Source organism: Gymnoscopelus microlampas, assembly GCF_963454915.1.
Source record: "Gymnoscopelus microlampas genome assembly, chromosome: 10".
In the NCBI taxonomy this organism is placed as follows: domain Eukaryota; kingdom Metazoa; phylum Chordata; class Actinopteri; order Myctophiformes; family Myctophidae; genus Gymnoscopelus; species Gymnoscopelus microlampas.
The window spans coordinates 24,592,373-24,646,119 of record NC_139947.1 but is presented as its reverse complement, the minus strand read 5'-3'; the positions used below and the strand labels follow the sequence as shown (position 1 = coordinate 24,646,119).

The 53,747-nt window shown below is 42.9% G+C and overlaps 3 protein-coding genes across 6 annotated transcripts; 1 reads left to right on the top strand and 2 right to left on the bottom strand.

Moving 5' to 3' along the window:
• Positions 1-1,419: 1,419 nt before the first annotated feature.
• asxl1 (ASXL transcriptional regulator 1) lies at positions 1,420-29,113 on the bottom strand. Of its 4 annotated transcripts, none has more exons than XM_084068520.1 (13): positions 28,723-29,113; positions 24,047-24,130; positions 23,118-23,237; positions 20,760-20,976; positions 19,097-19,251; positions 16,603-16,687; positions 14,371-14,490; positions 10,227-10,393; positions 9,311-9,407; positions 6,666-6,771; positions 5,105-6,137; positions 1,922-4,583; positions 1,420-1,590 (listed from the first exon to the last, which is right to left on the bottom strand). In XM_084068520.1, exons 1-12 carry the CDS (start codon positions 28,777-28,779, stop codon positions 1,938-1,940), a joined length of 4,887 nt encoding a protein of 1,628 aa, XP_083924646.1. In that variant the 5' UTR covers positions 28,780-29,113; the 3' UTR covers positions 1,420-1,590; positions 1,922-1,937. The 4 variants fall into 4 exon arrangements, with proteins under 4 accessions (XP_083924646.1, XP_083924647.1, XP_083924645.1 ...); XM_084068521.1 differs by having other exon boundaries at positions 1,966-4,583; XM_084068519.1 differs by having other exon boundaries at positions 1,420-4,583.
• Positions 29,114-31,916: 2,803 nt separating this feature from the next.
• Positions 31,917-39,826, top strand: plagx (pleiomorphic adenoma gene X). The gene is made up of 2 exons (XM_084068537.1): positions 31,917-32,054; positions 34,786-39,826. Exon 2 carries the CDS (start codon positions 35,367-35,369, stop codon positions 36,681-36,683), a length of 1,317 nt encoding a protein of 438 aa, XP_083924663.1. The 5' UTR covers positions 31,917-32,054; positions 34,786-35,366; the 3' UTR covers positions 36,684-39,826.
• Positions 39,827-41,428: 1,602 nt separating this feature from the next.
• mylk2 (myosin light chain kinase 2) lies at positions 41,429-53,189 on the bottom strand (the record flags this gene model as incomplete). Its single annotated transcript, XM_084068712.1, has 16 exons — positions 41,429-41,533; positions 41,807-41,939; positions 43,008-43,160; positions 44,099-44,227; positions 44,607-44,677; positions 45,075-45,216; positions 45,626-45,735; positions 46,183-46,276; positions 46,721-46,826; positions 47,275-47,477; positions 48,207-48,595; positions 49,002-49,196; positions 49,513-49,655; positions 50,347-50,428; positions 51,816-51,955; positions 52,928-53,189. The coding sequence occupies 16 exons, from the start codon at positions 53,187-53,189 to the stop codon at positions 41,453-41,455; spliced, it is 2,433 nt and encodes an 810-aa protein (XP_083924838.1). The 3' UTR covers positions 41,429-41,452.
• Between the last annotated feature and the right edge of the window lie 558 nt (positions 53,190-53,747).

Genomic DNA, 53,747 nt, shown 5'->3' with positions numbered 1-53,747 from the left:
AGTAGCTGGTGCCGTTAACAGCTGATCTACAAGCTCACAATGAGTCATCTCTCCATGTCATGGATGGCACCATTTGAGCTTGTAGATCAGTTATTTTTAGTGCACAACACTGGCACGCAACAAACTAAAAGGTCCTTTATGCACCGGGAGGGTGATGAATAAACAGTCCAAAAATGCATCACGAATATTTCACATCGTGAAACGAATATTTCACATTTATGTATTTATTTTTGTCTCTTCTGCCTTTGATAGTACTGTATATAGTAGAGAATGACAGAAAATAGGTTGAGACAAGGAGTGACATGCAGCAAAGGTCGTCGAGAACGGGATTCGAACCCCTGACACGCTATATGTGGTATGTGCCTGGACAGCGGGTGCCCCCACATCGAATTATTCATTTTGTGATGCCTCATTCATACAGAGTGAAGCTTTTATTTGCGGTGAAAAGTTGCTTTGATATTTGCATTCTGTGCGCACATTACAACGGTTTTAATTAATGCGAATTAATTTGGTAACCCATCTGAATTCCCCCCCCCCCCCCCATTAATTGAAGAGCTGGAGAGACAGGCAGACCTCTGTTACAGAACAATATATAGCAATGATTACCATTACAATATAGAGCATTATTTGATTTTTTTTAACATATTTTTGTTTTAACCAAAAAGACAAACATTGATCGAAGTCCCCCAGGCCAGGGGTCTATGGTACTAGACACCATTGTTTCCCTACACCAAATCTCTCGCCAAAATAGCCAGTCTACAAGCTCACAACGCGTTGCGCTGATTAAACCATGACTTGCAAAGGTTAGGGGGTTTGACTTAAAGAAATTAGACAGTACAGAATTAATCTCCTGCTTAGTCATTTATGTTGCATCTTCATGACCACCACAAAGCTGTGGTTTATGCTGTTCACACCGACACATCAAGCTAGAAGACAGTGAGGAACCGTGTTCACTGGATGCTAGATGTGCTGAGGAACGTTTTGCGTTATGTTGCACAGAAATACAAAAATGTTCATGTTGAATTCTTATTGATGTTAAGACAATAAATACCTGTGATGTGAACCATAATAATTGAAATTCTTTCTTTCAGGGAACCTTCCAAAACTTGTTCACAAGCACTTGCAACCGCATCCCAGTGCAGCATCTCTGGGAGTTCACTCCTATTCAGGAGTAATGAAAGCAGACTGAAATTCTTTCAAATATTTAAAAACGTATGTTTTGGCATCTGTATCTGGATACCCAGCCCTGAATTACAACTACATAAAAAATAAAATACAAATAAAAATGTCATTCCTGGAAAAAGAAAAGTAGTGCTCAGTCATGACTTTATTTTGTTCAGAATACTGTGCTTAACTTCAGAGTACAGACTTATCTTTAGGAGGCAAATGAAATGAGCAAAAAATACACAACCAAAAGGAAACAATGTCATTTACTTACTTTTAATGATTAAAAAAATATTTCTTTGCGCAAAGAGACAAGACCAACAAGTCCCTCCGTGCCGAGCAGGAGAGGAACCAAAAACAATAATGTCCACCATTTTCACACTCAGATGATGACAGGTGGGTCAAGATAAGATGAGGTAAATGTTTCTGAGGAGAGAAAACAAAACAAAGGCACAATTTACAATCAACCATGCCCCAAATTCACAATAATAATAATAATAATCATAATAATACAATAACATTAACATAACACCAGAACGTCTTTTTAAAAATAGGCAACAACAAAAAGAACAAAAACAGACCAATTGTATAATACAAGGCAACATTGTGCCCGTCATGTGTCTCATGTCTGCTCTACCCTAATAGAGGGTTCTGTACACCTCAGAGCACCGTGTCCCAATTCATATTCTCCCCAAGTTCCACTGGCTAATACTTTACATGTCGAAAATTCTACAGGAGGCGGTGTGGTGTGACCTACAATGGTTTGAACATAACTATCTGACCACCAGACAAGACACGCACAGTTTGGATGGGCCGATGCAGTCGTCGTGGCAGAAGGCGCCGCAGCCCTGGCACATGATCATGGCCTTGAGGCGGCACGAGCACTTGAGTGCCACCTCCTCGGCGGCGCTGTCTGCGAAGGCCTGGATGCTGAGCGTGGCGGTCTGCCCGGAGCCCAGCCGCGGTCGCAGTTGCAGGACACCGTCGGCCAGGCTGCGAGAGAAGCCGCTGCCGTCCATCACCGATACATTGGCCGTGTAGCTGAGGCCGGGCCCGGCCCCACCCACACCCTGCTTGGGGAGCTTCCCGTACAGGAAGGGAAGGGAGGAGGAGGAGGATGAGGGGGAGGAGGAGGACGGCGAGGCAGAGGAATACGGGGCTTTGCTGTGCTCCTTCTTGGCCATCCTGGTTAAAGTCATCTCCATGTTGAGCAAACCCTCCATTGCCCCGCCACTCAGGTAACCGTCCAGGGAACTGCTGGGCTCCTTTTTCAGAACGCCCAGTGGGGTGATGGGGGAAGATTTGGCAAGAGCTTGGCACGAAGGCCTTGAGTTGACCTCACTCTTCACACTGGGTGCCGGGGAAAGCTGTTGGTGGGGGTGTGGCTGCTGTGACTGTTGTGGGCGCCAGTTGATCTTAATAGTGGGCACCAGTTCTGAGGGGGAGGCGTCTGCGTGGAGCAGCGAGGGGCCATTACTGGTCCGGGCAGAGGGCTGGGGCTTGTCTGGCGTGGCTCCCCGCGAGGGCAAAGAACCGGGGGACTCTTTGATAACAGCAGACTCGACAGCCACAGAGTTCTGGGAGATGTGCTCTAATACACGTCTGGAGGGGGGCAGGGAAGTGATGACCGGTACAGCTCCTGGGGGCACAGTGCCGCTAGGCTGCTGGGACAGGTACTGCTGCATGGCAGTGGCATCCATCAGACAAGAAGGACGCTGGCTCTGGGAAGAGAATTCTAGGCCCGGGGATTCGATTGATGTCTCGTGGGGGGGCCTGAGACAGGGGCCGGGGTTTCTCGTTGCTGGAGGTCTGGGCGGAGGCCCCCCCGGCAGCCGATTGATCTCAAGCCTGTTGGCGGAGTGGGACTGAGGCAGGACCTTCTCTAGAGGCAGACTGCCCTGCAGCAGCTGGGTGACCAGAGGATTGTTGGCCTCCACACTGGATACATGCCTGGCTGAGCTACTTGATCTCTTGGGGCCAGCAGAAGCAGCAGGAGGAGGGATAGGCGAGGCCTTCAGGCCCCCTCTACAGTCTTCCTCAGGAGTACCCCGACTGGACGCTCTCGACTCATCTCCTGACTCAGTTTTGACCAAAACATTACTGTGGCCCCTGAGGCCTTGGGAGTGGCCCGAGGGGAGAGGCTGTGGTTCCTGGGGGAGGGGATGGGTGCGGCTGGGCTGAGGGTGGGTGATGCCGTTGGGGAAGCGGGGTAGCTGGATGACCGTTTGATTGGGGCGACCCGACACGTGACTTTGGATGACGGGCTGCTGGTTCTGAGGAGGGGGGCTGCGGATGACCGGAGGGCCGTTCCTTTGACTGGCCAGGTGATGGCTCCAGTCATCGTCAGGGCGCTGCTGGTCGCCCTCCTGGCTCTCATTTTCGCAGTCGGAGGCTGTCTCAGTGGAGTCACTGTGGCCCCCGGCCTCGTCCTCCTCTCTGGAGGATGATGTGTGTGGGACAGGAGGAGTGTTGGCCTGTTGTCTCTCTCGGCTAGGAGGCAGGGGGGCCTCCTGGGGTCCAACGTGGTGAGAACCGTGCTGGATCACACCAGAGCCCTTGCCTTGTTCTCGCTCCCATGGCTGAGAGGACGTGGCCAGGGTCTGGATAACATCCACGCCCTTGGCCCCAAACCTGGGGAGAGAGTCTGGGATGGAGGTGGGAGTCAGCTGTGCACTTTCAGAGGGCTGAGCGACCCTCACCGGGGTGGCATCTGTTGACCCCAGCCCCTGGCTTTTCCCCGGGTGGAGGACAGAAACTGAACCTGATAGAGCATCAGAATGCAGGGCCGTGGAGGCGGTGACCTCGTCCGCCAGCCCATTGGTGGTACTCTGGACCTCCTCGCCTGCTGGTGCTGGCACTCCGTCCTCTGCAGTCATCGGCTCCACTGCAGTCTCCTCCCGAGGTGGGGTTGGTGTAGGGGTGGGGGTCTGGGGTGGCTCTGAAGACAGCGAGGTGGAGGTGGTGGACAAGGATGGTGAGGGTGAGGGCTGGGGTGTAGGGGGCTGCGCTGATGGTCTCTCGGCCAACTCTACATTGGAAAGCTGTAGTTGTGCTCCTGGCGGATGAGAGTCTGCAGGCGACCCCTGCTCCTCCACCCCACCACTTCCCCTTCTTCCACCTCCTCCTCCTCCGGGCTCGACAGGTCCTGGGTGCTCTCGCGCTCGTCGTCCACTGCTGCGATCCGATAGCCCAGCAGCAGGCCGCAGCCCACCCCCGCCCGGCCCCGCCCCGTTGCCAGTGGCTGCAACAGCAGCAGCGGCCTCCCGGCGCTGCTGGGCACGGGCTTTGATGTCCGCCAATGTGCGCGCCCCCGTGCCCGACCGCCGCGACCCCTCGCCGGGAGGCATGATCCGGGGGCAGATCTGGTAGGTGGGTGGGCCTTTGTGGGCCCCGGGCGGTTTGATTCTGGAGAGTTGAATCTGGAGAAAAGTGGATGAGAATATGACATGGGTCAAAGGTTTGTCTAAACACATAAGCTAGACTAAACATGGAACGCTGAGTGTGCATGGATTCTGAGGCAAATACTACCGAGCATAAAAACACGCTTGGGGGGTGGATGAAACCCAAGACTGATTTTGTAGTTTGTTTTCCGGTTCAGATTTAAAAACTACAACAGGGACAAAACAAGGAAAGCTGCATGAGAATTGTGATGTTAGCAACGCAGCTGAACCTAATCATAATAATGGGTATGAAAGATTTAGGTGCGTCAATACAGTCTTGCATATTTGCACACATAAATGTAACACACCCAGTCTTGCTTAGTAGCCTGCCATGTTTTTACACTGCTATAGTTTTTAACCTGGATTGGAAAACTACATAATCAGCCTAGGGTTTCATGCCCCTTTAACTGAAGCTGGATAAATAGCAGTTTCTCTAAATTACTCCCTTGTATTGCTCCCTGGTGCACAGCTACATATAAAAACATCATTGAGACACGTACCCTGATTGGCGGGACCTTGGGCTCCTCTGTTGTCGGCAGCGGCTTCTCCGAGCCGACACCGCCAATTGTGGTACGAAAGGACTGACGGTCGTCGAGTCGAGGTCGCTTCTCGGGAAAGCTGGAGAAGGCCTGGGGCTCGTCTGGCCTCCTCTTCTGCTCGCTGGGCTGGGTGGCGAGGACTGGGGTGGGAGCCGGGCTGGCCGAGGGGCTGCTCTCGCGACTGCTGGTGGCCGTGCCCCCTGTGACCGAGGTGACCACGGAGGCCGTGTCGTCCAGGGGGTCGGCGGCGGCGGCAGCGCTTGAGGATCCGGAGGAGGAAGAAGAGGAGGAAGAGTCGAGGCCTGCTGTGAAGGCACCCTGTCTGTCTGAGGGCGAAGAGGGGGAGGAGGCCGGAGAGGAAGCCGAGGAGGAAGAGGGGGAAGAGGAGGAAGGAGAGGAGGTGGAGGCCAGGGCGGGCACTGGCTCGTCGGGGAGCAAGCGAGCAGTGACTTCGGGTTCCTCGTTGGCGCTGACGGATGCTGGGCTTGGACTGGGACTGGGACTTGGGCTGGGACTGGGGCTGGGTATGGGGCTGGGTATGGGTGTGGGTGTGGGTGTTGGCATGGGCGTTGGGGTGGGCTCGGCAGCGGGCTCTGGAGCCGGGGAGGGCTCTGGTTCCAACAACGCACACTCGGCGGGGAGCTCCAGGGCGCACTCTGCCTGCAGTACCACCTCCCCCTGGACCACAGCGCTGTCGGACATGGGGGAGCCCAGCGAGACGGTTGAAGTGTCCAGCGAAGCACCGGCCTCTGCCACCTCCGGGGACTGGAGGGCCGGGGATGCTGCCTTGCAGAGCGTCTGTCGTGCCCTGCGCCTCAGGTCAGCCCGCGTACGCCTCCTCATTCTGCCGTCCCGCCTCCGGCGACCCACACTGCGCCTCTTCGGGGCGCCAGCCGTCACCGCTGCCACATCGCTGTCCAGCATGGTGGCGGCTGCCACTTCCGTAGCTTCGCTCATGGTCAACTTCAGCGATTCCTCACGTGTCAGGCCAGACCTGAAGGCAGACAAAGCAGTGAACACTCAGCACTGACAGGTGTGGGAATTTTTCTTCTGATCCTATTAACCCATTTAGACCTGAAGATGATTCTAAAAACGCCATCTAAATCCTGACCAAGTTTTCTGAAAAGCTTCAAATATGTATTAAAAAATTACAAAAATTATGTTGCTATATACTGTACATAGCAACAGGAACCCCAAAAGGGGTTCCCGTCCTGAAAGGTATAGTTACAAATAGGGGTTCCTGCCCAAAACGGGTTAAGTAAAGTGTGAAATGGTGAAAATAGCAAATCCACAAGCTCACAATGGGTCTTGACTCGTGATAGATCTGCCATTTCCCCCAATTTCCACGTGATACGACAAAGTATAAAATAGGGCACACGTGGTTATTTGGAAGTTTAGAGAAAACGAGACCATATTCAGTAAATATTAACATTAAGTCCATAAATGACACGTTAAGTAAATAATATTTTTACAATAAGTTGTACTGGCTGCAAACCCCCCGATGAAGAGGACGCTTTCTTACTTTTGACCGTGGTACTCTTCAAAGAACTTCTCTTTCCAAGCCTCCACCTTCTTCTCTTTCTCCATCTCCTGCCGGAAACGCACCTGCATCTCGTGGGTGAACTCCCCTGATTATGACAGAGAAGTCAATGTCACACACCAACAAGCAGCAAAGCACTCAAAAGATATTAACATTCACCACAACGCATAGCATAGCAAAAATGCTAATTTATGTTTAACAATGCAAATATAGGGACATGCAGAGTCTGTGTTAATGCAGACTGGCACCGGTATCAAGGCCAAAAGGAAAGTTCTTGCCGAGTTCACGTTCTTGTGCCTAGCTACCATCGTACCGTCTCTTTTAACCCATTAAAACCAGGAAAGGATCTGCGTAACCACTTTAACCATTATTCTATACTTTGGCTATTCAAAAATAGCAGATATACAAGATCAAAGCGTGTCATTTCGTGCCACACTATGAGCTTGTAGATCTGCTCTTGAACATTTTTGCAAATCTTTTAATATAGGCCTATAGATTTGTTAAAGCGAACATTTTTAACTAAAATCTTTGCTTCTGGGGGTCCTTGGAACAAAACATTTTGAGATGGGGGAGTCCTTGACATGAAAGAATTTGAGAACCACTGATAAAGCAACATACGTTTTTCGGGAAACCTTTTTAGAATTGGTCTCAGGTCTTCATGGGTTAAAAGGAGCATGAAACCCTAGGTACTGATTTTGTATTTATTTTCCTGTACAGGGTAAAACATGACAGGCTAGTAAGCAGACAGCTTCAGCTAATAAATATTAATAAGGGGTGTTAGATGATGTGCCCAGGGCTATGGGTGTGCCAAGGTGAAAGCTTAGCCAGTAGTCAATAAATATTGTCCATGCTTGGACCACTCCTACGGAGTTTGAGAGAGAGTGTGTGTGTGTGTGTTTGCTCGCGTCAGTGTGTGTGTGTGTGTGTGTCACAATGTGTGTGTGCATGGACGCTGTATCCTCGCACTCTATCTTATCAAATGAAATGTAGCAAATGCGCACGTGAGGCAATTCAACTGAATTCAAAAACGTTTGATATTGTGCATATATAATATACCGTGTCATACCGTTCGATGGCACAAGATTCAAACTTTTTTTTTAAATCGAGTAATCGGACGTTTACTCGATTGTCCGGAGGTGTCCGGAGTATTTGTGCAATGTATTAGTCCATATTTTTCAATAAGACTCTCGTAGATACGAAAAATAAAAGTCACGACTCGATAAAATACATTTAATACGACTTTTGTGACTGACAAATAAATCCTCTCGAATCTCCAATTGACAAACATAGCAAGTGTTCCGCTGCTCATTTTAATGCAAAAGAACCTGAGCATACGTTTATTGTCAATTACTGCTGGTCCTTCCATGTCAACAAATAATTAGATCCTACCTATTGCGTGGCGTAATCCACTTTAGATTTAAAACTCCAGTGTCTTCCATTATTCCTGGGATTTCATCTTTTGGAAACCTTCCACAACTTCACAGTGGTAAATCCGTGCTAGTCATAAATTAATGAGAGGGGGAACGGAGCTCAACATACTTAATTGCACACTGGTGTTGCAAGCCGTAAATAGCAGATGTACAAGCTCACAACGCGAGCTTGTAGATCTGCTATTTACTGCGCACGACACAGACACACAACTATAGCTGAGGCCAACACTTGGGTTACATTCAGCGGGTTGTGGAGCAGCATTCTACAGCCGATCTTTATGATAGATCACTATGGATGGATGCTTTGTAGTTTGGAGATAATTTTGACTAGCAAGAATATGTGGCTAATATTGAGTTACTTGTTTGGGTTTAATCCAACCAAGACAAGTAGCCAGGCATGCAATGCTCATTTGGTATGTTCTTGCACTCTATTTCAATGACGTGACACGCACGTCGCTTAAAACCTACACTGCAAGTCACACAATGCACAATTGATATGCATCTAGGCTTATTCCTATGTTAATTCGCTAGGTGTGAGTCGGGAGCCTTTGAAAACTTTGTTGAGGTGCGAATTTAAAGTAGTTTTAAATCTATGCGTGTGCCTGCGTGTGCTCCTGGTCAAATAGGTTCCGGCACGGCGTGCAAGGCCGTCCAGTGAGCATTGCACCCCTGCAAGTAGCATATCCAATCCAACCTAGCAACGCATGTAAAATGTATTCATTTCACTGGCTGCAGACTGCAGAGACGCTGGCTGGCCAACAGCGCAGGCCAGCCAGCGCAGCCTCGCGCTCATGGCAGATTAGCCAAGACCTAGAATTGCATAGTTTGTATGCAAAATGCGTGCATGTTGGCAGGTCTGTATATGTATACTACACGTACACGTGCAGTAATGCGTTTAGTTCGCGTGTGGGAGTGGAGCGTGCATGGCCAGTGAGAATTCATGCATTCATTAACATGGGAGCAAAAGTGCAGCGGCATCTGTGCGCTCACGTTTGCACGTTCTGCAGCCTGCCATGTCGTTACCTTTCTGTAGTTTTAAAACTGAACCAGAAAACAAACAAAAAAAACCTGCCTAGGGTTTCATTCCCCTGTCATCTTCTTATGTACTTTTGTGTTTGTACACTAACCCAGAGTAGTTCACTGTGCACCAGTGTCATGCTAACATTAAAGAGATTGTGATCGAGGGCCTTGGCTCACCTTCGGCGAGCCTCTCCTTCCAGCTCTGGGAGGCGTGGGTGAAGAACTCATTATTGAGGGCTGAACTACTGAGACGGGCCATGCCATCAGGACCAACCTGCAGAGAGAGAAAAGATCACAGTGGTCAACACACTCCCAAAGACAAAAAGGATTTGTGTTTTTTAAGACCGTTTTTTTGAATGTGGCATAACTCTGTTTACAAATCGCAGTATTTCCTTCAATTATACATACACTTCTTAGTTTTTTTTACTTAATTGTTTACTTTGTTTTTTGAGACTGGCTTGGTCCATGTAAACGTATGTTTTATCATGCAAATAAAGCTCCTTTGAATTGAACTGAACTGAAAGAATATATGAACAGCAGACTGGCACACAATTCTCCTTTTAATGATTCTCTTTATAGACTCAAGTCAGCTCAATCAACTCTTGGTTTTTCACCAAGACACCAACACAGTCAAATCCTCAGTGTTAATTTATCCATTTGTAACCGAGTTCACAAATGTACAATGCGTTTACATGATCTGTACTCTCTCAGATTTAAATTGAAGGGGGTGTAAGTGATATTTTGTTTAAGTATTATTATACAAATTTCAGGGCGGGATACCCATTTTATCCATTCAGGATAGAACTCATACAGGAAAGGATACGGTTAAACAAGAATAGTAAATGGTGAAGAAAAACTGAGCAGACAAAAATTGGAGCTGGAACACTAAAATGTATTAAATTGGTATCCCGACCTGAAATCGCTGGAGAGATGGGGAGCCCCCTGCTACTGAACAAACATTCTACAGCAATGATTACAATAAAAAGATTTTAAGACAAATATATCACTTAAAAAATAAATCCTAGCATGTAGTGGCCTTTACTGTGCACAAACTGTTTGCCGAGACAAGCATCCCGCTGTCAAGTGGACGCACCTGGCGGTCGACCTCAGGGAGGAGCTGCAGCAGCTGCTGTTGACAATGTGCAGGGAAGGCAGAGAACCGGTGTACATTGATGAGGGCTCTGATGTTGGTGTTGACCAGGATGGAGCCGGGTGTTTCAAAGTCTACCTCCACCCCTCCTCGGCTCCTCTTCATGGGTCCTGCAGAGACATCAACCAACCCCCTACAAGTTAGGTCACTCCTGCTGATGCAGTAGTAGGCTCGAAGGTTATTATGGCCAAAGGTTAAGTGTAGTGTGTACAGTAGTATGGTTACAAATTAATTCAAGTATTAAGCCAGCAGAGTGGACAATCTTGCTACTTAACGACTTAGGTCTAATTTTCAATTAATTCATACAGTTTTTTCTAAAATACCCAAATCTACAAGCTCAAAAAGCGCCACATTGTGAGCTTGTAGATGTGCCATTTTCCAAAGATTTTCAAAAAGATTCACCTATCATGATATACCCAAAATAGAGATTCCAGTTGAAAGTTGTTAAAGTATCCATGATACAGAGTATTAAGGCACTGCCTATGAAACTGTGAAGATTATTGCTCAAGGCTTAGGGAATAAAATTGCAAAGGAATTCAAGTATTGCTAAATAAAATGGCATTCAAAATCATTACATGATTTCACTTTTTCAAACAGAGAATATAAATGCGAGTGAAAAAATGCAAAGTTGCATTTCAATGTTAAAACTACTCTATTCAAAATTCATGTGATCCAGCACAGAGCAATCACTATTTGAATATTAACTAGCCCCAAAACCCAGAAACTGAAGAACTTCAACTCAAACTTGCCATGGAGGGGCAACCAGGGCACATACCACAAGGAGCGGAATGCCCTGATCAGTCAGTCCCCGGTTTGATTCCTGGCCAGCCAGCATGTTTGCTGAATGTCATTCTCTTACTCTGCATTTCCTGTCTCTCTCCACTATCACTTGTTAAATAAAGGCTTTAAAAATGCCCTCAACAAATAATTTATACAGGGAATAATAAATCAACAGAATTAATTTTTGAGTTTTTCTAAAATCATTAACCGAGAGTCATGAGTGACAGCCTGCTCTGAGTTCAAAGTGTGGCAACCCCCAATCCATTGGTGTGTAATTAAAAGAAGCAGATCAACAGAAAACCCAACAAAAGGATGATTTTGGATGATTTGTTAGCTGGAAAGCTGAAATGTGACATGCACAAAAACAAAAAAACATCAGGCATGCAACTTGAGAAAACATGATTGTCCCACAGCTGGGAAAAGAGTAGTTTAGCCAGTTACCTGTTCTGAACATCAGTTTAACATGAACTGAAGACCCCCGTTTTTCAAACACTGAATGTAGGCCCTACTGTCTGAATGCAGTTCTTTGGTGTGCTATGAAAGATGTAGAAGTCAGCACATTGGAACGGGACACAAATGCTTCTAGCGATAATACAGGCTTCTGATGCCCCAAATAAATATGATAATACTGAATAATTCTAGATTAATAATTGAGAGAAAAAAGGACAAATTTAAAGTTTTTCCAAAAGTTACTGTAAATTGGTCCTTGTAGGGTGTGTGACAGCTGATTTAAGCAGCCACAACTCACACCTGGCCTGAGGCAAATTAAGCAGACTGAGCTAGGAGAGACTACACACCTGTTGTGCATCAAGCTAATTCATGCAAAAAGGATAAATCAGCCATTCACAGACCCACACACACTCTCCAGAGAAGGAGAAAGAGCCGTTTTCCTGACAGGTTATTTTATCTTTGAACATTTTATTTCTATGTGGGTTTCTACATTTGAGAACTACTTAAATTAGGGGAGCGACATCGATTTAATTGATTATAAAATATAATCGATGCGATGCAAGAGTACACACTAGCCAACACCAACTCGGGACTCCTGAACCACTGCCCCCATTTAATGTAATCATTGATTAATAATCAATCCCTATTTTGGGCAGAAAAATAAATAAGTCAAATAGTAAAAGTGGTTAAAATAGCTCATCTACAAGCTCACAAAGCACGACGCATTGTAAGCTTGTAGATCTAACTATATAAATAACTAAACGATTTGTTCACACACACACACACACACTTAAAAAATAGATATCGTCGCTGTCCGGCGGGAACCAGCTATCACCATTTTCAGCTTTTTTTTCATAAATAAACGCTATTGAACACCCTTTACGTCTGTGTAAAAACATTTTTAACCAATGACAAGTATCAAAAAGCGCCTCCGCCAAAACCTCCCAACTCCATTGGATCCTCAAACTGTCCGTCAAACCACGCAACTCCACCCCCCTCTCCTCCTGCTGCTGTGCCATTCCACAGCACAACGCAGTGAGCGAACACAGACAGAGAACAGATCTGCTGTGGAGATAAACAAACTGTAACGACGCAGGGTTTTCCCCCCGTAGTCTGTTTAAACTATGCAGTGTATCCGTTTATCAAACTTAGTACCAACGCTAAAGTTATGAAAACAAGTAATTCTATTTCTAAAATCTATTAAGTGTTTAATGAGAGCAATGTGACAAAAAAGGAGTTCATAGCATTTCTCTCACTTGTTCTACTGAAACTCAGAAGTTATTGTAATATTTAAAGTCCTGTTTATTATTGTAGGCCTATATACAGTAATAAGTGTCATGAAGCATCAGGGTATTAATTCACACTTTGTGATGCATTGTGAGCTTGGAGATCCATCATCAGCTTAGCCCCAGCCCTCCATTTGAAACCTCTCCCTCCGCTGCGATTGGAGCGATTGTCAGGCGTCAGCTGTTCGGACAAAACTCCTAACTCCACTTGAGTTGGATTTGGGTAAAGTGGCGATAATATAATGATACATGCAAGTATCTGACAATATATAAAGTCACTATACCAACTTTGATGATAAAAATATAAGGTTTTCTTCATTTCCTGAAAAACTTTTGGAGTTAGGGTATACCGTTATCGATTATTCGATTCATCAAAAAGGAATTGATAGAATAATCACCAAGAAAATAATCGATAGTTGCAGCCCTATCATAAATCAGCCATCACCCACCCAACAGTCCTTTAGTTAGTCGCTGCATTACAATAAGGAGCCTTTCCTTAACCATGAACGGGAGAGTGAGATTTAATGTCAGACTGTTTTACACGTTCGGAATGAGGAGTTGATAAATTGCGTGGCATTTGTCTTTGATATTGGTGGGTGTTTCCAGGTTGTGGTTTCTTTTTTGGTTGGCACAGTGGAGAAGACGGGAGGGGTTGGGGGGCATGCAAGTTACAACACAACGCTTGTGCCAGATTCAAATCTAGGAGTTTTTTTCAGTCATACAACCTTCTACATTATCCAGGTAGCAGCACTGTTCATCCCAAAGAAGCTGTGTGAATATAGCTACAGGTTCTGTTCAGCATCACCACTAAAAGATCTTCATTATGTTTCTTTTTCAAAAAGGGTGATTATCTGACAACACAGTCAAATCCAAAAACAATTGGACCAGTTACAAACTGATACTTTAACATTGAGAATTTCATTGTGTATTTATTTTACTGCTACTGATTTGCACAGTTATAATAACTTTTATGGGGATTATTTAATGAACTACACAAAAGTAGTAACAACCGGCAAATGCTAATCTGGATTCACAATCTAGCTACTACATCCAAATACATACCACCACCTTTGCAACTGATCAAGAACCAATCTTGTTCCTTTTCTCGGTATCTGTTTCAATTATTCATTTCCACACACGAACATTAAATACATCATGACTTAGCTCATATCCAAATTAAAGCCAGACCTCTAATGTATTTCATGGCGCATGTCATGTTGATGCCCCATGACATTCAATGTCATATTATAACATGTCATAGCATGGCACAGTAATCTAGTGGTGTTGCAGCTTGGAGTAAGGTTAACCAATTAATCCCGATATACTTTGTCATGCGGGAAATAACGAAAATAGCCAATGTACAAGCTCACAAGCTTAGAGATCTGCTATTTTGGCTATTTCTGGGGGAGGCGGGAGAAAAGGAAAAAGTGTATTTTTTTTTCCTCCTATAATGCCATACCCAAATAGGGACACCAGGGTTAATGTGGTTAAGAGGTTAATCTGAGCTTTGGGGACAGGGTTGATTGGGTACAGGGTTGCTGGTTCAATGCCGGAGGCAATAAGCCCTGTACCTGATTGGAGGCTGTGCATACTCCTGAAGTGCTGGGGGCGCTTCCAGCCCAGTTCTGGGCGAGCGCGTAGTGTGGGGCCTGGACCCCCCCTAGAGCCTTCCCTGCGTCTCCCTTTTGTTCCTGAATGGGAGAGGTGGCAGTGGGGAGCCGGTGAGACACTCAGGTCACTGTGTGTGTGTGTGAGAATGAATTGGACGGACTGGGTTGGGTTTGTGAAACCCGCCACAGAGGGAGCAGCAGAGACTGCGCAACAAGGGGAGGCTGGGAGCGCACAACAACATACTGACACACACCAGCAAAGACAAAACACAACAGAGGTAGAAGGTTCTCTAGCCGACAAGACTTCAGTAAGAGTTAGTTTTTTTGTGTGTTTTTTGTCTGTAGATGATTTAGAATGTGGGACTTGGGACAAGAAGGAGAGTGGATACAATATTCCAGAGTGAAAAAATAATAATGTAGGAATGACCAGTTAGCAGGGATTTAGGAGAAACTACGCACATACACAACAGGCACGCTGGGACAGATTTGACTGGCAGACTGTACACCAGCCACCAATCAAAACTTGGCTCATGAATGTGGAGTTCAGAACATGTATTATATTATGGATCACCCAGGGAAAATTTGATCAGCGTCATTTTGCGTCCTCTAAACTCTAGAGGACTTTAGAGTCTAAAGCAATATTTAGCCAATAGGCAAAATGTTGTTTTAGAAGACTTTCCATCATAACAGGAAAGAAACAGGATTATGGGTCATTTCTACATTAAGTAGTAGAAGAGGCAGTGACCTTAGCAACTACCAGCCTCTCTTACTTTCGCATGCGTTGCTCAAGCTTCTAAAACCTGATCTGGTTATGATGTGGCGAGCAAATGAAAGACTAGATGAAAGAGGGAAAAAAACACACTGTTGAGTGTTCTTGAAATATTTAACGCAGCATACAAACAGCCGTGTTTCGCCTGCAATCCTTCAGTGTTTGCAGGGGTGCAATAGGCCCAGCCTTTTAACCAAATGAACCCTACTGTCCCTATTCTGGACATTTGATAATAGCTGAAAATAACCCATCTACAAACTCACAACTCGCTTGTACATCTGCAAATTTCAGCGAAGCGATTTGGTGTAAAGGGAAAAACGAGAGGACCAGGAATAGACCCCTGGGGGACCCAGTATAAAGAGTTTTAAAGTCTTTAAAGGCCACGTGACGTCATATCAATACATTTAAATGACATGATAAAGGACAGCTAAATCGATAAATCACAGTACATACAAGATGTTCAAAACAATAGCTAGCTACTTATAAACTTAACATTTCAATAATAACTCCTCATCAAGACCCTTTGGTTGCAACTTATTTCTCCAAAAGCCACCTTCTGCAGGAAAAGGCTACCTGTATTCCCTCCTGTTCCGAGTGGGTGCACACTCACAGCTGCCATGTCCTGGATGCAGAAATGAATTGCTTTTTATCATGGAATGTAATCTATACAATTCTTGCATGCAAAATAAACAGATGGTAGACAAAACAGCCAAATAGAATCGGCCCCAACAAGTTTGTCTTTAATGTTGCCTGTTCTTTTATATATGCAAAACGAGAGGCCGTTTGGAAAACTCATCCAGGCATTTTGGATAAATACAATGCAGACAGAGTGCAACCCAAGGGTTATTTAACTGTCTATCGTTTTGATCACATCATCTTATTATACTTACTTTTTGTTATTTATTTTCCTTTATCAATTTTATGTACTGAGATTACGTCATGTAGCCTTTAAAAGGCAGGACTTATTTTACACCTGCAAATACTGACGAAAGGCTTATGGCCATTGCGCTAAATATTTCAAGAACACTCAGAGCAGGGTTTTTCCTTTCATCTAGTTAAGTTATAGTACCCGTGTACCCATACTGGCTTAATTGGACCAAAGTTGCACACTTTTTTATTTTCTCCTAGTTGTGAGCAAATGAAAGACAATGGCAAATGAAAAAATGAAAAAACATTTGGTAAAAAACTTTTAAAAAGGACACAAAATAGTTGAGTGTGTTTGTTTGCCTGCTAGTAAAAACATGGCCGTGCTTTGGAGGTGGAGCGAGAGGAGGAGAATAGAGCGAGCTGGGAACGGGAATGACTAGAAGAGGCTTGAGAGAAAAACAAATACGGCTGGGGAGACAGAGAGAGGCGTCAAGGAGAGAAAAGATACAAAGAGGGAAGAAGCCAGGGCTAAACAGAAAGCTGAGACTGGTTCTTACCTGACGGGACATGCTCTCCGTTGACTTTGAGTGGCGTTAGGACGACACGTGGCATCATCACCGCCTTCTTCCGCTGTCTCCCCGACTGTAGTAACACAATGATTCAGTACATCAGAAAGGCCTGTAAACTCGTGAGGGGTGGAAAAAGAGCATGGTATGATTATCTATCCTGACAAATAATCAGGGGTGCACATAACTGGTGCGCAGGTGCGCATGCGCACCCAAAATAAAAAATGCGCACCACATCAGGCGACGCGAGGCGCTTTTGCGCACCAACAGCTGGGACAGGAATTTCCAAGCTTTTATTTTTTAGCAAAACTAAAAAATAAAAGCCTGGAGATCGAGGCTAGGAATTTACTTCCTGAAGCCACACTCACACAATCACTCTAAAGCACCCGTCGGCCCCATGTACAGCCATTAGGTACAGGGGGAGAGATATGACTCGCGTCGCCTCGCATCGCCTCGCATTGCCTCGCTGGCTGCGTGCAGCAGCGGCTGTTAGAGGCACTCGTCACCGATGATGAACGCACCGTAATGGTGCAAAATATGCCGTGAACGTTCCAATCTGGCGGATAAAATCAGCGCAGCAGCACAGGGCACCAACCTTGGGGGCTTTATCTAACAGCGTGAGAAAAAAAAACGGCGAAAATCGGCGGAATTTAGAAGCAGAGCGTCCTTTTTTTCTCCCCCCCCCCCCGTTGACAAAACTGTCCGGTGGGCACCGTGCTGAACCCCCCCCCCCCCCCCCCCCGTTGACAAAACTGTCCGGGCTGACCCCCCCCCTCCCCGTTGACAAAACGGGACGGGCGCCATGCGCACTAAGTCACATGTCCAGGTGCTCTTCTGCGTACCGGACCGAAAAAGTTATGTGCACCCCTGCAAATAATGTATAGTAGCCTATCAGAGTCTAGCTTGATTTATACTCTGTCGTACGACGGTTTCCAGTGCAGGGGGCCGTACATTTAAAAACAAATGTAAATGTATTTAGTCACTCTTATTTAGTCACATAGCACACTGGCACTCAAGTGGTGTCCAGGGACAGGGACCCTGTGGACCATGAGGGGGTTCCAGAGGGTGCCCAGCAAAATTAGGAACAGTTTCTATTTTCCGCTATTCTATAAATAATTTGACCATTCTTGACAAATGTTGACAAATCTTGTCTTATGGGGATCCCCGGCACAATATCTATTCAAACGGGGGCCAGTTGCCAAATACATATCAATTTGGGGGAACTTGACATGTCATGCATGAGAACTACTGAGACACACACTTTTGGGAAGGCAGCAAGCTCAAATGTCGGTAGAGACACTTAAATTATCTGCCTCATGACTTTTGACTCGCTGCATTTTGGGTCCGGACTGGTAGAACAGTATAGTCATGACTCATGAGTGATTGTCATAGTGATTGTGTTTTTGTCCATACATGTCTGTCTGGCAGTGTAACAAAAGGGCATGAAAGCCCTTATTGCTACAGATCATTTCTTTTGTACTTTGCATACCCAGCTTTTTCCATTACTTCAAGCCAGGCCGAGCTCTCTTTGCACCTCAGCCCTGACTCTAGCCATGTTATACATAAACAGCGTCATCCTTCTCAAGCTACCCCTTTCTGAAATGGATGGGCAGATTGTCCCTCGCTCTTACTCAATATAAATAGAATGACAGGCTCTGTGCATAACTGTACTACACTAAACTTCCGGATGATTTCTTTTCATAGGCTGGCAGGGGAAGAATTGAGCTCACACGGCATATGATTGGCTGAGAGAGGGGGAAGGGAGCTGGTTTTTGGTTGATGCGATAGCCTATTCTATCCACCACGACTTGCCTACTCGGATGGCACGCTCGTCGATGCGTGAGGCCTAGTAGCTTGGTCGGATGTGCCTCACCCCTCTTACCAAAATGAGCTCTCTTCTTCCCTTGCGCCTAGGAAAGAAAATATCATGCAGCAGGCATAACAGCTTCTTGCAGTACGCTGCTATCACACCAGGCAGTCTCACACCAGAAACACGTTATGCCATCTTTGGGACCAGACCCTAGGATTACAGTTATGAACACAGGCAATATGCCAGCGCAGCAGAGTTTAAAACACTGCTTGCTCTGGGGCGCCGCTGGCTTGGCAGTTAAGGCGCATACCACATATAGGCTCTAATGCCTGACAGCGAGTCGCAGGTTCGATTCCCGAGCCTGACAACCTTTGCTGCGTGTCACTCTCCGTCTCTCTCTCTCTCCCCGTTTCCTGTCTCGCTCTGCTGTGTACTATCAATAAAGGCAGAAAAGCAGAAAACATTTCTGGAGAAAAAAAAAAAACACTGCTTGCTCACCAAACTGTATGACGACAAAATATTGCCCATTAAAAATGATGAGAATCTGAATGAAACCATAAAACCTGTTTCCCATATGCTAGGAGAAACATATCTTGGTTGTATGTACTATATTTTAAATATAACGTGTGCAAGACCAGCAAGGTTAGCCTCTTCCAGTGTTCAGATGCTTTGTACCTGTCTGGAACGGCTGAGCCTAGTCTGGGCATGCTGGGTCTGCGTGTCACTGCGTCCCTGCTGTCCTGCTGCCCTGCTGAGGCGGGTCTGAGGCTGGCTCGGAGGCGGTGGCTCTGTGGAGCATGAGGCGCTGGAGGAGCTCTCATCCACGGAGGCTAAACCACATGGTGACACAGGAAAATACAAGTGAATTCATTCATTCTGAGGATCTGACTGTCTCGTCTTAACCACTCTATTCTTAGTCAAAACGGACCCGAGTTACTTACAACTGTGCTTGGACTGCTTTTTTTCTCCATCTACACCAAAAATAGCAGATCTACAAGCTCACAACGTATCACGTTGTGAGCTTGTAGATATGTTATTTCTGGGAAATAATAGGCATGAAGTTCACGTGGTTAAGACCCATCCCTTTACGGGACTATGACACACCAAAAACACATTGAATTCAGTTCTGAAAAACTGAAAATGTTAAATTTACCACAGAGTGTACAAATTAAACCAAATTCATTTGTAAACTCTCTGAAGAACAAATTGACACATTAACAGAGGACTTTACTATGATCATTCTGGTCAATGGAAAGTCAAAGGAAATTCAGATGTGCTCTGATGAGGATGACATTTCTAACATTATTGATCAGAATAACAAAAACAAGCTGATGATTTAGACCTATACCATGACCATACATCAACAAGGCTTAGTTAGAGCGTATATTCATGCCAACGATGTCAATTATATCATTATCATTCCATGCACATTTGATGTTCCCCAGAGCAAGGCCATTTAGTTGTAACACACATTTCGGTATGTAAGACATACAGCACTGCACACACACACACACAATTAAAAATGAATGCACATAAACATCTCTGATCTAGGTCACAGCTGCCAGTGGCAGGTACATCTGTAACCATGGCAACTAACAACTGTATCCAGGATCACAGAAAATGAGCAGAGTGGTATTATCATTTTCGTCAGGCCCAAGAGACCTCCATTTATCCTCTTCAAGCCGTTCTCCCTCCTCTCAGGGTTGTTCTCATAACACTGGCCTAATACTGTGAACACCATCAATCCTCCTCTGTAGAGGAACATGTCTTCCTGGACTAAATCTAAATAAAGGATATTTAAATCTTTGGCTGTTTGCGATCAACAGCTTTGATAGTTTAACAAGTGAGAATTTACTGCAATCACCCATATTTTAACCTGTTTTGGGCATATCATTATAGACGAAAATAGGCAATCTAAAAGCGCACACCGTTCACACATTGTGAGGCTGTAGATTGGCTGTTTTTGCCATTGATCAAACGATGAAGTATATAGGGCATGTATATCATGCCAAAGACCCCTTATCTAAGAGAAAGATGAAGCAGGGACCCCCACTGCATAAAATTGTGTTGCAGATTAAACTTTTTCATAGATTTCATAGATAGTTGGATTCATGCTAATGTGTATTTTTAGACAGTTAACCTTTTTAAACCCTCAATATTTAGTCAACTTGACCGTTGGCTCTGTATTTGGTCTGCTCTTTTTACCACTACACCAACTCTCTGAAAATAGCCTATCTACAAGCTCACCACGCCTCGCAGCACGAGGCGTTGTGAGAATATGGATGGTGACTTCGATTCTCTGATTCATTTTCTTTGTGAAAATCGAAATGAGGCTTACCGTCGTTCTCTCCGCTGGCTGCAGCCGTGGTCTCGGTGGAGTCACAGCTCTCCTGCTCTGTGCCCTCGGCTGGGGTGGCTGGCGCTGAGGCCGGGCCTGCTGCACTGGTGGAGGACGTGGTGGTGGCAGAGGAGGAGGTGGCTGTAGGAGTTGCGCCGGCTCCGTCTGTTGGCGCCTCGGACTCCGTTGGGCTCTTGGTCCACTGCAGGGCATTCTTCTGCAACAGGACATGAGACAGACAGAGGCGATGTAAAAGCCGACAACAGAAGGTACACACTTTCTGGGTGTTTCAATTGGCTGCTTTCTTTGAGACAACATTTGGTGTAAAAAGTATTATTTTGCGTTAAAAGAACACTTTGCTCTAGCTTCAAAACGTTCTTCTTCAACGCCTGTCTCTCGCTCAGGGAAAGGTACACGTGTATATAGCTGCAGACCATCCTTGAGGGAAATTGAACAGCCAAAAGTTGGTCGGGTTACGTCCTTAACATTCAATCTGCCGCCAACAGCCATATTAATTTGAAACTCTGATTAGTCTACACTAGGATTTTTTCGTTTTTAAACATTTAACTTTTTCACCTATCATCCACACTAATCTCTGCATTTTTACCCCTAAAAAGGGACATTTGAAAACGCTGCTGAACTCGTTTTGTTTTGAAAACCCCAGCACTGCACCTCTAACACAGACGGGTATGAATGGAGACCTTTCGAAAATGATGACGCAGACACCCACATTCCCCAGTGGTTAATTCAACATGGATAACGAATTACGAGCATTAGTGACCTTGTTGTCTACTCTAGCAGCTGTTGTGCAGTTCAATTCTGCATTCAATAATGGCACTACTGCCTACATGCGCAGTCTCGTAATTTGGCACTTTGGGGGCTTTTTGTCACGTTTATAAATATATATTTTGATGTTAATCTAATGTTGGGTTGTGTGTTCAAACAGCAGTACGTGAAGACGGCGTGCAGGATTTTCCCTCTTCTTATGCGCTGGCTGTTCGCTCCTACGTACCTGTTCTAAGTAGGTGTGCAAAAGGCTGTTACTACATTCAACTTTAAAAGGTAGGAAGTGATTTTCTTTCGTTAAAATAAGTGTTAATTAGCTCTATATTCTGATAGTAGCTAGCTACTCATTGCAATAGAGTGTTTGTTCAGTACCGGGAGTCTAGCTCTTTATTAAACAGGAAATGCGTTTCCAGGTCGGGATACCAAATGTATCCAATCAGGATAGAGAACTCAGTCAGGATACAGTTTTTAACCTATAACTATACCTTTCAACCCGGGAACCCCTTTTGGGGTTCTTGTTGCTATGTACAGTATATAAAAACATATTTTTTTTGTAATTTTTGAATAAATATTTCAAGTTTTCCAGAAAACTTAGGTTAAACAAGTGAAATTGGAAGTAATGACACAGAAATGAGCAGACAAAATTGGAACTGGAACACTTTATAAATATGAAGCTGATAAATGGGTACGCTCTCCTGATTGGCTTAAATTGTATAACCTACCTGAAAATGTCATTTTTGTTTATTAAAGAGCTGGAGAGACAGGGAGACCCCTGTGACTAAACAAACACTATAGTAATGATTAGCATCAGAAGAACATAGTGCTTTAACTGCTCCATTCAATTCCTGGTTAAAGTATTTGGGAAATATTCTGTATCTCGCCAATGTATTTTTGGCGAAACATGCTATTTTCAAAGGCGTATAACAAGCGAATGAGAGGTCGCGATGACTTTTTTTTTTCACCGAAGCACAGTGTAACCCTCCGTGATTAGCAACCATCTAGGGGATCGATCATACTGCAGTTACATATTCTGTGTTCTTGAAAGATTAGTCAGAATGCTTAAAAATGCTGGCAGAAGCTACAGCCAGTTTTAGAAAACCCTGCCAGTGAATGTGTTAAAAAAGAAATTAAAGAACACAGAAAAGCAGCATTTTTTTAAACGTTTCAAAAATTCCAACTCTGATCGTTTTGTTAATGTATAATTACCGTCATCCAAATAATGTATTCCTATATAAATCATCTACAAGTCACCTTGTAGTGCGATTCAGAAGTCCTGTAACACAACCCTCCCCTCGCTTGTTCCCCTCCATATTGGATCAAAACTGATTGCAATTACTCAGCACAGTATGCACGCACTCACACAAAAAACTTTTTCAATAAAGCAGTACACCACAAAGAAACTATCAAACAACCCAAATTAAGTAGAACTTCAAAGTGTATCCCATGTTTCTGTGTTGCGTGTTGGATGGTGGCGGTGTTAAGCCGTATTTGTTGCACACTGAAAATAGCAGATCTACACGTTTGGATTTGAAGCATTGTGCTTCTACACAGTATATGAATCAGGCATTATACCTTGAGAGTGAAGAGGCTCATGCGTCCAGGCAGCTTGAAGAAGATGCTGTTCTTAACTCTGTCCCCCCGAACCTGAGAGTGGAGCATGGTGACCAGACAGGCCAGCGGAGCTGTGCCACTGGATGACACACACACACACACACACACACACACACACAGTATATTTAAAGCTTAGTGTATTGGACACAAGATCATAGCACATTTGAGGCAAAAGATCATGTCAAAGGTTATCAAATATATACACAAAATGTCAAATTAAATATATATACTGAACATACAGTATGACAGAGTGAATATGTCATGATGAGAAACAGGTATAGAAAGAGGGAAGTCTTTCTGCAATCTACCGTACTGTGACTAAAAATATTATGACTTTCAACTTACCTCCTGTTTCGACAAGATGCACCAGTCAATCAGATCAGGTTCAAACACATGCAGAAAATGGAAGAAAAAATTAAATGAAATCACAGTGAGGCAGGCTTCCTTTGTGCTGTCGGCTAGGAACATTTACAGAATGGTTTCAACAAAGGCTCATCTGAAATCCTCACATTATGAGAAAGATGACACCGACAGCCAATAATAAAATGGACACTTGTACCATCTTCCCAGCCTTTTTTGGCATTGACATTTTAGGGGACATTCTATTGCTGTTCCATATTCATTTCCACCATATCCAGTAACTTAATCAAGTTATCCTGCACTTAAACACACATCTGAAATATTGTAACGGTATACTTTTCATGCAGAGACTATGGCTTGTAGTTGTGTGTGGTGTTAATCACCGAAAATAAAACGATCGACATGCTCACAACACGTGTGATACGCTGTGAGCTTGTAGATTATTTTCAGTGCACAACACTGCCGCAAAACTACGTACAAAACAGGCTTCAAAATAATTTACTAGGGGGTGTGTGTGAGTGTGTATCGAACCTCATTTCCTTGAGCCCCTTTGTCTGGATGACGTGTAGAATTTGTTTGGGAGTCATTGGAGCATCGGAAAAGTTCTCCAAAACCTGTAAAGGGAGTGAAAATGTTTTAACAACAGAGCACTGATGCACACTTTCAACACACGATTCAAACATCCGTAGCGGAAGACACAACAGTTCATCTGGACCGCTTGTTGATCAAGACTGGCTCAAAGGTTAAGTGTTTGTCTACTGAAACAAAGGGCTGGAGTTATGTCAAAACACTGGCAGAAGAATATCATATGGCACTAATTTTTATAGTGTCGTTGAACTACCCCTTTAATAGTATTTACCAAGTCTATCAAAATGATTCAAGGGAAAAGTACTCATTTTTATGCATCAGTAATTTGTCCTAAGGGGGTTATTAAAAGTATGCATGTTAGCTAGGTTTGAACATGAACACATCTATACTTGTTAAGCTCATCTTGAAACCAGACAGGCATTTGTTGACATCTACTATGAATAGATTCCTTGAAGACGCTGGAAGCAATCCATGGATTGGCCCAGCGCCACCTCCGGTCACAGGTTAGACCTGTTGGAAAGCTTTTACCTGAAAAAACTGTCTCAAGACTAGTCTACCACATAGTCACGTTATCCTACTATAATTCTAGTAACCTCTGTCTGTCTGTCTGTAGTGGTGTCACTACCCGGTTCTCCTCAGTGGCTGGACCAATTGCTCTGATTTTGCACACAGCCATTGACCATTACCATCTGAACTTAACTGTGAAGCCCGTTTTTCAATTTCATCAAATCTCAGCTTCTTATTAGCGTTTATGTGTGAAACAATGTCGCCTCCCGGGTTGCCAGATCATGTGCGCATATCCCCCCACGGATGCGTCGACCGGGTATGGTCTAGTGTATGTCAAATTAAATTGGCTTATGCAGGTCTTAAACTCCAATTGTCTGACCTGCTATTCGATGAAGGTGTTGACATGCTCCTTATCACTTTAAGTATTCAGAGTGTGGCCAACTGGTGGATGATCGCGGTAAAGGAAGTGGTATTGCTCTTTCCAACTAGGCCTGGCATGCAGAGTATACTACAGGACTGGGTGGATATGGGCAAAATTGTGTATGGAGAGAAAGACCTTGAACAATGCAGCTACTCAGAACCAAATCCCAGATGGAGAGTGACCTTCCTAACGCAGGTGAATGTCACACTATCTCTGGCGCTGTCCAAAAGTAGGTTCTGTGTGTGTGTGTGTGTGTGTGTGTGTGTGTGTGTGTGTGTGTGTGTGTGTGTGTGTGTGACTGTGTGTGTGACTGTGTGTGTGTGTGTGTGTGTGTGTGTGTGTGTGTGTGTGTGTGTGTGTGTGTGTGTGTGTGAGAGTGAGAGACAGGCCACCCAAACCAAAGCATGCAGGATGCAATGTAATTGTAGTGTAATACCAGCATTTCAGCTTCTAAAACATTTTGGAGTAAACCTCCCCCTCCCGTTAAATGTTAATTTTCTAACCTTGCAGAACACACCGACAGTAAATACATAGCAAGTACAGTACTTAGTCCAGATGAAATATATGGCTAGAATAGGTGATTATGTTTCTGATATTGATGGTGGTCTCTTTTCCTCTGCGGTGGCCCGCTGTCATTTGAAAACGTGGAAGGAAACGACACCATGGATTGGGAAACGGTGTTGTTTCAGCCCGGCAGAATGGGATACACATGCAGGAAATGGGCCAGAAAGAACAGGGACACAAGAAGACATGGCACTGGGCCACAGTGCTCTCCTTGTACTATGTTCTCATTTAAGGCCCATGTTTAAAACATAACAAAACAACAAAAATCGAAAGGATACCAAAGATCTGTTCAATCTGTGGAGCTGGGAAATGCACACCACCACATTTATGTGAATGTTTAATACATTTCCACCATTTATGGAGCATACACAGTAGAATCCTCACAGTTAATGTAGTCACTCAATTAGAACCAAATGGACCCTTAGGGTCAGAAATAATCATAGACACTTGTAACTGATTGTACAAATGGAAACAAATGGACCCATACATTTGTACACTCTCTGAGTTATAAGATATTACTGTGTAGTGTTGCCTATATACACCCCTATCTCCATACTAATAACCAGCCTATGCATATGCTTTGATCCTAAAACTATTACCAGAGGGGAAATCTAACAATCCAGCCCAATGTATGCATTTATTTTTTTCTTTTCCCAAGGGGTCAAAGATGAATGTTGGCCTATTTTTGGGACAAGAAACAGAGTTACATTTCCAGGAGGTAAAAAAAATACTGATTCACAAATCAGCAACAGCACAGATGAAGACAAAAGCCACATACCATTTCAAATAGATCAGACAGAAGCTCTGGTTAAACATTTAGCCCAGAGTCAACTAGCAAGATCCTACCAATGAACAATGTTGTTTATGATTGTTTATGCCAAATGTTTTCACAAGCTTTAAAGTGATCAACGTGCAATCACTGCAACATCTGGCCTGCCCTACAATACACCACAGTAATTCCAAGGCAAAGAAGGTGTTAAATTCTGCACACCTTGGCTTGTATAGACAGCCGTACAAAAGACTGCACATACATTTGTCTGATTTCCACGTGTCAACAATGGTTTTGCACATCACTTGCAAAATTATTCCATTGTGACGAGGCAATCGCCTTCTCTATTTTTGCTAAAGAATCAAAAGAACCATTCCTGGCTGTCACAAAAGTGTAAGAATAGAATGTTTATTTTAGTCATCTCTGATGCAAGACAAGATTTTCATGATGCCATACCACATCCAAATGAAACACTAAAATGGACATTTTTGGTCCTTATTGAATTCTCCTGATGATACAATTATGTACTAACATTCTTCTTTAGGGTCTAAACCTAGACCCTTAAGTGACCACATTGAGGTTTCTCAGTAGTGCTGCGTGTTTAGAATTGTGTTGGACTCTTATAAAGTCCCACATTCTCACCACAAGACTTTGCAGTGACATATGGGCCTGGTTTATAAATACATAGGGCTGTGCATTCCCAGCTAAGTTGAAAGCAGTGCAGCAGCAGGGCTTTGTGGCGTTGCAATGCATGGATGCTGTCTGGCACTGATGTTCAGGGGGGAAATGGGGGGGTTTGGCATATGAAGCCAGCCACACCCTAAACTGTAACCCTGTGCTTTTTATTTCATTCTCACTCCCATATTTAGCAAATGGGGGTGTGGGCGTCCTCACTGCTTCTTGCAAGCTAAATACATTTTAAAACATCACCAACAGTGAGTCAATGGGGACTGAATTTGAATGGACAGGGATGGTACTATTATATACATAGCTACCATGGGGGAAAAAACAACACTTATCTCCGAATTGGGTAAAGGTAAACAAGACTAGAAGAAACTGAAATCAAGACACTGACAGTTAATACATAAAGGCTTTTGATGCAATTCTCTTACTTAACTAGGCTATTTAGAAAACCCAAAGGAGCAGGGCTAGCCTCAAAAGCATACTGAATTACTGGTGACAATGTTCAAGCTGAGAATTTAAACACATTTTAAAACCATGGTTTGCCTAGCCTTTCAACTTCCCTGCCATTGCAAACATCAAGGCCATAACTGAAATCATAGTTAAACATTTTTTATCCTCATGACTGTTCATATGTGCTATCATCTTGAGTATTATGGAAACATGGCTTTCTTTCCCCCTAGTTGTACTTAGCCTTACAGCCCTTCAGTGAGATTAGCAATCAAAATGTTGTCTTGACTGTTAACTGGATATCATTACATTGTTATTTATTCTTTGTAAGACCCGTCTTAAACAGGGTATTGGGTTCGTATTTGGAAGGGGGAAGGGTTGCTAGGGACTTTAATTACTTATCGTACTTACTACGTTTGGCTCATTCATAGCAACCCAATGTTATTTTCTGACCAGTTAAGCTAGCAATAGCCCAGCCTTGCTAACTGTTATACAATAATGCGTGCATTATGTTGCATTACATCTGGTTCTGTTTATTTATTTTGCCCAAGGAGCTCACTTTGGTTCAAACTACATTTTTGAACGTGAGGGGCTTTTGTTCAGTTCATGTGTACCAATGCTAGTTTACGTTAGCTTAGCTTTCTAGCAAACAAAGGGGTCAAAACAGAGATCTGTGAGCTTTGATGTTAGCCGTTAGCAGCTAGCATGTCAACACTACAGTTAGCGGTTAGCAGCCACACTGATGTAATAATATAACAATACTACACTGAAAACGTGAAAAGGTTTGTCTTTTAGCCAAGTTTGATTTATTACAAAGTGTTCACACATGGTAACGGTGTTGAGTTGTATTTGGTCTGCTGTCGCTTTTGCCAGAAAGAGCAGATCTCCAAGCTGAAAACGCGTCGCACAGCGACGCGTTTTCAGCTTGGAGATCTGCTTCATTTTTTTTTACTGTAGCGACAGCCGCGATCGGTTCGTCGCGCGACCATTTCGCCCCGACGAACGAAGCCAAAACGACACATTTTCAACTAAACAAAGTGTCGACGTGAGATTCACCGACACTCCTGTCTCAACAAAACGTTATTTATTTGTTATTTCTGTCACGCAGTGGGCGTAGAAGGGAAGTCTTTACATTAAACCAATACAGAAGGGTATTTTTTAATGTCACATAAGCGCACGTTCACAAAACAAAGTTATTGATTTTTGTCATAATTATGTTTATTTACCATGCGAGCTGCCTCGGCCCACGTGCGCTCCTTCTTTCTCTTCTGTTTGTCCTTCATTTCCTCCGGTGGTGTGTTGTGTTGTGTTGTGTTGCGTTGCGTGTCTCGGTGCGTTTCTGTCACACTGCGTCCCCGTTCCTTCGTACAAGAGGCTGCTGCTCTGCTCCGGCCGTTAGCGTGTTAGCAACACTGGCTAGGTAGCTACTAGCTGAGTATACAGCAGGTCCGCTCTTAGATCGTCTTGATGATTCGTTCTCCTGGATGTTATTGATCGCTGTAATTAGCTCGGTTAAGCTAATTCATGCTATGCTGTTTGCATTTGGGTGATAATACAACGGCGACTGCAGGAGCACGAAGCTAGCTAGCTAACCTACCTAGCCTATAAACACACACGGGGCGCAGTGACAAGCCTCTGTGAGAACCTAACGCTGAAAGAGTCAAAGTTAGCTGCTACTGTGACGAAGCGTTTCCGCTTGTTGGACTTCAAAATAAAACCCACGTTGCGAAATGTTGGTGAGAGCTGATACTGTAAAACCACTGTTTCCCAAACAGTGGGTCGGGACCCATTTGTGGGTCTTGGACACATTTTTATGGGATACAAGTACATTTCAAAACATTAAAGACCTTCCCATTTCTGTTTTTTGAGAGACGTTTTATATCTCACACTGGTTCTTTACATTATTCAAGAACGTTGGGTATGAGTTTTGTGATTAGTTCACCCAAAAAATGACAGATTTTCTATCAATTACACACTCCATGAAGTCTTGACTTTATGGAGATTTTTTTGTTTTTGTCGCTAATTCGATGACCGGGTCATCGATCGGTCAGTTAGACTCAGTAGGAGACTCAATTGAGTCTTAATTGAGTCAAAACAAAAGTCTCCATGAATTCAAGGCTTATTCATGGGGTGTGTAGCCTAATTGATAGAAAATAAGTCATTTTTTGGGTGAACTACACCTTTAATACCCCCTCCCCCCCCCCCCCCCCCCACACACACACACACACACACACACACACACACACACACACACACACACACACACTCATTATTATGTATAACTGTCAGGCAGGGACCCCCTCTATATTGTATAAAATTGTGTTTCAGATTCAACTTTTTTTTGTTTAGGTGGTCTGCTCTCCTTCCCCTCTACACCTATACCTCTTTGCCAAAATAATATTTTTGGCAAAAGTTCTCCTCAGAAAAGGGATGCTACGGTTCAAGTGGTTCATGTTTAAAAAAAAAATCATATCACACAAAGATTTGGCGGACCCCTTGTAGTAACTCTGAGGACTCCCTAGGGGTCCCGGATCCCCTGTTGAAGACCTCTGAGTGTATAATATTGCACTTTCCCCACTTATCTAATTTTGAGTTTATTTTGAAGGCAAACAGTGTAAGGTCCGGTCGCGCTGTGGTCAGCTGTGGTTGTCATGACGCTGCTGGCTGTGTGTGGTACTGCTGCAGGAAAACCCTCTTTGGAATGCGAGGCGGAGGGAACACAACAACGAGGTCAAGGGTCACACACACTGCAGGAATGCAACAGAGAAAAAAAACAACTTGCACCACCCCCACCACACACACGCACACACACACACACACACACACACACACACACACACACACACACACACACACACACACACACACACACACACACACACACACACACACACACACACACACATATACACTCCCCTCTCAGTTGCCTCGACGCCACGCAGAGAAATGCAGGGAAGAATTGCTAATAAGTCAATACTGTCCACCAGAATTTCTTTCAATTGCTAAACAGACTGAGCTGCTTGACTGCATACACTGTATAATTCAGAGAGTTAATTTAACTCTGGGAGTGTGTAAATGGAACCAAATGGACCCCTGGCACTGTAAGGGTCCTTTTGGTTCCATATTTGTGCACTCTAAAGTTAAATGAACTCCCCCATATCTCATTACAATAACATTTGTTGCAGGTTTAGCAAATAACAAATTAAGAGCACAAGTGCGGTTTTGTGTCTACTACACATTTCAGGATTCAACATTCATGTCTTTGATCTGCACCGAACATGTCTATTTTACACAGATTAATCATAAAAGGCCAAATGTTATGTAGGATTGATTTAATAAAAAGTAGGCTAAAATTTGACATCTACATTTCATTTCATTTTTATAAGTTTGAATTATTATAATAAAGTTATAATAATTCAAATATAAAACAAATTATATCCTTAGTTATGTATTCATTTGTAACTCTGAGAGTGTAAAACTGTAACCAAATGGATCCATAGTACACTCTCAGAGTTAAATTAATGTCCTAATCAAATGTTAGAGCAATTTCCTCTTATTGTTGGCTTGCTACTATCAAATGAATTAAAGGTGGTGTATGTGATTATTATTTATTCATTAACAATAACAGTTACATAGCTCTATATTCCCAATCATAACTGATCATTCATTCTCTTTCCTCATAGGATGAAATTGGTGACCCACCTGAACATTCATTTTCATATAGGCAATATAGGTAGATTTTTAACTTAAAAAAAACGACAAGGTTTTGCTTTAACCCAAAAAATAAAATCACCTTTAAAGTCAAGTTCAAGTTTATAATCCTACAAATCAACAGTCGAATGAGATTCATATAAACTGGGGGTTCCTGAAATAAAACAGAGACCAGTGGTGTAAAGTGCATTTACTAAGTACAAGTACAAGTACTGTACTGTACTTAAGTACAATTTTGAGGTATTTTCACTTTACTGGATTTAAAAATGTCTGTACTTTTACTCCACTACATCTCAGAGGCAAATATTGTACTTTTACTGCACTACAATTATTAGAAAACTTTAGTTACTAGTACATTTTTAGATTTTGATTATTATTACTAAACATACATTAACCACTTAAGCTCTATATATATTTCTCTGCTGTTTTAAAAAGATTTCTATATATTTACAAACCTTGAAATGTGACATTTCTGCATAATGAGTACTTTTACTTTTGATACTTTTAGTACATGTTGATGCCAATACATTTGTACCTTTTACTCAAGTAAACGTAACGGAGTATTTATACTCTGTGGTATTGATACTTTTACTCAAGTAAAAAATGTGAGTACTTCTTCCACCACTGACAGAGACCTGATCCAGTAACATGCCTTCTGTGCAAAAGTTTGTCAAAAAGTGCTGTGTGCGTGACGTCACACTCCCACAATGCATGCGCTCTACAACTCCAACGCCGCGCCGAAGAGTCCAGGCCCAGAATACCATAAAATCTTTAAAAAATCAGAAAAAATGTTGAGGTGAACATCAAAGGGAAAATAATCAGCAGAAACACCGTAGACCGCCTCGAAGTAAGTTTTTAACCACGTTTTGGAACGTATGACACTAAACAATACTGCTTAAACTTGATCCAAAAAAAAATGACCCGTGCCGACTTGTGGTGGTAAACTCGGTGACATAAACTTGCTGAATCGTTTTTATCTTTTGTGCATTTTGTAACCAGATCCGATCTGGATACTTTGTAATCATCATGTGAGAAGTGGCTTCATCGTCGTCGGATTTGTTAACAGGAAAAGTGCATTTTGAGTCGTTCACACTCTTGAATGTAGCTTTACCTCGTGAATGCAGGCTATGTAGCTTACATCACTTTAGCCGGTGATAATCAGGTGGAATAGACTAGACCACGTTCAGAGGGTTCACACACACACTCTACAAGTGTCCATGTATATATTAGCCTACCTTCTTCTATGGGCTTTATTATCACTTCATTCAAGTAGAAGAACGCGATGAAATTAACACGATCAGACGGTAATTAGCTTGTTATTACAGCATTATTATTGCATTTTATTATTTTTAAACCGTGCTGTCTCATCCGATCCCACTCTGATATATTCGGAATTAATATATATTGACCAAACTTTGTAGTAGGTTTGCATGTTTAGGTTGCTTACAGCACCTTTTAAATAATGAAAAAACCTCGAGAGCATCGATGCTTCATATTTGAGCTAAGATGCTGCAACCCACAAGATGGCAGTGATAGCATTTCGTCATAAGTCATAGAGCATGGAATGATGCAGGTGAGAAGATCTATTATTGTGTAGTAATAATACTACATAACGTAAATGCATATGGTAGTATTAGTGATGAAATTTGGGGCGACTACAGTCACCAGAATACAGAATTTATGGAAAGATAGGCTAACTCAATATCTTATTATAGCTAGATGAGACAGGCAAGCTTCAATCCTTAACTCTTTACCATATCTCCCTTATTATCTTTTAGTGCTTTGTGAAAGTACCATGCATTATGCAGCCTAAATATAGACCCTGTATAGGAAATAATCTATTTTTTTGTTTGTAATCAATAGCTTGATTTCATGCGTTTTACTGTCACTTGTGGGGTGTTGAAATACATTTGAGTTGTAAAAGGGTCACTTACAGTACTTAACGTACTGAATAGTTCTTAAATCTTCAAAATATTGTATTCATTATGTAGAGAATTCTATCACAGCTATTCCCACTTAGTAGTTTTGTTGCTGGATTCCCTGCAACACTCAAGGAAATGCAAGTTCATCAATTATAGCTGTCCTTCACACGGCCCTGAGCTTGCTCAGTCATTATTCATGTTACTTGGTTTCTGGTAAAACTTTTGACATCTTGCTACCTCAGTTAAATGGGCGTATCTGCTTGCTACTTATATTTGATATCCATTTTGAAATTGTATTCATCACAATTTCATCAAGTTTCTATTTGTTTGATGATTATTTTTCACCTATTATTTATACCCCTAACAGAATCCTGTTCACATGAGTTTGAACCACTGATACATATATACATCTAGATTTATTAACCAGTCCAGTGTAGCATAAGAACATTTATTAATGTATAATAATGTTATCTCATGTAGATTGCAATTCAGTTCATTAACCACCCAGTTATTTAGCCTCCCTGAAAACGATAATTGAAAATACACATACTCCACAGCTTCCAATACTTGGCTCATATGTCATAAGAATGTAATTGTTTGAAATCTTGTTAGATACTATGCCGTACCCTGATGGAATTGGACTCTGACTAAGATACATCAACTTTATTACATAATTACTCAAACTCCATATTTGTGAACCAATTCCTGAGCAATTAATCGTGTCTTTTCTGGGTAAAACAGAAATAGGCAGTTTATTTAAAGCCATAAATCCATCAATCCTGTGGTCATTTGAAGTTTTACAATAACATAGAATTTCAAACAGCAGATAGACAGTTCTTGTACCGCTTTACCAGCAGACGATAACTCTGTTTGTCACGGCTCACGCTACTTACACGCACAGCATCACTTGAAAGCAGAGTTTATGTTTCAAATTAACATACATGATGCAAGACGAAAGAGTGTTGGGGGTTTGGACATCCGGATTGGGTCTTACAGAGATGGTTTGAATCAAAAGGGAAATCTATTGTGAAAAGATCTCTTATGACTCTCACAGGTGATAATGTACAGATTCAATGAAGAAGCACACGTGCATGTAGTTGTCCAACCGCAAGAATACTACTAGCAAACATGCACTACATTGACTACAGTACGTTATCAGTGATATTGAGTATACTTAATACATTTAATCCCAGAGTTTTAAAACCTGGCGTAATTAGACTTGACTTGCAGCATCCAGGTTGCTTCCCTGAGGTTGGTCAGTGTGCCTGTTCAACAGGGAGTGGAACTAGGTCGTATAGCATGTTCCTCTGCATCCTTCTGGTGAAACTCCTCACCGTCAGGTGAAAAGAAGCAGTTTGCAACTTCATTTGAATCGGAGGAGACACATGCATGTGTACACCCTCCCAACTGTAGGAGGACTATGTGTATGTGGGGAAATATGGGAATTGGCATAACAACCAAATTAGGAGAAAAAAAGGAAGGAGATTTGATTTAACAAGTAAATCAATTCCAGGATAACATTTGTTGTAATGTAATAATTGTTCATCTTAGGAGAAGACTTTCTCATCTTTACTCATGGCTCCCAGTGTAGATTTTGTGTTTCTTAATGATAATATAACAAAAATTACATTTTGTTCTTCTTTATTGTGTTTACAGGACTGTAAAAATGCCAGAGAGCCTCTGCAATTTAGCTGCTGCTGCAATTCTGGCGTTTTTGGCTGGCTGAACGCTGCAATAAACTTCTGGGCCTAAACAAGAGCTCTTTTCAGGAAACACACACACACGCACACGCACACGCACACACACACACACACACACACACACACACACACACACACACACACACACACACACACACACACACACACACACACACACACACACACACACAGAAACAGTCAGAGCTTCCAAAGCTGCTGAGTGTGTCTGACTCCTCATCACCCTAGCCCTTTTGGGGTTGCTATGGCAGCTGTTGCCACAGAAACCAAGCGTCGGACACAAGCTCGCCCTACCAAGGCAGGACAGACCGCCAGTCATCACCGTAAGAGACCATCGGACACCCAACAAACAGCACTTAACATTCATCACACCACTCTGAATGAACAAGGCAACCAGAGGTCTTCAGTCTGATGCTCAGCTCCTTGGAATAACCCCATGAGTCTTGTCTGTGTCTGGTCAGGCTCCGGGCCAGAGTCCCTGTGCATAAGAACAGCCAGCGCTGTCCCATCTGCTAGAAGATGTTCCAACAGCAGGACCATCTGAAGAGCCAGCTGCAGGAGAGCCAGCAGGCCGGCAGGCAGCTCTTCCAGTGTCAGGAGTGCGGAAAGCAGTACAGCACCCAGCTGGGCTACAGGCGGCACCTGGTGGCGGCACACAGCCCCGCGCCCGGCCTGCCGTGTCCGGAGGGAGCGGCGTCTCTGCTGGAGCACCTAGGCAGCCACAACGACAGGCCCCCGCCGCCGGAGGGCAACGCAAACGCTGGTGCACCAGTGCGGGAGAGGAAGTACTCGTGTGAACGCTGCGACCGACGCTTCTATACCCGCAAGGATGTGCGCCGCCACGCTGTGGTGCACACAGGCCGCCGGGACTTCCTGTGCCCACGTTGCGCGCAGCGCTTTGGCCGCAGAGACCACCTGACACGCCACCTGAAGAAGAGCCACGCCCAGGAGACAGGGCTAACGCCCGCTGGCACTGGCACGCCGGTGGCCACCCCTGCCCCGGCGACCCCATGTATTGTGAAGGAGGAGCCAAGTCCTGTGACCTGCGACCTGGGCTCGGCCTCCAAGGAGCCCCCCGAGGCCTTCTCGATGGACATGTACAACTCCTACCCCATGGCCAGCCCCATCCCCGGAATAGGCCACCACCATGGCCTCATGCAGGGCTCCTTGTCCACAACCATGGGCGTGGCTCGTCACATGCCGCCCCCCTCCCCCCACCCCCACCACCACCACCTGCAGTCGCCAGCGGCGCAGCAGCAGCAGCAACAGCAGCCGGCGTACGGCAACATGCCCAGGTACCAACACGGATCTACCTCATACCCCCGTGCCGATGTGGAGAGCTTCCTCCTGGACCTGCAGAGTGGCCTGCCCCCCCACCTGAGCGCCGCCCCCTCCTGCACCTCCTCCGCCGCCTCCCCTCCCCAGAGGGAGGCTCTGCCGGAAACTCCCGGACTGCCGGGAGCCGGGGACCCCCACCTGCTGTCCAGGAGCCCCGCCCTCTCCTCCGCTGAGCTCTCCTGCGCTGCTAACATGGACCTGGGCCCGCTACTGGGCTTCCTGCCCTTTGGCCTGCCGCCCTACAGTGCCCACATGGGGATGGGAGGGCTGGTGATGGGCTATCCGTCTACCTCCAACTCAGCCACTTCCTCCCCATCCTCTTCCGTTGGCCTGTCCTCCCAGGCCCCGGGGCCCTTCGCCCTCCTTCAGCCTCCCCAGGCTCACGTACCCCAGGGCCCCGGAGCCCACAACCACAACCAGCTACCTCAGGGGTACAGCAGTCCTACAATGAGCACTTCCAGCTCCCTACCTCGCTACTACCAGGCCTTTCAACAGTGAAGCAGCCCTGCTCCCCTGTCCTTAGGGGACACCGCAAAAGTTGTCACCATGGAAACTTAATCTGGCATGGGAAGGGCAGCTCTGGTAATGGACAAATGCTGGCCTCGATGTGCTCGCGCATTGTTTTTTTGAAAAGGGTAAAAATGGGAATGATATCTCCGCATGAGCCTCCTGGTTTAAAAGAAGAAGAAAAAAGCAACAACAACAAAAAAAGAAATATGCTAATTTAGCTTGTTGATGCTAATTATGCTAATCTTGGATATCTTTTGTTGAACACAACAAATCACCTCATCAGTATTACCTCATTGTTTTTTTTGTTTTTTTTAAGGAAGCTTGAAAGAGGGAAGAAAATTTAGATGATCTCAATGCAACCAAAATTGAGTACTTCTTTCGGGTAAAAACCTGTTACAAACAGTGGTTGCACTTAATAAAAAGAGAGTGGACACAGGTGCAGCACAACCCCAGTGAATTTTACAGTTTGAGGATAGTTCTTTATGAAAAAAACTACATTATTCAAAACAATCAACAAATTCTTTCACTCATGAGTAAGAGAATGCTTTCATACTGCAGCAGATGTTATAGAAATTCACTGATAATTTGGCGTACTGAAGTTGGATTCTCAGGTAATTGAAATGTTTTAGAGATGAGCAGGGCTACAAAATTTTAATTCGTAATGAAATCCAGTGGAATCATTTGTGGCAATTTTGCCTCAAAATGCAAAGAATATGCTTTTAAATGCCTTATTCTAATTTACTGGCAGTAATTGCTGTAAATGTAATCCCAAGACCTACAACTGCCAGTAACTACCCCAGGTTACATAAGTGATTGATTTTCCAATTGCACCAGCAGATGGATAGATGAACCAATTATCTAAACTATATATGAGCCAGTTATGAATCAATTGTCTACAACCTTCTTCACCCCTTCAGGTGATGAGAAATTGATTATATTAAGTCAATAGTCTCGCAATGAAATGCCTACAAATAGCGATTCAAGCTATTTTGTGTTTGTTACTTTTGCTATCTGATTGCTGTTTGAGTAACGTTAATTGTAAAACGTATTTACATATTCTAATTAAGCACAGTAATGTTATTGTAAACCATGTAATCCATCACTTCCCAACCATGCTAACCATTCAGCTGAGCAAGTGATGGATCTCAAATGTAATGCACAATAGTTTGACCTGTATTGCTGCTAAAAAGCATTGGAGATTCGGGATTGAACACAGTGTCACTGGACACTGAGCAAGCTTTGAGCTCTACAACCATTTCACTGTTCCATTTAACATCCATTCCCGCACGTTTTAGGCTCTTGTTTGATTTTATAGTTTCTAATGTAATGTTGACCGAGCACTGTGCCTCTCTTTTTGACTTTGCCTTTGGCATTCTTCACCTTTCTTTCTGCAAAAGACAAGACGAGGCAAAGTCGAAGGTGGGAAGCGTTTTAGGGAATGTCTGTTGAGATTCAAGCCAGATGTGCTTGTGTCACTCACTGAAACATAGGATGAATAAAGTTACTCAACAGTGTACCAAATGTGCTCCTCAGACTTCTGGGATCACATCTCTCCATTAGCAAAAAAACGTTTTGCCTGGCACCTGCTTCAACAAACAGGTCGTCCCTTCAACTCGACTCGCATAGTGGCATATCAGATTTTATATCACCACAATGAAACGTGACCATCTCTTTGGCTGTTGAAGTTATCTTGGAGAGAAGATATTTAGAGGGATTGTTACTGAAAGGGTTGGTTTCACTCTTCTGCCTTAACGTTTGCTGTATTACAAAGGACTTTACCTCACTAGCATTGTTCCAATCCTTGATGTGTTGCACCATTGTCTTAAAATGCTACTGTTGTGCCTCTCTAAGAGTGTCTAATCTCGACTGGGTTTAAGCACTTATGACATTTATGGAAAAAAGAAAAAGGATGACTCTGATCTCTTGAAATGTTATGTACCTCAACAAACATGCAGAACTGTTATATTTTATGTGTATTTGCTTCTAGTTATTTTTGGTTATTTGTGCCATTAGATTGAAACTATAATGGTAGGTTTTATGAATCTAAACTATTTTTATCTAGTGACAGACAGCGACATAATTCATTCAAACTTTGCTACCTCTCATATAATTTTCTCCTGCAAAACAAAATCATCATTGTTTTAACATGTAAGTTGAGTGGTTTAGACTTGGATGCGATAATGTGTTGAGTTTTCAACTATGGTGTATACATTATAGCCGTGTATCTTTGACACATCTAGTTTACCCATGCCTTTGATGATGATTTTTTTCTACTTGTTGACTACCTCAGAGAAGAGCGACAGGTTACTCTCCACTTGACTACAGAGAACATGTCTATAGTTCTATTTTTGTCAGTGAACAAACGCACACTTTGTAGCTTCATAGTTTTATATTGAGGTTAGCTTAGAGCAAAATGATTTCTAGCACAAGTAACATACTGTGTTCCCTGGAGAACCATTTTTTTTTGCGTTTGTTGTAATCTCATTGTTTTACTTTGACTTGTTCAATCTGGAATGTTTCATAAATTTTAAATCTGGATATGGAATCTAAGCCAGTTAAGCTTTATCTATACTCGCACGACAGTGTCACTTGTGGTAAGCAACACAATTTCTGCCCAATTTGTGATTTTAGTGATGGGCTAAATATATAGCGTGTACAATGGAAAATAATTGTCACCATCAGCGTCAATTTATCGCTTCTGATAGCCAAACTGGCTTAAAGAAAGCTGAGTTTAGACCCATAATAAATAGCTCTTATATCAACACTTGTCTCTAATAAACACCAGAGACATTGCTGTGTGCATCAATCCCTGATAATTGATCAATATTAAAGCTGAACATTGGCTGTCTGATAAACAAGCGATGTTGTAATACCAGCCTTGGAATCCAGATTGAACACATAGTAAAACATTATCAAGGCAGCGCAGATAGGATGCCAGGCTAATTAATGTACCCACCATCTTACCGAATGATAATTTGTTACAATTGGTTGCATCACCTGCATTCAAGTTGGCTCTGAGAACCACTAAAATGCAGGTATGACCACTTTTAACTTCTTTCGATTAGAGCAATTTTGCTTTAGGTGTTTGTATTATCACCCAATAGACTAGAGAAAGATGAAAAGAAAGAATAAACAGCTCTTATATTTTCTAATTGTCAGAAAATAAAGCAATAAATCATTCTTTAGATTTCTATTTGTCTTTGTGTTTTTGTTACAGTGCTGCTTAAATATTTCTGTCTTATGAGCAATGGAAAATATCGTTTGAACATTTATCAACTAATAGAATTTTACATACTGCAGTGCAGATGGTTGACATTACATTTCAACAAATTATATTTGCATGTGTAGCATTCCTCTGGTTTAGCTCCTAAACGGCTGAAACCATTAAGACAGTGTTCATTATTTCGGATACCTATATAAACTATTGTCCATTGCTCTTGAAAGAAACTATAATTTGCTATCAAACGGACTAACTTTAACCCAGGCATGCCCATTATTTTGGGCATGTCAAAATGGTACTATGGGTAGAGATCATTGTGCACAGAAAGACAGGACAGCCTTTAATTTAATATAAAGCTGGAATTTATTTTAATAGTTATGCTCCAGGGACTCGGGCGCTGCATACGCAGATTAGAAGGAAAATTGCTCATTAACAATCATCATCATCATATTCTTGTTGTAATATTAATTATGGGGTTGCCTTCATCCACCTTTGTGCATTGAAGAAGTTGCATGTGACTTCTGTGAAAAGATTACATGTGTCCAAAGCAGAGATATTTGACAAAGCTACTTTACATCTTACAATGTAAGTATAGTAAGTAACAATGTAAAGACATACATTATCATTACCTCCACTTGGGGGCAGAATAAGCCCCAAAAAACACTCTTTTAGAACAAGTACATGGTGGCCAGCACAATGAGGTTCAAAACATCTGGGAGGTGTGGCTGTTACTGTATTATATAGAGCAGTGGTTCTCAATGGGGTCCAGGGGCCCCTTGGGGTCCTTGAGGGGTTGCAGGGGGTACCAACCGGCTAGAAATTAACCCAATGAGAGAATGTATACGAAAGATTATTCAGATCATAGGCTTCACTCTCCACTGTTATCTCCCTACCTACAGTATCAAGACAGTTGTAGAATTCCGTACTAATCAAAAAAAAATCTTCTCCAATCTTTTCAAATGGGGTCCATATCAATTTGTCAGTCCATGACATGAAAATGTTTAAGAACCACTATATATAATCTAGCTTTTGCTTAACATAGTTATCCCACATACAGTCATTGTACCTGTAAGTGTGAGACTCATGCACTATCAAAAGTAAAAATGTTACCATAGTGGAGTTTTGGTTTGTGTAGAATACATACACTCCAACATATCAAGTTGCTAGTTGAGTCAACAGTTTAGGGAAATACATTCATATGAACACAAATCCAACTACAACCTGGTAGCTACATATAAATTAATAAATCATGCACACATGACAAAGGAACCTTAGCAATTAAGTGAATGCAATATCTGATTCATGAAAATGCTGCCTTACTTATTGCATAGTAGTTGCACATTTTTAGCTCTACAAACAGTTTCAAGGTTGTTGTTTGTGGGGTGCAGGCTGAATGTATGCTAAATGTGTTTGAATCCAGCACAAGCTTACTCTATACTCACCGAAAATAGCCGAGCTACAAGCTCATCGCATCACCCCGTGTTGTGAGCTTGTAGATCTGCTATTTTCTGTACTACGGATAGAGCGATTTTAATGGTTAGATTCCCATAGAGGTGAGAGAGCCTGAGCTGCCAATCTTCTTCAGTCTGTTCGCTGCTGTTATGGCGATGTAGTTTTTCTGCCAAAATAAAACACGCAACAAACACACACAAGTGTTATTTTCAAAATCTAACTATGAAAGTCTAAAACTGGAACTTATAGTTAGATGTATTGTACACACCAGATTGTACTGGGGAAAAAAGCCACATGTTCATTATGATGTATCGAAATGCATCAGGATAATTAACAATACAACATAATTTATATCATTTTGTGTTAAAAGTATTGGTGTCAATTAATCCATCAATTAACATCAATGAATGTGTGTAAGAACGCTGTTGTGTAAACTGACCTTCCATAGCCTCTTGGTCATGTATTTCTTGAGCAGGACCTGGGATTTGAGCACTATGTTATTGTGTTTTGCCTTCTCTGAGATGTTGTTGAGCCAAGGATGCTTGAGACACTGAGCTGCACTCAATCGGCCTCTGAATAAAACAGTGGATTAGATGGAAAACCTTATTTTAAGGAATCCATGCTTTGTCAGAGACAGAAAGGAGCGGCTGAAACACATCACAGGTCAGGAGAAAGACTTGAATGAAGAGAGTCTGTACAGTGCACACAGAAAAATCCTGACCGGTTAAGGTTATGGTTGTTAATGTCAGAATTCTGATCAAGGATTGATAGTATGAGACCATGTCACTGAGCATGAAAACATTATGTTATTCATATACTGTTTGTGTATATGTTTAATCCAAGAGCAATACTTTTCCCCCACTCTGTCTTTATACCGCAAACTATGTAGATTAGCAATGAATTGGGGCCAGGCTATATGAAATTCTGATTGCAATGCAAACCTGACCACATTGCACAATACAATACAAGCGACAAAAAAGTGAATTAGTTAGACCTGCCAGTTAAAGTTACTATCCGGAAGATTTATGTTCTACCCAAGATTTGAACCCCAGTCCCCTGCACAAGAGACTAAACTTCGACCACTGACCTCGGACAGAAAGCCCAGTTGAGCAGGGGAGGTATTGCACTTTGAGATTCAGGCAGTACTACTTGTCAACCAGTAGTGGTCCTACCTGACCCCAGCATCTACATTTCTTAATAGAAAAAGGAAACCACCTACAACCACTGCAGATTTGTTAGTTATATTGTATAACATACTCAAGCTACCATACAGATTGGTCAAATAATGTATCATTCACTAAAAAGTACTGGATTGCAGCTTTAGTCCATATCACGAGGTGAATATTCATAAGAAATAGCAGATTTACATTTACGCAGGCTATTTTCAGCAAAGATATTTAGTGTAGCCCATGGGAATACGGTCAACTAAGTAGAGGGCTCATGGGAATATGGTCAACTAAGTATAGTGTTTAAGTGGTAAAATAAACACTCAGGATTTTACTGTGTACACCCTCTAACCCCTAACGACCACTAGCACAGAATAAAAACGGAACATTTCTCAGATGAGGGACGGTGGATGTTGCCTTTTAAGCCAATGCCAGAGGCACTGGGTTCAGCAGAATTAGAAAGCTGCATCTTACCCCTTCTCTCTGATCATTAAATTGGCGATGAAGTCCTTGGCTTCTGCTGACACATGTTCAAAGGCCTCCTCGTCAAAATACCAGTTGACAGCCAGCACGTTACTCAGTGTCTGGCTGTCATCGTCACCCAGGAAAGGTGACATTCCACTCACACTGTATAAGCAACAAGGGTAATAACACCGACACATTATTATTGTTTTACACATCTCATTGCCTATTAAGAGATATTATGTTAAAGTTTATATTCATTATCTCCACCAGGCCGGAATGGCACAGGAATATGTTTTCACCCCTGTCCATGTGTCTGTGAGCAGCTTATCTCGGGCACCGATGAACCGATCAGTGTGAAACTTTGCACGTACACTCTCAGTAGGCCAAGGAACACATTATGACAGGCTGTGTCACGTTTTGGCCTATACTGTAACTCTTGAAGTGTAGGTCGTACCATCAGAATCGCATGTCGAAAGGACTCTACAGAGCATACCTCCAAAGCCGCTTTCACTTCTGCCAATTAATAGTCTGTCATATAAACACTATTTCGCTCTCAGCTAGACTGGGACCAGACGAATCTGCCAGTGCAAAAACTAAATTGCCCTCTGCGATTTGGGTCTGGCTCCATTGTGAATCCATTTCCTGCTCCCGAAGTCTGGGGTGACCAATTAGGGCCCAGTATTCAAATATGGGAGACTGTAATTTGTAGTTGGTTGTAGGTCTAACCAATTGCGTGCAGACTCCATTCTTTTGATCCCACGAGAGAGATCCTTGGAAATATATCCACGCAGTGATATAGTCTGGCCACGCGAGGCTAGCCCGCAGCTTCCATGTCCTGAGGGCGGCACCCCACCACGACTGACACAGCCCTGGGTAGGCAATCTGGCCTGGCGGAGATCCACGCTCTGAGGAGTACACTTTCCTAGTTTATATCATATTCCTTGCTTCTGTAATAACCTCACTTGTGTTGTGGAATAAACTAAGTTTATCAAACAGTCTCTTTATTCTCATGGCAGCTGCCTGTACATTGATGTGATAGGTTAAACACATTTAAGAACTTTGCCACTGTGAAATATGGTTACAACTTAGAGAGGACTTACAGCATGTATGTGACCACCCCAAGGGTCCACATGTCTGTGGGAAAGGAGACAAAGTCGAAGTTCACCACCTCAGGGGCCAAAAACTCTGGTGTTCCAAAGTTGACTCGCAGCTTCTCCCGTGGTTTGTATCTGACAAAACAGGTCAAATGTGCCCAAGATTCAGACATTTCGCCATTTGACGCCAATTAGACACTTGAACACCTACTGTATCCATGTGAGTGCAACTGTAGAATAAGCTTAAAATGCCCAATTTTAAAATAACCAATATCAAGGTGTTAATATCACAGCACCTTACATGGAACAAATAATCAATGCCATCGTCATTCATATTTTTCAGTTGAACAGCGTTTCAGCACAGCTCAATACTGCACACCATGCGGTGTCAAACTCATTTTGGGTCATGGGCTGGATTGATCAAAATGTGACTTTATGAGGGCCAGACGACTTTTTGTCTGTGCATGCGTGTGCACATGTCATCACGATTTGGAGCTCATGCATCTAGTCTTACCTTCTGGCCAGTCCAAAGTCAATAATCTTCACCTGATGACTAGTGTGGTTCACACACAAGATGTTTTCTGGCTAGAAATCATGGAACACAAACCCAATTGGAAAGAAATCTGACTCAATATCAACTTTAATCTGATATCACAAGTCACTGATATAAGTAAAGAAGACATCATAGAAGACCCATAGAAATAGAAGAAATAGAGAGACAGCATATGTATAAAGAAATGCTATCTATTACACAGGTATTACTATGTGTTGATCACAATGTTTTGGATTATATATTCTGACTATATTGAACAAATGCTCATTTGGATGAATCCCTGTGGATTTATTACTTCCTTTTCCAGGTTTGACAGGGAAGCACAGTGTTGCTGTGAATGGAAATATCCCTTCCATTTATTCCATTACATTTGTTTCAATGACTCAAACATGTCTAAAGTTCCCTAACTATCACGTGTGGCTGCCTGACCTTGAGATCCAAGTGAAGGACATACATCTGATGCATGTAGTGGAGACCTTCACAGATCTGCTTCACAAACACCATGGCATCCACCTCTGTCAGCGGGGTGCTCTCATCCACAATCCTGTCAAACAGCTCGCCTCCCTCCACACTGACACATGCCAGAGACATACAGTACACATGTCACACACACATGCCGGATCAAGATATAACTGTCATTGCAACACTTCTAATCCTAAACCTAACCACTTAACAACTTATACGCCTGATTCATACTTTGTTGTGTTGCACAGCAATTTGTTTTGCCTTTAATTACATTCCGAAAATAGGGACGACTGGGGTAGGTCTAAATTGGTAAAAACTGGATCCTTCGGGACAAAAAACATGTACTTTCCCCCTTGCAATAGATTATCACACTTCACATGCACTCAAACTGACTCTGTTTGAAATGTTATTCAATGAACTTTACTATGCAGTGGTGTTGAGAGGAGCAGAGAAGTGATTAGCTGGACACAGTGAGGCAGAATATAGTAGAATAGGAATGGAGGAAGGAGTCCTACCATTCCAGGATAAGAACCACTTGGTTCCTGCTCTCAAAGGCCTCATACAGCTGGAGGATGTTGGCATGACTCAGCTGGTTCATCACCTGCACCTCATTCAAGGCCATCTCCTGTCAGACAGAGACATGCACGCACACTCTCAAGTTCTCAACAACTCTTTTCATTGGAGGTATGACATTTTCACTGTCACTAAACTATCAATCTATCTATCAACAATGTAAAACGATTGATTTGTACTCTCTGAGTTACATTAAGGATTTTGAAAAGTGTTTATCCATCAATAATATGTATATCTATCTATCTATTGTATACAGTGTGTATCTATCTATCTATCTATTTATTTGTCTGTCTATCTATGGTATATCAATCTGTCAATGGTAAATCAATCTGTCTATGGTTTATCAATCTGTCTATGGTAAATCAATCTGTCTATGGTATATCAATCCGTCTATGGTATATCAATCTGTCTATGGTAAATCAATCTGTCTATGGTCTGTCTATGGTCTGTCTATGGTATGTCTGTCTGTCTGTCTATTGCATGCCAGGTTCTACAGTACCTTTTCTTTGGCGTTGCGGGTGTTAATGACCTTAGCAGCCAGCCTCAGTCCAGATGACCTTTCCGTGCACCGATGAACCTTTCCAAAGCGTCCGCTGGTGAAAACACATGCAACATATCCCACTCACTGTGATGTACAGTATAAGATAACTCTGTGACAGTGTGTCCTTACTGGTATACATACTAACTACATGAGCCACCAAGCTGTTGCCTGAATGGTGGAGTTGTATGATTGGTCTGTAGGATCAGCAAATTGCAAATATACTGGAAAATATGTGAACCTAAGGTTTAGTTATGATGGAGATATTAACAGAGAGTGTGTGTGTGTGTGTGTGTGTGTGTGTGTGTGAGAGAGAGAGAGAGAGAGAGAGAGAGAGAGAGAGAGAGAGAGAGAGAGAGAGAGAGAGAGAGAGAGAGAGAGAGAGAGAGAGAGAGAGAGAGAGAGAATAGGGAGTGACAGGTTCAAGTAAGTACGTGTCACATTGGTGTGACTCTACCACAGTGGTGCCAGGGACAGACACTTTTTGAACATCTCTCACCCTCCCAGGACCTCTCGGGTGTGAATGATGAAGAGGTCTGATGCTGGACTAGAGCTCAGAGAGACAAAGCGATGGAGGAACGGAGCTGGCTGAGGAGGGACATCATCTGGGAGGGCAGGGTAGAGTCAAGTCAAGTTGTTGTAAGGTCCTTAAGAACTGTTACAGTGAAAAAAGGTTTTACAGAACTACATTTGAGGAACCTTACTGGTGGTCTGGGGTGTGTTCAGCCCATTGACTACGGGATACGTGACCATTTTCCAAAGCACACTGTGGTTTGTTTAATTTTCTAGGAAGACATTTGTTCCATTCGATTCCATTCCTTTCGCAAAAATCTACTTGCAAAGAAATGAAACTTGCTTGAGAACTAAATTCTAATATTGATGATTTACCCAGGCAATGGTGTTTAGCCATCATTGACTAAATTATCCAGGTACGTATGGGAACATTTCAATGACTGGAGAAAAACAATTGTAAAAAATAAAGCCATTAACGGTCACTAAAATGGTCTGTGTTCATGTCCAAGTTAAATTAACACTGATAATTTGACTGTGTACCTATGATCTTGTGGCAGATTTGTGGAGATGAGATGGTTCTGGCTGTGTCTGATGATGTAGCAGGGATTACATGGATCTGAATGCCACAGTCTGGACTACGGCTGGGGATTGACCCCCTAGCCACAGCATGGCTGTTCCCCTGAGCAGGGTGTGTGGTGGGGACTACCATCTGTACTGGAGCCTGGGGTCCTGCTCCCTGGAGCCTACAACACCACACACATATCATTGCTGTCGGGTGGAAACCTTGTACAGTATGTCCAAAATTGTTACTTTTCAGGACATGGAAAAAAGAACCTGTGTTCCAATGGAGCCAATGCAGTTAATTTTCATTAGTTCAATATTTATAAAACCTACACACACACACACACACACACACACACACACACACACACACACACACACACACACACACACACACACACACACACACACACACACACACACACACACGTAGATAAAATAGCCGATCTACAGCATGTATACGTATATTATTTGATACTTCTGTGTGACACCCCAGTGTGACTCAGTAGGGAATTAACTTACAGGGAAAAGAATATTGAAATATGGAGATAGCAAATGACAATTCATAATGGACCAACATATCAGATCATACCACACCATGTTAATACCTACAGTAAATGGCTTTAGGTAACTAATATAATATTACTGTTATTGTTATTATTAATGTTATTATTGTCGGTATAAAGCCACATTTAAGTTCTGAAAGGTTTGGTTACACTGGTGTAGTTTGTGATTCTTGAAGTAAAACAGGTTAGTTATATGTAAGTCAAAATGCTCAATAATCTGTGTGTGTGTGTGTGTGTGTGTGTGTGTGTGTGTGTGTGTGTGTGTGTGTGTGTGTGTGTGTGTGTGTGTGTGTGTGTGTGTGTGTGTGTGTGTGTGTGTGTGTGTGTGTGTGTGTGTGTGTGGACCTCTGAAGAGACTCTGGACAGCTGGACACATGTCTGAGGGAGGACGGACTCTCCATCATTACTATGACAGCCGGTCCGCATGGCTTTTGTGGCACCTGTAATAAGGTCACTGTCTTCGCTGTTTTGGTCGGGCCAGTCGTGCTCTGGCTCAGCTGGCCGCCGGCAACTGATTGGACGGCTGCTGCAACCTCCATCATCTTGTTCATTCCCAACTTTTCTTTCTGGCTAGAGGGCTCTGGCATTGATTGAACTTTGACCTCTTGGGATTTCCCACCAGCCACATGGACCCGTCCTCTTGCTCCTCCCTCCTCTGCGTTGAAAGGAGCAGTGACAGCGGCTTGCTTGGGAGGCCGCTGCTTATGAACCTGTGGCTCACTGTGCAAGTCGCTCTGAAAACAGACATTTGAAAAACATCAAAAGTAAGGTCATGTCCTTCCATTTATTGTTGAGTGGCGAGGACCTCTGAACCCATGAGTACCCTGAGCTGGGTTGGGATTGAATACAGCCAATGTCTTTGTAGATCTGCTATTTTCATTATTATTTCATTAACATTTCTACATGTTTTTGGAAAATGTATTTTTATATTATTATTACTTATTATTATTACTTTTGTGGGATTTTTTTTACTGAGCAACTTTCACTTGTAGTTGAGTGATATTTGACCCTTGGTATCTATACTTTGACTCAAGTACTGAGGTAAAGTACTTTGTCCACCATCAAACCCTTGTCTCTGTAGTGGTGGCCGAGTGACATCCCTTGGTGTTAGGTTTGTTTGAATACATTAAGGTGAAATACCTTTCTAATGACTGATGTGCTCATTGTGTCTGGTGTGGCTTGCGTCACATCTGTTCCTCCCACACACTGCCGGTTGGGCATTGCCATTGGCTGACCTTTCACCTCTTGGGAATTTCCACCAATCACCTGCACTCCAGGTATCATCACCTGACCTTTCTTGGGAGCATTGTGGACAGCCTGCTGTCTGTTCATATCCTAGTGTTGGGGTCAGTAATATGATATGGATAAAATGTCTACATACTGTATACTAATGCTCACAATATGTAATGGTACTAAAGTGATCCATAATGTTCTGCATTTCAGCATTCACATTTCCATGTTGGGCATTTAGCAAACTCTTACCCACTGAACCTTACAATAAGTAAATAACTAAAATAATAATATTTGATCACTATCGAGTCTATGATAAGAGGTGCAACGTTCATTAAGACTGAAGGTGAAGTATTTTCAGAATAAAAAGCATGCTTCATTTTTTCTCCTGTTTTGATATCATTGTAAAAGGCAGACAAACCTTTCCAGCCACCATTGTGCTCTTGGTCTTTTGTGCTGATGAATCAGCCGCTGGGTGCGGATGATCCACTGGTGTCCCTCCAACAATGGGCTTTTGGCCTATTGTGAACCCTTTTGGGTCTCTCTGCTCTTCCCCACAGCCGACTGAAAAGACAAGCAGGCCACCTGTCCGTTATACTAGGAGGTAGATTGGTCAACAAACACTTACTTACTAACTCTGATAGTGTACAAATGTAAGCAAATGGACCTGTTACAGTTGTACACCCAAGTTAAAAATTGATAAATGAACAGAGGATTTTATTATTTTACTGTGAAGTACTGACGGGTACAGCACTATAAAGTCCGATCTTTCAGAAGGCATCTTGAAGTGCTTAGCGTTAAAAAAAAGAAAATGTTGAAAAGCTTATCCTCCAACCATTGTCATCTACTGTATAGGACCTATAGGATACTGGCTGCTGTCACTGTCGCTTACGACCATACCTCCTCCTTAACAAGCTCAATCACATCCGATTTTGGAATCTAAGCAGGGTCGTGCCTCACAAGTACTTGGATGGGAATACCAGTTGCTGTTTTTTCATTCAACTAACCACCACGGAGATCATTTCAGTTTTTTGTTGTTTTTTCCTAGAAATGCTTTTAAACCCTTTTCATCAATATTGATTTTTTTTTTTTTTAAATGAGCTTAATCCAAAATTTCAAACTGTTCAAAAGCCCCCAATTTAGTAAGCAGGAAAGACAGGTTTGTTGCTTGTTGCTTTCTAAAAGGAAACATTCAGTGAAAAGGTGGAGGCTGAATAACAGGGATACATGTATTTGTAATAGAAATGAGCTGTACCTTTCACGGGAGAAATGGCAGGAGGAGGGGATTTGATGTATTGTTGTTTACTGCTTTCTGGCTGGGAGAAACCATCTGGACTCTAGGAGAAAATACAATATTTCAAAATTCAAAAAGATTTTTGTTTTGTCATTTATTTTCTCCACCAGGAAGCCTACTTGTTATGGCGTGAAACACATTTTAATGGATGGCTAAATTTAAATTGTAAATAACAGGATTAAACCTAGTGCTTATAAAAAAAGACTCAAATGTGCAGTATATTTTTGTGGAGACAGGGGACAAAAAGCACACGTATACTGATTTTTAGAAACAATAGCAAAGAGTACCTTCACAGTGATGAGTGGGGTCTTTGCAGGTAATGATGCAGTCTTTGGAGTGGCAGCTTCTTGTGGTTGTGATTGAAGAACCACATTCATGTGTTGACTTGTTTGTGTATTTGTGTAAACATGCTTTCCTTCAAGACCACCTTCATAAGAAACAGCATAATGAATTGAAGTGAATTTGATCTGTAAGCTGTGAAACTGTCATTTTTCTCAACTGATCTGTAAGAAGTGGAGAGCATAATCCAGCAGAGTGGTCAAGACATTGCTATACCTCCCCAATTGCATGAATCGTCAGTCCTATAAAAACGTATTTTATACAAAAACATATATATTTTCATTGTCTCCTCCAGCCACGGTTGTCTGTAAGGCCTGCCGTTTGCTGCCAGTGTTGCTTATGGCCATACCACCCTGAACACGCCCGACCGATCACGTCCAATCTCGGGAAGCCAAGCAGGGTTGAGCCTGGTTAGTACTAGCACGTGAGATCGCCTGGGAATACCAAGTGCCGTAAGCTTTTTCATTCATCTAACCACCGTGCACTTACTGTCAGTTTTAAAAAAAATGTCTAATGTAAACTTATTTAAACTTTTTGTAAGTCGCTTTGAATAAAAGCATCTGCTAAATGACTGTAATGTAATGTAATGAATCCATGATGTCAGCCTGTGTAAAAAGCCTCCCATTTAGTTTGCCATAAAGTAAGCATAACATGTGACAACAATCACCACACAATAATGAGACCTGTACAATTTTAAGTAAACATAAAAGATTAATCGAAAAGGCTGGTTTGTTGCTTTCTAAAAGCAAACACTCCGTGAACAGGTGGGGGATGGAATAACAGTGATACTGTACATTTATCTGTGATAGAAATGAGCTGTACCTTTTTGGAGAGAAATGGCAGGAGGTGGGGATTTGATGTATTGTTGTTTACTGCTTTCTGGCTGCGAGAAACAAACATCTGGACTCTAGGAGATAATACAATACTTCAGAATTCTGATAAGGGGAATAATTAGCATTACATTATGATTTTTGGTTATTTGTCATAAGGCATGCATTTTAATTCTAGACTAAATAACTAGCCTCGTTCCCAGCCTTTTCTCATCTCAGAGGAGAAAGGTAAATAACAGGATGAAACAAAGCACAGATTACCTTGACAGTGATGAGTGGGGTCTTTGCCGGTAATGATGCAGTCTTTGGAGTGGCAGCTTTTTGTAGTTGTGATTGAGGGACCACATTCATGTGTTGACTTGTTTGTTGATTTGTGTAAACATGCTTTCCTTCAAGACCACCTTCACAAGAAACAGCATAATGAATTGATATGTAAGCTGTGAAACTGTCATTCCATCTAATAATTTAATACCAGTTTATGTTGAGATGTTCTCAGGTAGGCCTATGCACTTCCCTCTTTCAGGTATGCACTTCCCCTTACTAAAATAGTAATCAGTGGAAGGAAAGGACAACCAGTGTTGGACATTGTTCCACAACTGCCCTTTAAGAAGTGGATAAAATTAAGGTTTTCAAACTAGTTTTGCTGTTTCAAAACAATGAAACAAGGATGATTTGGAGTGAGACGACCCATCCAATGCAAAAAACATAAACATGTCTGCATTGCAATACACTAGAGAACATAAACAGTAGAAGCACATAGGGGACCTGGCAGCTCAGAGATACTTAAATTATTTGGGGAATGAGCTAAAAAAAATGGGTGTTGGGTGGCTTGATTTAATGCAGACCGATCATAATTTAAAGCATGGATCTATAGTACAGATGAACAACCTCTACTTTGCTACTTACGCAAGTACCGTATTTAAGTACAATTAAGTATTTTTTACTTTACTGGAGTAATTCTGATTGTCAGTACTTTTACTGCTACTCCACTACATGTCAGAGGCAAATATTATACTTTTACTCCACTACAATGACTTGAAAACTTTACTTACTAGTTACTTTGTAGATTTGGATTATTATTACCAAACATATTAACCACTTCCGCCCTATATACAATTCGGCCATTTAAGAATAGCCGATCTACAAGCTCACAATGTCGTGATGCACGCATTGTGAGCTTGTAGATCTGCTATTTTCAAAAGATGTGTATACACTTCATACAAATGTTCTACTTTTGGTACTTTAAGTACATTTTGATACGTATACCTTTGTACTTTTACTCAAGACTTTTACTTGTAACAGAGTATTTCTACATTGCAGTATTGATACTTTTAGGTAAAGAAATTTAGTACTTTTCCCACCACCGCACCAACCTTTCTCCATCCTCTCCAGGACTGTCTGCATTTCAACCATCTTCATGTCCATCTTCTCCAGCAGCCTGGACTGGGCTGCCAGCTGCCTCTCTGTCGCCTCCTGCTGGCGGACGTGCGTACTGCATGTAAAGCACGAGGGACAGCCACCATGTCCTCCTCTTCCCAGGACCAGCTCCAGTTTGTGAGCCAGGCTGTCTACTTTGGCTTCTAATGTCCCCAGGCCAGTCAGAGCGGCAGATACCTGGCCCTGCAGCGAACCCATGGTAGAGGGCTCCTAGAACGACTCCCCAAAAAACAGGGCCTGCAGAGAGAGCCTTAGCAGTTTGGCAAAAAAAGATTCTTGACAATTGTGATGAAGAGCTGATTCTATGCCATGAGATTGAAGAAGACAGTGTGCTCCAAGCCTCTAACACACTTTATGCGTGATCTCCTTTTCCAAACGATCTTCGCCACCATTCTTTAAAGTTGCGGGTCCAATGTTTCCATACCTGTAGAATTCAAATGCTGTGCCTAAAAGCGCAGATGAGAGTGAGAGGCAAAACCCATATGCAATTGTTACAGGGCAGGCAGTAGACTTAGGAAAGTCCAGTGCACTGGTTTGAACCAGTTATCTCTGTTGGCTTCCAGCCCCAGATCCAGAAATAGCCAGACAAGGGGTACAGTGACAGTGGAACAGCAGTGACTTGGGCAGGGTAGAGAATAGTACCAGATAAGCAAGGTATGCCAGGCACAGTGGACAGACGTCAGAGGAGAGCACACAATAAGCAAGCAAATAAGTTGTCATGTTGATGAATGGAGTAAAATTGCACAGGTTACAATA

Bases quoted from the DNA above. Each gene is read 5' to 3' on its own strand.
- plagx (XM_084068537.1), top strand. From the start codon at position 35,367: ATGTTCCAACAGCAGGACCATCTGAAGAGCCAGCTGCAGGAGAGCCAG.
- asxl1 (XM_084068519.1), bottom strand. From the start codon at position 28,779: ATGAAGGACAAACAGAAGAGAAAGAAGGAGCGCACGTGGGCCGAGGCA. The intron at 16,688-19,096 runs GTACAAAGCATC...GTGTTACTACAG, and splicing joins GGCTCAGCCGTTCCAGACAG to TCGGGGAGACAGCGGAAGAA. The intron at 6,772-9,310 runs GTGAGCCAAGGC...TGTCATAATCAG, and splicing joins GAAGGAGAGGCTCGCCGAAG to GGGAGTTCACCCACGAGATG.